Source organism: Lagopus muta, chromosome Z (genome assembly GCF_023343835.1).
Source record: "Lagopus muta isolate bLagMut1 chromosome Z, bLagMut1 primary, whole genome shotgun sequence".
NCBI lineage: Eukaryota > Metazoa > Chordata > Aves > Galliformes > Phasianidae > Lagopus > Lagopus muta.
Genome location: NC_064472.1, coordinates 38,426,497 through 38,498,585, shown reverse-complemented (window position 1 = coordinate 38,498,585; position 72,089 = coordinate 38,426,497). Strand labels below are relative to the sequence as shown.

General features: G+C 38.3%; 1 pseudogene; it reads left to right on the top strand.

Moving 5' to 3' along the window:
• Positions 1–41,778: 41,778 nt before the first annotated feature.
• On the top strand, positions 41,779–44,125 carry LOC125687388 (palmitoyltransferase ZDHHC1-like; annotated as a pseudogene).
• Positions 44,126–72,089: the final 27,964 nt, after the last annotated feature.

Here is a 72,089-nt window from a genome sequence, read left to right as displayed (position 1 = left end):
AAAAATACACTGTGGATTTGAATTAGTATCATTAGTAAACTGAGGCTTTTGCATTTCAGTAGGTGTACGTTATTAAAAAAAAAAAAATCAGGTTTTGTGGCTAGGGGATATAAAATATCAAAACTTCCAAACTTAGTTAAGTTTGAAAAGAACACCATGTAACAACAACGCACAAGTGGGAAAGCACATTGATTCTGCCAGCTAGACTAATGTCCTGTCTTACTTAGATGCGCACTGTCAGCTTTGTCAGGTTAGGTAATTATTTGCTCCTTAAGTTCTAAGCAGTTACCCACGTGTGTAGATTGTTAATAAGCAACAGAAACACTTCCACTCAGACAGTATATGCTGGAGAAAATTTGCTGGAGGATACGTGTATCAGCAGTAATAATCAAAAATATTTCTACATCCCATTTTTCTGAGTGTTGCTTTTGGAAGAACAAAACTTTTTAGCAAACTTACCTTTTTTTTTCCTTTTTTTTTTTTTTTTTTCCTTTCTTTCTTAAGCATGTGCTTCAGAAATGCCAGACAGAGAGCTGTTAACTGAAGCAAGGCAGTTTCTTCCTCAAGAGACTGAACTCCCTTTCTCAGTTAGATCTTCCAGCCTTACAGGCGCAGGAGGTGAGAGAGAGCACACGGCTGCATATTTGTTTAGTCTTTTCCACAGAGTATGAAAGGACTGCACTACTCCTCTCGCATGTGTAACTTAAAAGCATCTTGGCAGCCATGGCTTAAGCAGCACTGCATTTGTTGTTCCTGTGCTCCTACGCTGAGTGCTGGAAGTCCACTTTAGTTAGCTCCCTGAGCAGAACAGCCTGAAAACAGCTCCTTAGTAGTACACAAAGGAGAAGCCCAAACATCTATCTTGACATTCAGGGATCAAAGGGATCTTTGCATTCACGTTCAGATCATTCCACATGCATTCAGGTTTTGAATTCCTCCCTGAAACTGCCAATTGATTTTTGCAACAGTAATAGTGACACTGGTAGGAAGGTTGTGGGCACCTAAACATTTGGTACTGTCATAAATCAGACATTTTAAGTACATTACTTTTCAGTCACCATTCTATTGTTCCATCCAGTTCTTCAAACTCAAACTATTAAAACTTGCTTCGGGCTGAAATTCAGCCTTACACAAAATTTCTGCTAACAAAATCTCTCCCCTGCTCTTCTTCCTCCTCAAATAGGGTGAACATTCAGAAGCAGTGTGGGAAAACTACAAGGAACACACAGTTCTGAAACAGAATTGGAAGGACTGGACTAACATGGGCTGTAGACTAGAGGAAAAAAACAAGTGTAGTTTGTTATACAGTGGAAGAGAGAGGGAGGGGACTACAACTGTCCTTAGGTGTACTTTGTATTGTAGAATACTTGGGCAATGTTAACAGACAGGTTCAGATGTTGTTCCCATTATCTTTTAGCTGTTACCAAATGTACAATGTGCTTTTGTGTACTGTCATAAGTCAGCTAAAACATGTGTAAACATATGCTGTGTCAGTCATTAAGGAGTAGGGTATAATTACACTTTTAAATGTGGCAAAGCATTTTCAAAGTAGCGTATAATTTTCCAGAGCAGGAACCTTTATGAAACATATCTTCCTCTGAGTGTTTATACAGCCTGACATCTTCAGGTTTGTTCAGATCAAGAGCCCCACTGTGAACAAGCAGGCTTCAGACAAAGGAGGCAATTTGTTCTTTAGGTGCCATTTCATCGAGGGAGAGATGCATAGAGAGAAGGAGGTGGGGAGGAGCGAGAAGAAAGAGGAAGAGAACACCATGTCACTGCATAGTTTAGAAGTATTCAGGATCTGGCATAATTACCTTGGGAATGAACACTGAGTGGCTTAGTGTCAGGGTGCTATTTTCACTGCTGGCGAATGATGATGCTGTCTTTTTCCTTGATAGTCGATGAAAGATATGAATATTAAACATTTAGATTTGTTGAAAGGTATGGAGTTTGTACTTTAATTAAATTAAATAGGCTCACTGCTCTCTTGGGGGTAGTGGGAATATGTAGTCTTACCCAGAAACCAAAGAACACAAAGGTGAAGGAGGAATCTTACAAACTGTTCATTTCATCCTTTTATATCATGAGAGGGTACTCCTATACAAGAGGGATTTGTGAAGCTGGTCTAGAAGTTTGAATACCTTCTCTTCATTAACTTTGTAATTTTTCAAGGTAATTTTGGAAAATTTGAGCTTAAAAGGTTTTAGGTTTCCAAGAATAAACAGAGACTGAACGCTATTCTGCCTCCTAAATTCGGTTAAGCTACCAGGGTGTTTTGGCATAACAATTTACTTGTCAGCTGAGCCACGATACTCATCACTTCACTTCTATAACAGTTTTGAAGGAAAAATAAGGTGAAGTGTCCTTGCAAAATAAATTTGGGAGGAACAAAAGAAGGATAGGTAGTCCTTTCAAAGCAAGATAGAGAAAAAATTGAGAAGAAGACTTTCAGTCTCAAAGATCTAGTTAAACAAACTTATCTTGCAAGGAGATGCTGTCTTAACACCTGTGTATAAATCTTTTTGTTTGGAAAAACAGAAAGTGATAGATTTTACAGGATACAAAAATATCAAAGAATCACAGAATCACCAGAATGGCCAGGGTTGGAAGGGACTTCAAAGATCATGAATCTCCAACCCCCCTGCCACATGCAGGGCCACCAACCTCCCCATTTAATGCTAGACCAGGCTGCCCAGGGCCCCATCCAACCTGGCCTTGAACATCTCCGGGGATGGGGCATCCACAACCTCTCTGGACAGCCTATTCCAGCACCTCATCACTCTCTCTGTAAAGAACTTCCCCCTGACATCCAACCTAAATCTTCCCTCCCTCAACTTAAAACCATTTCCCCTTGTCCTGCAGTTATCTACCCTTTCAAAGAATTGACTTCCCTCCTGTTTGTAGGCTCCCTTTAGGTACTGAAAGGCTGCAATGAGGTCACCCTTCAGCCTTGTTTTCTCCAGGCTGAACAAGCCTAGTTCCCTCAGCCTGTCTTCACAGGGGAGGTGCTCTAGCCCCTTGATCATCCTAGTGGCCCTCCTCTGGACCCTCTCCAACAGCTCCCTGTCTTTTTTGTACTGGGGGCTCCACACTTGGACGCAGTATTCCAGATGGGGCCTCACAAGAGCAGAGTAGAGAGGGACAATCACCTCCCTGTCCCTCCTGGGGATCTTCCCTGCAGGGCTAAGTAGTTCTAGTTCAGCAAAATAACAAACTCTGAACCTAGATTACAAAGTAAGTCCAAACAAAGGAATTGGTTACCTACTGGGCAGAAGGCAGATAGGTGAATCAAGTATTTCAGCCAATGGGGACGGGGGAAGGGTTTACATTCCCTAGCACTGGGGTACAGGAATAAACAGGCTGTGTCTTCCAGTACTTTGAGAGATCCCACAGGGGTATACCCGTGTGGACTCTCCCTTTATTCATATAGAGAAAGCTAAAGATACTCCTCTGTCTCTTTTGGGGATAAAGGTGACTGAACAAGCTTATTGGAGCAGAAGTTCTTCTAACAGCTTCAACAACTGTAACAGAGTGAAATCTCAACCAACAATAATAATTCTTTTTTTTTCTTTTTCTTTTTTCTTTTTTTTTTTTTTTTTTTTTTTGGCATGTGTATCAGGTTTATCTGGTCCTGATACTTCTTCTTTTTTCTTTCCCTTTCTTTATTTTCTTTTTCAGAGATAAAATATATATTTTCCTGTGAAACAATTCAGTGTGTCTGGATGAATAAAAATCTGATGCTTGTTTAATGTAAAATTTGCATTTTATGTCATTTACATCTTTACAGCATTTACAGAAATGTCCTGTAAGTCCTTGTTCAACTATGAGGAAAATGAAATAAAAAATATTCAAAAACTAAACATCGGAAAGAAATGAGGAGATTATAAAATTAACATCAGTAAACACTGATGCAAGCAACGTTAAGGTGATTCCCAACTTTCTTTTAATAATTAACAATATTTACCCCAGCAGACTGTTTCCAGTTTATAGAAGGAAGAAAATAATCGTCACGCTTTGAAAATATAATAATCTCTTTCTCTCTGTACAGGTTGGTAAAAAATGCTTCTTCAAGTTAATTTACACCTGCCTGCATAAGCAATAAAAGTCATATTGAATATATCAAGAAATAAATAATGAATAAACATATAGAAATCAGCGTTGGAGTTAAAGGTGAAAAAGAATCTATAGAGGATAAAATTGTAAATATTGTTTACAGCCCAGGCATAATTAAAAAGAGAAGTTTCTGAAAGTATTGGATATATATGCTTCATTGCAAACTGAGAAAAGTGTTCCCTGAACATAAGTTCATGTACACAAGGAAATTTGAAGATTTCTAGACATTGAACCAATCATTCTCCAACCTGAAACTGGAAATGAAAATTGCTGCACTCATCTGACAGTCTCCAGATCACACAGTTCTGTATCTGTCAGTTTCAGCTGTACCAAGGATTGAGGTTGGTCATTCTGACAGTCCAAAACATAGCAGTATAACTATATTCTCATTATTTATTTTCCCAAATTCTTGCAAATATTTTTTATTTCATGTTAGCATTTTTCCTGTTCTGCTAGAAGAAATTACTGCAAATTTCAAAGACTAGTTCCTTCATCAAAGTCTGGACAGTCAAGCCCACAATTCAATTGTTTTGAATGTCATATAATCGTAATTGTCAGAAGAGATTTGATCTCTGACATTCACGTTTGAACTGTAGTATAAATTTAATTTATGCCTCCATCGTATTTCCTTGAATTTACATCAGACTATCTTTCTAATCATTTTTGTTCTGATATTACCATGTGCTGAAGTCTCATTTGGCATATCTGAATACAAGGGTTACATGCGCATTGAAGCTTGTGTTGAAATAAATAGGCCAGCAGAAAATGTGATTTGGATGACAGAGCCCAACTATGCTTCTTGGAAAGAGTCACACAAATTTTTATTTTGTCAAGGCAGAAATGATTTTTTTTCCCCAATTTTAAACACATTTATAGCTTTCTAGTCAACAGTGTGCTTTAATACTCAATATCATATTGGTTTGTACTCAGAGCTAATTTTATTCATAGAAGCCAGTAGGGTGCTGTGTTTTGGATTTGTGGTGAAAATAGTACTGATAACACAACAATGTTGCAGTTGCTGTTGAGCACTGCTTGCATGTCTGCCAACAAGATCTCTGTTCCACATGCTCTGCCACCAGTGAGCAGCTGGAGTTCACAAGAAGTTGGGAGGGATCACAGCCAGGACCAGTGACCCCAGCCGACCAAACGGATGTCACACACAATACGATGTCATCTTCAGCAACGAAAGATGAGAGGAAGAAGAAGAAGAAAGATATTTGAACTGACAACATTTGTCTTGCCAAATAATCATTACACGTGATGAGCACTGCTGTCCTGGAAGTAGCTGAACATCTGCCTGCCCATAGGTAGTGAATTAATTTGTTGTTTTTCTTTGCTTGCACGAGCAGCTTTTCCTGTACCTATTAACCTGTCTCTGTCTTGACCTATGTGGTTTTTCTCCATTATGCTTCCAACTCTCTCCTATCCTACTGGGAGAGAGTAAGTGAGCAAATGTTTGGAGCTCAGCGTTCTACTGGGATTAAGCCATGAGATATATGCAGGCCCCAGTCCAGCAAAGGCCACTGAGTGTGTCCTTTAATTCAGACTTTCTGTGTTATCCCACACAATTGGAATACAATATTCCTACAGCACTGTGAGACTGGGATTTTCTGTCAGACTCAGCCATAAAGTCTCTGCTAAGGCAGCATAGGAAAAATGCTCTTACTTGCATGATTTTTACTTAGCATTTAACTGGAAAAATACATTGTAGACTGCAAAGAACATCCTACAGATTTTCCAGTAGGCAATGAGAGTGAAAAAAATATCTGATGATTTCTTATGACCAGGTGTGGACAATAGCTTTGTAGTGCACGTTGGAGTGGTCTTTCATACCACTGTGCAGTAACAGATTCTGCTTAAATTGGTGGCTTAACTGTCCTTATAAAACTTTGTCTGTCATTATTTAGCAGTAATTTGTCCTGTCATATACAAAGACAACATATTTAACTCTGTGATGAAAAAAACAAACACACCTGCAACACCTGAACAGATTTTTGTCTTCCGTTATCACTCACAAGTTCAGCACTTTATTTCCACTGTCATGAAAAAAAAAAAATTTCAAGTTCATTTTCATAGCAGAAAATCATCTTAAATTTAGAATCCTAATTTTCTGATGGAATTCATCTCAAGTGGTAGCAATTAATTTACTTTAAAAATTCAAAAGATTTGCAACCATTTTTATTTTTGTAAGTATTCCCATTTGTAATAAAGAATGATGGTCACATTTTTGAGTTGCACAATTATGGCCCCTGAATGACTGTTATCACTCGGTGTCATTAGCGGCTAACTCTCTGAAAATGTCAGTTCAGTACTAGTTGCTAGGCAGCAATCAAAGAAGCAAATAAAATGTTGGGAACATTAGGACATGAATAGAAGTGAAAAACAGTTTAAATATCTATGCCATTGTTACATGCTGATGATGGAATCATTCTGTTTCTTTACTCCTGCTTTAAAACAGATAGTGAAACAGAAAATGCCACAGAGAAGAGCAGTGAAAACAACCAGAGATTTGAAGTATCACTTCATGAGATGGCAAATGTAAATTGGAACATAAGGAAAAATGCTACAGACTGGTCATGCTTGTAGAGGCTGATAAAATTCAAGCAGGATGAACATTACAAAAAAATGATTCTTATATGTCATCTACTTGAACTCATGCAAGGACTTTGACATGGGTTCCCCACCATATCCTTATCTCTAAATTGGAGAGATACAGATTTGAGTAGTGGACTATACAGTGGATAAGAAATTGGTTGGAAGGCTGTAGACAGAGGGTTGTAGTGAATGGCTCTATGTCCAAGTGGAAGCTGGTGACAAATAGTGTCCCCCAGGGATCTGTCTTGGGACCGGTGCCCTTCAACATCTTCATCAGTGACATCAACAACTGTCTCGAGTGCACTCTCAGCAACTTTGCTGATGATATCAAGCTGAGTGGTGTAGTTAACACAATGGAAGGAAGGGATGCCATTCAGAGACACCTCAACAAACTCCGAAGGTGGCCCCATGAGAACCTGATGAGGTTCAGCGTAGCAAAGTGCAAGGTTTTGTACTTGGGCCAAAGAAATCAGAGATTTATGTGTACAGACTGGGAGAAAAACTCCTTGAGAATAGCCCTGATGGATGGGGGTCCTGATGGATGAAAAACTGAACATGAGCCAGCAGTGTTCTCTTGGAAAGCAAATGGTATCCTGGGCTCCATTAGAAGAGGGGTGGCCAGCAGGAACAGGGAGGTGATTGTCCCTTTCTATTCTGCTCATGTGAGGCCCCATCTGCAGTACTGCATCCAAGTCTGGAGCCCCCAGTACAGGCAAGATGTGGAGCTGTTGGAGAGGATCCAGAGGAGAGCCACAAAGGTGATCAGAGAACTGGAGCACTACCCCTATGAAGACAAGCTGAGGGAGCTGGGCTTGTTCAGCCTGGAGAAGGCTGCAAGGAGACCACATTCCAGCCTTCCAGTATTTAAAAAGGTATTATCAAAGGGAGGGGAATCCACTTTTTAGAAAGGTAGATAGTGACAGGAGAAGAGGGAATGGTTTTAAGCTCAAGGATGGAAGATTTAGGTTGGTTGACAGGGGGAAGTTCTTTACAGTGATGAGGTGCTGGAACAGGCTGCTCAGAGAGACTGTGTGTGCTCCGTCCCTGGAGGTGTTGGCCAGATTGTATGGGACCCTGGGCAGCCTGATCTAGCATGAGATCCAGAGTCTGATGGCCCTGCCTGTGGCAGGAAATTGATGATCCTTGGGGTCTCTTCCAACCCAAGCCTTTCTATAGTTCTGTGTCTACAGAAGGATCAGCAATACCCTGAGAAATTTTGAAATAGTGTGATTAAAATAAGGAAAAAGAAGAAATTGTACTGACCACAGCAAGCTCTAGACATTTCTATGATATAATATTGCTAACAACATTTGCCATCACTTCACAGCAGCTCTACACCTAAACCTACAGCTAAAATACCGTTCCGTTCTGTCATTCCAAAAGGCTGAAATAGCAGCCTCTCTTATTTTTCATTACATATATTGGTATGTCTCATCGGTCTAGCAGATCTCTCCCTCAGTTGCAGTGTCTGTATGTGAATCTTTGTTCTGAGAGGACTTTTGTTTAAATGAAATGTCAAATGCCTTCAGTGCATAGAACTCTTGATCACTTGCAAATCTTAAAGGTAGCTGTGGTAATCCAATAACGAGGCACTGTAGCACTGCCTGATTTTTTAAAATAAACTGTTACTTCTGGTGCAGTTTGCCGTGCTCTACTCTAGACTCTTCTAGGCTCAGTGTCCATATGCCTTTGTAGTAATTTGCTTACAATGCTCAGTGAGATTCTGCTAGAAGAAGCCAAACAAAGAACTTAATCTCTGGATCTGCTATGTATTCAAGTGAATTTATGTGTTTATTATGCTGCTTGACAACAGACAATCCTGTAAAAAATAGACCCAGTGTTATTCTTTAAGCGTTGGCATAGCCACTACATCTTACGCAATTAAGCACTCTTCATCAATTTAGTTATAATTTGTGGGAAGAATTTACTTACCTTTATCAGACAGTTATAGACCTTTTATTCAGGGTATTAAAAAGGCTGCTAGGTCACACAATGTTTTTTCCAAATGTTTTAAGCCATTTTCTAAAAAGGGGAGCCACTGCTTAACAGGGCAAAGTAGTATTGCTAGCTGCTTTAAGTAGATGAAGCAAATACATCTATTTGAAAGATAACTAGATAGAAAAGCTATTCCAAAGAACAGAGTTGCAGCCAAACTGTGAATTGCCCAATTTTCCTCACTTTAGTTCCAGAGTTTCCATGAGTTTTTGTAGAATTATATTCTTTAAATACTTATATTTTGGAGGAGCAAGACCATAGTTACGAACACTATTGATGATCAGTGCATTGCATTTTTGTATCTTCCACACACCTACAACTTTCCCAGGAAAACATACAGTTTTCATTAACCCATGACTGTGTAGACGGACTTTGAGCATAACTGAGAGTCTATTTCTGCATCTGCTCTGAATGTATACAGTCATTGCAATGATCTGCATTACCTAAGGGGTGAATGAGAGTGGGAAGTATGGAAGCAAATTTCAAATCTATCAAACTTTTGAGTCTTATTTGCAGCTACAGTAGATGCATCATTTTTCAACTTGCAGCACAACATTTTCCCTTACACTGGGGAGTATTAGTGGGCTATACATTACAGAAGAAAGAAGCAGTGTATCTTGCAAAGCTTGCATTAAACAGCATAGATTGCTCCAATTATGTCAGAAGGATTCTGGCAAACCTTCGTTTTCTTCCATCTGAATTCTACTTGCGGAAGTGTATATTGTTTCAGTGAAGAGAGATAAAGTAAGGAAAGTAGAAAAGTATGCAAGTATGATAGTTGTCAAACAGCACTGCTGGTAAACGTATTGGGGTTGATAAGGTGTAACAGAAATAAGTTGAGGGAAAGGGACATATTTCTGCACAGAGACGTATATCATCCAGTAAAAAGATTTGATCTTGCACAAGTAGAAAACTTGATATAGTTTTCTGTAACTTTTTATTATTTCATATATAAAAGGAGTAATATTACCTACTTATCTCAGACTGTTTCACATGCTTATTCCCACTGTGTTTTCATAGAATCATAGAATCACAAGGTTGGAAACGACCTACAAGATCATCCAGTCCAACCGTCTCCTCATCACCATTGCCACCACAAGCACTAAACCACATCACGCAGCACATCGTCCAGACGCCTCTTGAACACTGCCAGGGATGGCAACTCCACCACCTCCCTGGGCAGCCATTCCAGTGCCTGACCACTCCCTGAGAGAAAAAATTCTTCCTTATGTCTAATCTAAACCTCCTCTGATACAACTTTGTGGCCATTACTCCATGTCCTGCTCGTTGCCTGGAAGAAGAGGCCAAATCCCTCTTCACCACAACCTCCCTTCAGGAAGTTGTAGAGTGCACTGCGGTCTCCCCTGAGCCTCCTCTTCTCCAAACTAAACAATCCCAGCTCCCTCAGCCGCTCCTCATAAGACTTGTGCTCCAGACCCCTCACCAGTTTCCCTTCTCTGGACATGCTCCAGGACCTCAACATCTTTCCTGTAGTGAGGCCCAAAACTGAACACAGTACTCGAGGTGCGGCCTCACCAGTGCTGAGTAGAGGTGGATGATCACCTCCCTGCTCCTACTGGCCACACTATTTCTAATGCAGGCCAGGATGCTGTTGGCCTTCTTGGCCACCTGGGCACACTGTCAGCTCATGTTCATCCGAGCATCAACCAGCACCCCCAGGTCCTTCTCTTCTTCACACTCATCCAGCCACTCATCACCAAGCCTGTAGCGCTGCATGGGGTTGTTGTGCCCAAAGTGCAGGACCCAGCACTTGGCCTTGTTGAACCTCATCCCATTCACCTCAGCTCAGCAATACAGCTTATCTAAATCCCTCTGAAGGACTTTCCTACCCTCAGGCAGATCGACACCACCTCCCAGCTTGGTGTCATCTGCAGATTTACTGAGGGCGCACTCAATGCCCTCATCTAGGTCATCAATAAAGATATTAAACAAGATGAGCCTCAGTACCGACCCTTGGGGTACACCACTTGAAATGAGTCACCAGCTGGACTTCACTCCATTCACCACGACCCGCTGGGCACGGCCCTCCAGCCAGTTCCTCACCCAAAGAAGGGTAGACCTGTTCAGACCACAAGCAGCCAGTTTCCCCAGAAGAAGCCTGTGAGGGACCGTGTCAAAGGCTTTGCTGAAGTCTAGGTAGACTACATCAACAGCCTTTCCCTCATCAACCAGAAAGATTTGGTCTCTAAGTTCAACAGATCTTAGTAATGGATTTGTCCTGCAGACAGCTACATTAAAAATGGAAGACAGCTTAAAGTTTGGGATTCTGGTATGTAGCCTCATGAATAGATTGGAGAATAAAGTATAATTTCAGTGTACTGCGTCTTTTGAGCGTAGCTACAGAGGTTCTTCTGGCATCTTCAGCTCTACAGTGTCATAGTAATTTAATGCAGTGTGCATCAAATGGCATGAGTAACATCTAATGTATGTAGATCATTATCTTTTTCATCTCCTTCTCTGAAAGAAAATGGTATGTGTATTATCTTGGTAAGTTGTCTTGGACAACTTACAAGGTTTGGCTTTATTAAAATCCTGTGCTAATAAAGGTTATATTCTTAACTCTTTTCCTACCAGCAATTTGGAGGATGACTCCTCTTTGTTTCCTCAGACACAGCTGCACAGTATATGGAGGCCTGTATCCATACAGCAGTGGAAGTACAGCTGTGGGTTCAGGGATTTACAGTACAATTAATATTCTCAAGTGTATGATCGTCACCTTGTTACATCTTACATTTTATTTACTGAAGAATCATAACTTGCTGTTCTGGGAAGGAAGAGTACAGGGAGAGGTGACAACGGCCCCCAGATGCAGTCAGGTTTGTGCTGCTCCAGCAATGGTTTGGTGGCAAGCTATCTTCTGCATGTGATGCCTGCTCTCTACACCCTTTGAGGCTATCAACAGCCTGAATCCAGAAGCTGGAAGGAAATGGCTTCACATTCTGATCTCTAATCTTCCTCTTGCTACACTAGCAGAACCAAAAGCAGAGCATACTCTTTTTTGCTTCCGCTGTCTGTTAATGTCAGATCTGCCCCTTCTGCTGGCTGGAAAATTGTTCATCCAAGCCACTTGCACACATACAATTGAAAAAGAAGTAATGTCAGTGTTACCTAATCATAATAGCAAGGGAAATATGTTTCGTTAAAGTATTAATTTTAAAACAGCATACATTATAGGGGAAGTGCTAGCAAAGTTTCAGAAATGTTGCCTGAATTGCCATGTTTTTTTCTTCATTATCTCTCTTCTCCACATAATATAGCCTATATTATTGAAAAAAGAGCCAAAATAAAAACAATTCCAGAGATCTAACAGTTTTTATAAGCAATATTTTAAAAATGAATATTATTTTTTTCTAGTCAGGAATTACAACATGTGAAGAAATCCCCAGTGAGGAGTTTTCTCTCTCTTGCATGTGAAAGATCCCACACGTGATCTTTAAGATGCTGCAGGTGGTTTCTGTCTGTCCAGAAGAGAGCAGGACAAGATGGAGCACACTGTTCTGTCCTACGTTGGGGTCAAATATCATGTGGTCTCTCAGAGTTAGTTGACAATAACTCTTAAGGTCCCACAATCTATTTTGGTGCCCTGGATAGGGAGCCAAAAAGCTCTCTTTGATTACTACATCCAGCACTGAAAACAGATGTGAATGTGGGAAACTTCCCAGAACATCCATCCCAAAATCTTTCATGGGCAACTGCACTAGATAACTTAACTCAGAAAGGATAAAGGTCTTCTTGAAAGCTTCTAAGGGTTCTTGCCCCCACTGCTGCAACTGGAACACTGTTACAAACTAAATTCAATAGGTAAATAGAGAGTTAAAACAGATGGAAAATCACTATTGTATGAATTACTAAATAAAACAGAAAAAAAATCTGGAAAAAGATAATTTTTCATTTTCTTTTATGAAAACATTATTGTTTTACCTTTTCCTGAACCATAATTTGTACCCTCCTGACTGTTTCTCTAGCCCTCCTCTGCGCCCAGTCCAGCTTAGTTTTTTTTTTATTGATATTAGCAATGATATTAGGAAGGAATATGCAAACGTGCTATTGACTTGCATGAAAACAATAACATCCTTCTGCTTTTATAGGAAGTATCACATCTTACATATTTGAATTGTATCACAGATTATTATTATGGTGTGCCAAAATCATTTTGAAAGTAGTCTCATATTCTCCACTGACAGTCTGTCCATTTTTACAATTGTCGTTGTAAAACCTTGACAAACCTTCCTGATTGTGGTGCACTGCTAAAAATACCCATTAATTCCAAATAATGCAAGCTAGACTTTTGAATATGCCAGCTTCAAATACAAACTAGTGTCTATAATTGAAAGCTTATTGAAGGAACCAACATTATTATTTATTTGGTAGCTCTGCTGTTGGGTTATATGTACGTATAGAGAGTGGGATTTAAAACCCATGCTATTTACTATACATGAATGTTGTTAGCCTGCATTTCATTTAACTCCAAGGAGTCATTTAAACCTCTTGGGTGAATTAACATTTATGAATGTTTTCTATGAAATGTTTATTATTTATCCACTGTATCACGAGAGCTCTGAAGGAGCCACAGAGTGTAAATGTGTGTGTGTGTGGAGGGTATGGAAAAAAAGAGCTTCGTAAAAAGCCTAATTCTGTTATATCAATGCTAGCAGTACAGCATCCAACTCTGGGAATGAGGGCAACCAAATCAGATCAACAGTACATTAAAAAGTAAACAAATAAATAAATAAGTTGAAGTGAGCAAGCATGCAGTGATTAAAGAGGAATATGTCAGAAAGAGAACAGGTAAAGCTGTGTCACTTAAATGTATCAACTACATTGTCTAAATCAGAAACTGACTATGATATTTTAACTCAGAAACCCAAGAGAGATGATTTCCTGGTGGTTCTAACACTGTAATTGGACTGTGACTGTCTAGATCCTGCGTATCATCCACTTCCTGCATCTTGCCTGGTTTCCACAATTTTTCTATGTTTCTACATATCTGCTGAGGTGGCTGCTGACTCTGGAAGATTTTGGCCCTTCTTCATCTGTGGTGGTTTAACCCAGTCTTTTTCCTCTCCCATCTTCTTGTGCAATCCTGGCCTCCTTGCTGATGGAGGAGGTTGAGAAGCAGAAACATCCTCATCTGACTGCAAGAACTGCTCAGCAATAACTGAAACACTCCTGTGTTATCAAAACTATTTTCATCATAAATCCAAAGTGTAACACTATTTAAGCTAATGTGGGGAAAATTAGCTCTATCCCAGATGCAATAGCATCCCAAATCACTGCTTCGCAAAATTTGCCATTTACACTGCCTGCCCCTGACCCAGTGATCAGCTTGATAGCCCAAAACAAAGCCTACAAATACTCATTCTTCACACCTCATAGCTTACGAAAACTTTCAAATTCCCCTCCAGTATCTGATCACAAGCAACATAGGAATAATGAGGCACAATTATAAATTAGCTGAAGCTGTGTAGGAATGACAAACAGAAAATAAGTGAAATAAGAATGTGTTTAAATTACTTAAATATTATTCAGGAGTAAAATATTTTGGATAAAAATAATTAGGAAACTCGAAATATACTTAATCTATGCTGGTTACCTTTTCATTTCAGCCTGAAGTTTTATTGTTTTGTGATCTTTAGGATTATTAAAATCTAAATATCCATTATTACTTTCCTGTAACTCTGGAAGACTCCAGCTGGGAGATGAATATTCTGCCCAGAGTAAGAGGAATAAAAGTCTTCAAAATAGTCATTCCAATACAATACCTGGAGTAAGGGGCAACCGAGAGCCAACAGCACAGAAAAAAAAACAACTCTGCTCATTGTGTTTTTTTGCCACTAGGTAAAAATAGTATGTCTCCTATACCTCACCAGATACTTGGAAACAGCATTCCTCTCCTGCCAAAGTACAAGTGTGTGACTGAGGCTTTCTTTCCTCTGCGGCTGCTAACATATAGAGAATACTGTGGAAATACCTCACCAAATATGAAAATCTGTTGAACCCCAAAACACCATGGCCTTAAAATACAGCTTCTGTCATGACAGGCTCCACTCCTGTAATACTGTTCATGGAGTCCACCACTGAGGAAGACTCAGCATGAGTGGAGTGTGCAGGAGGACATAGTTGAGGATGGGCCTGAGACACCATGAAGTGTGAAAACTTTCTCAGGTCCCCTTTGAATCAGTCATTCCTATCCTGCTCTGTTTCAGTGGTGCGGGATTCTCTTTAAAATGTGTATTCTCTGCTGAGAAAATGTGCTTCTAATTGTTAACAAATATGTCAGCAGCTGTGATCTTCCCTGTTCAGAGTTTAGTCCAGAGCATTTTGTTATGTCCACTTTATGATCCATGAGAACATAAGTTTATAGTGGATTCTGAAAGATCTCTTAAAACTCTGTAGCAGTGACACTATCATTTCAGCTGTTATTTATTAATTTGTATTATAACATAATAAATATTACGGATGTAACAGGGATTTTTAAAGTAAAATACTGTTTTGAAAGCTGTATTAAATGTCAAACAGAATGCATTTTGCATTAGTTCTGTACAATTTTTTATTGAATTCAAACTTTTAAATAAATCTTCCTACATCTAATGTCTCTTATCAAAGCACAAAAACCCATTATCTGATTATAAGAAGAATCTCAGAACTCACCATCTTCAAATTTAATGGACTCCTGATGCTTTCTTCCATGCCTAGACTGTTTTTAAGAGATTTTGCAGTATTTTATACATTATAAATGGATTCCATTCTTGGCTTGGTAATTCACCTAATGGACAATGGATACAAAAAAGCTCTAACTCCAGGGACATTAAATTGGTTCTAAACTCTGAAAATTACAGCTTTTACAAAGAAGAAGAAAATACTAAAAACATGTCTAATGCAACACTGCGTCTCATTTTCCACTACCTTCAAAATCTGTCTAAAAGCTCCTAAATTTCTTAATGACACAATATGTTAAAATTGCATTCCTTTATATTTAGATCTCTAAAACATCTTTTTTTACAATCCTAAGAAGATCCACTAGAAAAGGGGGAAAAAAAAGAGGAAGAAAAAAAAAAAACAACACATACACTTGGCATTCCAACAGCAGGAAGCCCAGAAAGCACTACACTGTGCTGAATAAATCCTGTGTTTTGTATTTGACTGTGGTCAAAGCTGAGTACCTGAGGAAGGTAGATACTATTTGCAACAAGTGTACCTCTCATTCTGGGTAAGCAGTGACATGTAACTGCATAGGAAAGCTCTCTGGAAAGACCCTGGAATTCTTTAAACAGACTCACAGTTCTTTCCCTGGGGTTCTCAATTTAGGAGTGTTCAGTAGCCAGCAATATAGCAAATGCTGCACCATCTCTCTGTCTGCTGCTCTATTTCTCACCCCTCAGTAATGCTGTGGGATTTGCTCTTTGACCTTACGCAGCTTGACAGCAACAACAAGCTGTAGAGAGAGAAAAAAAACCTGCTTTTACTTGCCCCATTAATTTGTGTTGCTGTAGGAAGGGATGTGGAGGCTAGAGGAAGGATGCCTTCCTCTCTCATGCTGCTAATCTATCACTTCCCAAAGCAACAATGTTTATGATATTACCTTAGTTCAAAAGGATCCACAGGAAAGGAGAGTCCTTTCCTGACATGAAAAAGCAATTCTTCTAGTACCTACTACCAGGAAGCTTTACAGTATTTTATATTTTCAGTGCTTTCTTTACTTATTCTTTTGATAAATAGATAAATACACTTTATTTTATAGATATTATCAGATACACTTCTACTTATATTAACACTTTTGTTGTAATTTTTTTAAAAAGGAAATGAATGGTAGACATGAATGTGAAATCGATTCCATATTAATCGTTGTTATATTTTTTGCACATTTGTCCTTCCTCATACAATAATCACTTCATTTCAATTAGAGATTCACTTTGTTTGGATAGGTCTTGGGCCATTTTCAGTTCAGCTGCCTTCTCAGAACAGTGTCAGCACTGAATTTAAATAAGATTGGCAGTGTCCAGTCAGGTCTCCTGGACCTCCAGGAATTTGAGAAGCTCCTTCTGCAACTTGTGCCAGCATTTAATTAATTATTTGTATCCACTTAGGACTGCACTTACTTAATCTTTTCTCAAGGTCAACGTTGGCGTGGATCCAATGACTTTGCTTGCCTCTCCTCTTTTTCATTTTTTCCAATGCGTTTTTCTGAGATCAGAAGAAGACTGCCAAACACTGTGTTTCAATAATAATTCCATAATTTCCATAATCGATATGGAAAAAAAGAGTTGATTAGAGTAGCTATTCTCAAAGCTTACTGTCAGAAAATGAAGCAAACTTTCCCACATTTGTACTTGTCTATTTGTAAACCTGAATGCAGGCTTGTCCAACCTGCAGCCCAGCACAGCTTGTAACGCAGCCACCTCTCTCCCTGTGCTTTATAGCAGCATCTCTTTCCTGAGGAGTGGCACCACACATGCACCCATCGCTCAGCAACAGCCACGCCATCAGCAGGCTATTACTGCTGTGCCATCCGGAACTAGGGCATGGCAAGGGTGGTGCCAGGCAGTGTTGATGAAGTGATGGCAAATAATTGTGTGTGTTCTGATACTCTGGCTTAATACAGTGCTTTCTGTTTTGGTAGAAGAATTTGAGAATAGGTTTCAAGACTGGAAAAAAAAAAAATATATATATATATATATATATATATATATATATATATATATATATAAATTTTTGCTTGTGGCAGCATTTTCAACGATACAAATACATTACCTGCAAATTTTCAAAGGGTCTGTCAAGAGTTGCAAACAGATCAAAAAGCTGATCCCGTCTCTTTGCCAGACCTCTCTTAACAGAGAAAAGTATCCCTCATTTCACAATCAAGCTTATTCAATTGTAACAATTGTTTTCAAGGATAAAGTAAAGAAACAGCAAAACTTATAAAAAAATCTCCCATTTTTGAGAACTCAGTAAGAACTGCAGCTCCTTCCATTGTGTCAGACTTATTCATTAGTTTCAAAAAAAACAACATCAAATATCGGACTTGTTTTATATTCTGGCATCCCTACTAAAAAAAAAAAAAAAATACAATAGATGAATGTACATTTTATTACTTATATACATTAACTACTTTATATATTTTACAAGGGCTGCTCTGAAAGTAATGCTTCCTATTTTATTATGAAGTGGATGTTGGTGGTATGGCAGTAGAGGATGAACCTTCCCACTAATGTTCCATTATGTGTGGTTGCCATCTGACAGAAGACAGCAGAGGGGCACTCTGACAGAATGGTGTCTGGCATGGAATTGTGCATGAAGCAAAAGCGCATCATTGAATTCCTACATGTGGAAAAAATTGCACCCACTGACTTTCACCAATGCTTGTTGAATGTTTACGGAGACCAAACAGAGGATGTAAGTTTGGTGAAGTGGTGGGTGATGCGTTTCATCAGAGGCGACAAGGGGTCACCTTAATTGGTGCAGATTTTTACAAGCACAGCACACAGGCTCTTTTTCATTACTGGTAAAAGTGCATAGCTGATGGTGGTGACCATGTTGAAAGATAGAGTTCTGTAGCTGAGAACTTGCTCTATCAACTAGTGTCATTGTACCTCCTTGTGTCTCTTGTAGTTTCCAGGAAACAAATAAGAGGCATTACTTTCAAACCAACTTAAGTGTATACAGTTCAAGACAATTCCTCTTCACTCAATATAGCCCAAGCAAGCCAAAAGGTTGGACACCCATGCCTTAATGTGGATAAGGTTTTCTCTGCTATGCACACTTCCATGACACAGGCATTAATGTTTGTTTTCCACAATATCCATGTTAATTTTCAGCTTTGTTATTTATAAACAGAAATTACAGTTGTCAGACACTTTTTTTTTTTTTTTTGTGCACAGTAGAAAAGTTTTTAAAGAATGATCATACTCCAGATATTCATAGTAGAAAATCAGTGTTGTAAATCACCTAAGATACTCAAAATAAGATTGGGCAAGACTGGAAAACAACAAGCTGAGGTACTCCCACAAAAATCCAGTCCAGCCTAAACATCACATTGCCTCTTCCCTCTTTCCCAAAAAACCTATCAGTAGAAAATGAGAAAACATTATATAGAATTGCATGTAGGCATAACTGTTCCACTTGCATTTTTAACATTTCAGCTTTGAAAACTACACTTTGTTGGGAATTCATGGGGAAATAGGGAAAGAGGGAGGAAGAAAGAAGGAGAAAGAAAGATGACAGGAAAAGAAGGTCAGAGTGAAGAGCAGGAAAATAGGAAGGGAGGAGAGAGGAAGGGATAAAGGAAGGAACAAAAGAAGGAAAGAAGGAAAATGACTCTTGTATCTTAGCTCCTTCACTGCCTAAACCAAAATTTCTATCCACACCTTTATCTCTCTGCTTTCATATAAGCTATGCCAAATGCAAAAGTCTTTGAACTTTCACTCATAAGTATTTGTAGTTTTTAATTTCATGGGGTCATTTTCACTGACCTCTTTACTACTGACCTGTTATATTACTGGATTTGGAAGGATCATTTACACTGACCTCTGCTGCTTTACTGGATTTCTCTCCTCTTTGCTCCCATATCACCCAAGCAATTGAATTTCAGTCTCAATTCTAGTTATTGGATACATAAAGTAATTTCATTTGTATTGATATTATTCCTAGCTGAATTGTCTTTTTGCTGTATGCCTTCCCCAGCTCGTAGTTTAAGCCTTTTTAATATTCATTACAGCAGTCTGTTTCCTTCTGGTTATGGTAGCGACCATTCCTTATATTATAGATACTTCCTTCCTCCAAAGACTCCCTTGTTCCTAATAAACTCAAATTTCTCTTCTCCGAGCAATCTTCTTAAGCATGCACAGACACTTTCTAATTCACCTGATGTCCCCAAGCTGGAGGTCAGCATCTGTGCTATCAGCACTGAGTCTATCAAGTCAGGTGAACTTTGAGGTAGCAGTTTTGCAGAGAAAGACCACAAATTCTGCTAGTTTGTCTATTTTATCAGCCTCCAGAGAGTTTCAGACTATCAGTGTTGAAAGACAGTGGAGCATCCAAGAAACCAGAGAAACTCTTCATTCAGTTTTTCACTACTAGTAGGTATGCAGTCACAGAATATTACAACATTGTTATACATTGATTGATAACAGTACCATGTCTTGCACAAATGGCAATCTGCTGCTTTCATAGATTCTGCTCCAAAGTTTCTTTACAGAAATAACAATTTGATTTTAATTTCCACAATTTCTCAAGTATCAATATAAAAGATACCACTGGCGACAACAAATTATGACATTTCAAACAATGTCCAATTAATGAAACAGATAATTTTTAACTATTTTTTCATAAACAATTCCAACTTATTTGTAGAATTACATAAATTATCAGATTATTAAAGGAAATAAAACTGTGCATGAAGTATGGATATAGTAATAACACGAAGAATGTAGCTGTACTACTGGAGTAAGCAAAGTCCAGCAACAAGGCACATACAGAGAATTTCTCTGTGTATATTGACAATTTTCAACTTGTTTCCAATCTTCTCCTACTTTGAAAGGTTCTTTCACTTGCAATTCCAAGAGAAGTTCTAGAAATGTTACCTATTCTAAGTATTATAAGTATCTTATATTCAACCATCAGAATATAGGAAACGTCAAGCCTGAAACTTGTAGTTTTATGTTATGCATATGGTATGTGGTTACTGAACAGGAAACTGATTCTCTTGCCCCTTATCCATCTGTCTTTCTGTGTCTCTATGACAAAACTGTCGTGTTTTGGAAGATTTGATGTTTAGCAGATGAAGAATAACTTACAAAGATTATCTGAGACATGAAAAGATACTAACACTTGCCAAGATTAAAATATCTTGTAGTAGAAAAACCCATGTGCTTTTCAGCAAAAATGCTCATTTCAGGACATACTTGGATTGCTTCTCTGGACTTAGATCAAATTTGTACTTTGCTAATTTGTTTCTTAGATTGCTTATCCTTAGATCCTTTTTAATTTGAAAAGATAACATGATGGCAAACCAATCCAGACTGTAAGAAAGAATACTTATTCAGAAGAGAAAGTAAGGAGAGAATATTGATTCAGGTGAGTCAAAATAATCCATAGGTGATAGTGCAATAAAGGACTGCAATGAAGTTACATTCTGGGCTCTTCAGCTAATCTCAGGTTAACTGTGACCTATGACTATGAATGATCAAGTTTCAAACATAGGCACATAATTTACGTGCACATGTATTTACATGCTGTGCACATGTAATTTACATGCTATGACACTCTATGTTTCAAAGTTTTAAATAAAGGTTGGCTATTGTAGAGAAAGATGATTAGATAACATGTCAGTTTATAGTTAAAAATAAATAAACACTAGAGAAAAGTGGAATCAAAAGTAGAGAATTTAAAACACTTTCTTGAGATAAAAACACTGTGGGAAGGCATAGTGTAGTATTCAACAAGTAACCTGGAGTCTTAAAGCCAGAAGACACTATTGCAAAAGGCAAAAAAAAAATTTGAAAGAAAAACAGAATGAAGAAATGTGTTTTACTAATATTGTCTTCAATGTTTGAAACTATACATGACTTCACTGTGTATTTGCACTTGCTTTGCTTCATAAAACACACTGATGATATTGAAAAGGCAAGTACACTTTCAAATGTATTTTATTTTTAGTGAGGAGGAAAGTTAAAGCTTCTGAGACAGAAAGAAGCTGGTAGTGCTCAGTTTTACTGTGTGGAAACTTGCTAAGATTCGTTATCTTTATCTTGACATTTGAATACCCAGCACGTGGTCCCTATTCCCATCTATAGAGAGTGTGCAATGTACTAGCATCAGAAAATGTGAAGACATACGTTGTTAGGAAAATGGTGGCAGGGAAGAGAAATATCAAGGGCTAAACCAGCTTCATGAACAAACACAGAAATATGAAATAATGCACGTCTCATTTTAGTTTTAAATATAGGACATTTCCATGATCAGGAGTATAGAAAGGAACTGTGGCTTAATTATAAATTGGCTTTACTTTTAAATGCTTCTCTTTCCCCTTCCTTGCAAAAGGTGATGCTTTGGCAAATACAATATCAAAATACAGTGCAATACAAAGAAAGAAAAGCCTGCTCTGAACATAATGTGAGGAAAGTTTCCTTTAAAGGAACCTTCTGGATAGCATCCTGGCCAAGCCTAAAATATGTCATGGAATCCATTTAATTTCACAGATCCAGAGGGGGAAAAAACCAGGAAGTGGTACAAAAATGTTACCTGTTTACTCAAACTTCCACCCCAGAAATTTGAGTTGCATTAGAATTTTGAAGAAGGCTAGTGGAAACCATTTATGTAAACCCTAACCCAGTGTTGTTTACATTAAACCAAGTAATAGTTAGTAGTAAAGGGGCTGAGAAAAATCATACCTTTGAAAATCTTGTTGCCTATACTCTGCACTTCCATCCTTCTTTTGTTTTCTATTCTCTGCATTTATCTTTGTGCTGCACTTCTAACATCGTAGGAAGTTCGCCAGCTCTGGCAGCTGTGAAATAGAACTGACGGCTGACACCTTGCTGTTACCTCTCCTATGGTGAATGGTCACTTTTAAGCAGGGAAGAGAGCACTTGTATGCACACTGGAACTCAAACAACAGAGGCAAGAATTGATAGACTCAATTCATTGCTTAATCCCCCAGAAGCAGAATCTCTTTGGAATTTTATTTTGGTGAATGAGAGCAAGAATGACAGCAGAAACCTACATGATTTCTTAATAGCAACTGAAATGATAGTCAGTTTTGTTGGAATTAGTATTAGAAGGTCTGTCTATGTGAAGAATGAGAATTAAGAAGAATAATTAAATCATTACTCAGTTCAACTGGTTTTGAGTGAATTTGGTTGCTGCACAAAATCAAATCCTACTATCTCACAGATATTATGTACTTACATAGTACATACTTATAAAATTCCTCTCATTATTTCAACAGTAAATTTCCATATAAATTTATTAAAAGATTGTATGCAAGTATCTAATACAAACCAGGTCTGGATATGAGTGAAAATATGCACTTGGAATAGAGAAAGGATAGCTATTAATTTGTAATCATGGATATAAGTTAACATTCTTTTAATAAGCTTCATTATTAATCAATTGAAAAGTTGTTCACATGGACACAAACTGTTTTGATTGAAGGATAAGTAGGAACAAATATCTTTTACTGGTTAATTCCAGTAACAGAGATTGGGAACAGAAAAATGATGAAAAGAACCCGATACACTGACAGCAAGCATATCACACAATGGAAGCAGCACAGATACTGCCAAGTTAGCCAATTACCAAAATAAACACAGTCAATGCAATGTTTATGTTATTTTTTTATTGTCTCAAACACACCTGCTAGCGAATACTGCTGGAGACAGGATACGGGCTAGATGGAAATGTTATTAGATATATATTATTGCTAAATAAATGGAAATTTACAGTAGAGTATATTAAAAAAAAAAAAAAAAAAAAAAAAAAAAAAAAAAAAAACCTACCAAGAACACAGTTTGTAATCATTTACTTCCTTTTTTTTTCCACATTGCGAAGCTGTACAACCAGGTTGGATGTTTGTTTTGTCTTTCATGTTTATTAGCAAATTATTTAAAATGCATTAACAACTACATTGCTATGATATTTTAGAAGTTTCACTTCAGCTGAGGAGAATGGCATATTGCGAAGATAAGCTTCCAAGTGGGAAGTAAAAATCTAAGCACAGAAATAACATGATCTAGAGAAAGAAGTAAAGAATATGATTTGTCAAAACATGGCTTCTTGCTTATAAAAGCAGATCAAGAATGAAAATACAAACTTTGACTTAAATATTAAAAATAAAAAATTCAGCTATATCCTGGGAATAAAAATCCACTTAAAAATCCACAGTCAGCATAGGGGGACATGTTCATTTAAAGAGTTATGCTTTTACTAATATCTCTTCCATTACAGGAAAGACTGAATGAAAACTGACAGTGTATTAAGGATCACTGGGTACACCCAAATGAATGGCATAATGACATTATCTCAATTAGTTTGGAGGCAAAGAAACATGGTGAACAGTGCATTACAAACAGTGGAATCAAAATGTGTTGCAGACTCTGAGTATGCCTGCTGAATGAAAGATTCTCAAACAAAATCCTGAAGGGACTTAATGATCCTTTCATTCATAAAATAAACAAACAAACAAACATACAGATAAATAAATAGATAAATAGATAGATAGATAGATAGATAGATAGATAGATAGATAGATAGATAGATAGATAGATAGATAGATAAATAACATTTCCTTCAGTGTAGATGATATTCCATTTCTCTACTGTTGAACTGGTTTCATAAAAAGTGCAATCTTTGCACCAGAACTTGGAATCACCAAGTTATGCTAAACCATTTGGACAGCACATGCAGAAAAGGTTATGACTGCAGCAGGTTAAAAAGCCCAGCTACTATTTGGATGAGACATGCTACAGATGAACTTAGTAAAGTGACAGGTTACCCTACATTGGAAGGGATGTTAAAGCCCATGCAAGGTGAGGAGGTGATCCGAGACAGAAAGGCTTCACAAAGGGTAGATCATGCCTGACCAATTGGATGGTCTTCTGTAATGGAATGATCGTGCCAGTGGACAAAGGAAGGGCAACTGTTGTCTGCCTGGACTTGTGCAAGGCCTTTGACATGGTCCTGTACTATATCCTTATCTCTACATTGGAGAAGTATGGATTTGAAGACTAGACTATTTGGTGCATAAGTAACTGGTTAGATGGTAGAGGGTTGTAGACAGGTTGTTGTCAATGGCTTTCAGTTCAAGTGAAAGCCAATCATGAGTGATGTCCTGCAGGGGTCCATCTAGGGATTGGAGTTCTTCAACATTTGTATCAATGACATAGCCAGTGGGATCATGTAAATTTGCTGATGACATCAGAATGAGTAGTGCAGTTGACACAATAGAAGAAAGGGATGCCAACCAGAGTAACATGGAAATGCTTGAAAAGATTGTTTACACTTGTATAATAAGGTTTAACAAGGCCAAGTGCAAGGTGTCACACTTAGATTGTGGAATTCCCAGATATATATGCAGACTGGGAGATGAGCTTATTGAGAACAGCCTTGCAGAGAAGAAATTGAACGTTCCGATGGATGAAAATCTGAACATGAGCCAGCAGTGTGTGCTTGCAGCCCAGAAGACCAACAACATCCTGGCTACCAAAAGAGAGGTGGCCAGCAGAGAGATGGAGGACCACTTAGCATAATAAGGGCATTCAGCTGTTAGAGCAGGTCCAGAGGAGGTCCACAAAGATGATCAGAGGGCAGGAGCATCACCCCTATGAGGACAGGCTGAGAGAGTTGCATCACTTCCACTCAGAGCGATCTTACAGCTGCCTTCCAGTATTTGAAGGGGGCATACAGGAAAGCTGGGGAAGGGCTTCTAATAAGGACAGAAGGGAAATGATCTTAAACTGAAGAGGATAAATTTAGGCTAGATATTAGGCAGAAATTCTTTCTTTACTCTGTGGGTGTTGAGACACTGGAAAAAGGTGCCCAGCAAAGTTGTGGATGTCCCCACCCTGGAGGCATCCAAGGCCCACTTGATTGTTTCTGCTTGGAACTACATAAATCTCTAAGATCCTCTCTAACCTAAGCCATTCTATGATTCTGTATTTGGTATTTGGCTCATCAGCTTTGAAAGCTTTCATTCCTCAGATCCTTGCACCCATCTCGCCTTAGTTTTCATCATTCATCATTCATCATCATTCATTTTTCTCAAGTACAATCAATGGGAATTGTTACTTCATAAAAGGTAAACTAATCCTTCTCCCCATTTTATTAAGCTCATAGCTCAGATTTTTCCATGTGATCTATTCAGTCAGATCATGTAACTTTTCTTCGTTCCTCTTTGCTTATCCGTTTTAATATTTCCATGTTACATTTTACATTAAGTATCCTAGGCTGCTCAAGGTCTCCAGATAGCCCATCTTTCTAGCTTTCTGTTGCATACATATTTTTAAAGCACAAAGACCTCAGTCAAGAAGATCTTTGGCATCTTTTCTAGACTTAGTTTGTATAAAGCATTCATTTCAAATTTTTCATGACAGTTCTCTCACAATGACAGCTCATAAGGAGGCACCTGAGTAGCAGTAATATGTACTTCTGTATAGGCTAGGATTCAGACAAATCACAAGTCTTCTGGATGGACCTACTGATGACATATTTGAAAGGTTCTGATGCAGAATAAAGGAAGCATAATAGAGGTTGTTATAGAAGGAGGATGGAGGAGGCTGGAGGTAGAAAAGGAAGTGTAGAAGAGAAATATCTAAAATTTAAAAACTATCAGATCTCAGAATGTTCTCCCAAAACAAACTCCAAGCATTATGATTTTATCAGTGTTTGTGCTTATGATTTCACAGGCAAAGATAGTAAAGTTAAGGACATATCTAACCATTGCATTTAGAAGTTAAAGTCGTGTTTCTTTCACAGCCTGACAGACATTGTGATTGTGATAGATGCCAATGCAAAACTGCTCATACTCTTCCTGATTTGGAGAGGAAATATTGATGAGATAAATGCCCTTATTAGCCAGATATTTTTCACAATTTTTTTTTAACACCTTTGAACCTCTAGCCATTTTAAGTCATTTTTAACCCAGCAGCCTGGGTTTGATGGGCTGCACAGAGCAGTGCTCTTACTGACTTTCTGGGAACCATGTGCCAGGAGTAGTACGTCTACACTGCTAACCACCACTGGAATGTACTTTGTATCATGCTAGTGGTTTCATATGGGAACTGAACAGACATGTTGTCATTTGAAGAGTAATAAACTCAGTAGCAAGCAATTTGAAAAGCTTCACGGATATGAGAGGTCATGGAACTGAATTCCTCTACCAAAGAATGAAGATGTTCTTGAAAAAATAACAGAAGGATTTGACAACATGGTTTGTGAATTGGCATTTGAGATTAATTTTGAAGAAAAAAAAAATATCAGGAAAAACTGTCATACATGAGAAACAGTGGTAAGAAAAAATATATATTTTTTGAAGAACATGAAGAATATAACTGGAAAAAAGATTGTCTAAATTTCTTCCTTGCATCAACTTCTGTCATCTCTAAGATTTGTTCTTGTGCTTGTGTTTAGTAGAGCTGAAGATGATTGTTATCCCTCTCTTCTCTAAAAACGAATAGTCCCATTTTTCAGTGTATGCTGTAGCCTACCAGTAAGCTCTGTGTAACAATGCTTCAAGAACAAACTATGTACAGACCTGATGTTTTTCATCAATTTCTTTTCAGCATTCCTTTCAGACATTCTTTCTTTTGAATCTTTACCTCCTGTTTATATTTAGTATTTATTGAATGTGTGTCTGAGGACTTTTTAAGTCACTATTAGAGACCAAAAAACTTTATCGCACTATAGTTTAACAGTTATAGTGAAACAATGTGCTATTCACAGTCCATGATTGGAATATCTTAGGTCATGAATGGAAAATTTATGGAGAGGGTCACTAAGACTGATTTCTCTAGGGATTATCCTGTTGCAGGTAGCAAATCGCTTAGTCACTGTCTCTGGAATCAGTGTATACTACTCTCATTTTTGTTTTAGCATTCAGTTCCCTGAGTTAGAAACTGTTGACTTGAAAAGTTTGATCCAGTCTTCACTTCCTATAAAGTTTCTCTCACCAGGATAGAGAGGCAATCTGTTAGAGGAAGAGAACAAAGAGGGCCAACACCATCCTGGCCTGCATTGGAAATACTGTGGCCAGCAGGAGCAAGGAGGTAATCATCCTACTGTACTGAGCACAGTGTAGGCCACTCGAGTATTGTGTAGTTTTGGGCCCCTCACTACAAGAAAGACATTGAGGCCCTGGAATGTGTCCAGAGAAGGGCAATGAAACTGGTGAAGGGTCTGAAGACAAGTCTTATGAGGAGCGGCTGAGGGAGCTGGGATTGTTCAGTCTGGAGAAGAGGAGGCTCAGGGGAGACCTCACTGCACTCTACAACTTCCCGAAAGGAGGCTGTGATGAGGAGGGGTTTGGCCTCTTCTCCCATGCAACAAACAGGACCCGAGGAAATGGCCACAAGTTGTATCAAAGGAAGTTCAGTTTAGACATAAGGAAGAACTTTTTCTCTCAGATTGTGGTCAGGCACTGGAATGGCTGCCCAGGGAGGTGGTGGAGTCACTGTCTCTGGCAGTGTTCAAGAGACTTCTGGATGAGGAGCTATGAGATATGGTTTTGTAGTTTGTGGTAGCAGTGGTAATGGGAAGACGGCTGGACTAGATGATCTTGTAGGTCGTTTCCAACCTTGTGATTCTATGAGTCTATGATTCTATGATTCAGAGACAGACACTTAAAATTTAAAACTTGAATTATTTTTATTAGATTATATTTATTCCACTGGACAAGTTTGCATGTACATTTATTCAAGAGAAATACTGAGATTTCTATCCTGATTTGTAACAAATTCATCTAAAAATTAGAATGAGAAGAGTTTCAAAGTTTTCTGTTGATGACCAGATTGCAATGTTTACTTTTCTTTAGATCATTTGAGCTCTTACCATCAGAAAACCATTGGAATCTGAAGGGTATAAATTAAGCTGCAATGAAGTAAGAACAAAGAATTTTCAGATATCTCTCTTCTACGCTTAGGTGAAGAAAATACAAACAAAAATTTTTTCTCCTTATTGCATACATTTTCTTCAGTTACCCTCTTACAAACTCTCTTCTGTGATTCAGACTATTAGAAACTAATTTTCTACTCTAGTTTGAGAATCCATATAATCCACCCATATCTGTAACTCTATTCTTCCATTGCAATTTTTCTATTTAAAAGAATGGAGAAGATTTATATGGAAACAAAAAGAAAGTATGCAACAGCACCACATGTCATCAGTAAAATATGTAAAGCCTAACAGTGATAGAGTAGTTGTGTGGGGTTTTTCTTTGTGGGCTAGTTCGGGAGCGATTTATAGCAATTAGGAAACACACTCAGTATTATTATAATTTGTGTCTTTAAAGAAGAGGTGATCTCTTGTTACAGAATCCACTTTACTACTTTCATTTGCATGGAAATATGTAACAAAGACATATAGCAGCTTTCAACAATAGTTGGCCCTTTAAGGAAAGACAAGTATTCACACACAATGGAAACAAGTTGTGCAGTAAAGCACAAGTAAATGAAATGTTTTTCTCCACAAGTTCCTCTCACAGGAATGAAAAATCAGAATTGCATGTTTGTGGAAGCCATCACAAACTTATCTGCTAAACATGAACAGCAAAAACTGTTCATATTCCAGTTCTTACAAAGTCACTGCTTTCTTCACTCATATCTCTCTTGAAAACTGGATCCTCCCATTAGAGCTCTACTAGACAATAAATGTTTGCTATTATTTTGCAAGACTTGCAGAATGCAAGATTTTCCTATGACTTCTGGCTATCTTCTAGAAGACATGATTCCATTCTTATCCTATTCTGCTCAACTACTTTGTCATGTCACTACTCATCATATGTTTTGTTCTTAAACCCTTTTTAGCAAGTCCTGTTTCTTAACTGTGTTTGCTAATACTTGGCTCAATGGAGCAATAAGGAACACCATGCTACAAATAGATAATAAAATATCCTTTACTTATGGAAGAAACAAAACAAACAGTTCTATCTGCAACCCCATTATAGCACAAATAAACAGAGAATCCTTTACCAAGCTTTAGATATAATGCTCAAACTTTTCAACAGAAACAACAAAACCCACAGAGACTACAGAAAAGATGAATTTCAAATTCTAATAGATACAAATGGACTTTAATTCGTCTCTCCAAAGACCTTCTGACTAACAAAAATCACAGGGGAGAAGATCAGTGTGATAATAGCAAGTCACAGTCATGCATGTATCTAATATGCTTTTAAACTGAACAACAAATCTGAAATAAACAAAGCAAATTCAGTATTGCAAGAATGACTTTTTTTCCATGTTTTTTTTGCCTGCTCAGAAATTCCTACCTATCCTGTTTTTCTTTTCCCCTTAAGGAAATTATATTTAATGTCATCCAGACAACTAGAATGAAGACATACGTTATGCAACAGACTGGGACTTGGCCTGCTGAAGTTAGGAGGAAAACATGTCTTCAGAGGTAAGATACACACCAATAAAACAGAACAATATGATTTTTAGTAATAAAAGATTAGTCAAAATTTTGTCTAAAAATGGCAGTTATTCCAACCTTTGCAGAAGGAAAATGTCCAGAAAAAAAGAAAATTTATATAAAATTTCTCTGAAATCTTAAATTCTCAATCTTCAGAGGATGTTCTGTTAATTTTGAATGATCAGCCCTACTAGCCACGAAGGGTATCACCTAACGTGTGTAGTCTAAATGATGTTGCAAATCCTAGTCATTTTGTAATTGACAGTGTCTTCACTAAAAACACTTACCACAGATTGCCGTCCAGAGATTTCAGTTGTTTATAAAATTAATTGACTCTCTGATGATGATGTGTTTTATTTTGACTGTGAATTACAAATAACTCACAAATAAAGATGATGTTTCTGCAATTTTCTGACTTGTTCTCATGCTCTGTTTCATGAAAAACCCTTCATTAAAACAAAAACAAAAACTTTTAATACATTTCTTTTGGATATTTTGCTGTGAATTCAGAATAATAAAGCTGAATTTACCGCATTCTTTATGCAACAGTCAACAACAAATGAAAGAAAATAAACAATGCCTGCTTCTATGTAGAAACCACATAGTGACATTAGAGCAAACAAATCTCTGCACCTTCATTGTGAAATAATTACAATTTCTGTAGCTAAGTTTTTCTAATCATCAGTATTTTACAGATACTGAGGTTGCTTCTCTGTTGCACTGTGACATTACCTGTATTCACTAGGTATATATTTTGAGGAAAAGCTTTTAATGAGCAGTACCTGTTCATTTAAGACAAATCTAATTCTCCAAATATTTACATCAATGTTTAGATTGTTCAAGTGGAAGGAAGAGCTGAACAGGAATGCAAACAGTTCTTATTTTAATCTGACTTCAACGGCTTGTATACTGGAAATATTTTACTTCTTTCTTGGAGGGACATTGATATGGTGTGTAATAATTTGTATCACAAACAACAATAGGACTGGTTTTAAAAATCATTTTCTACAAGGTTTAACAAGGTAAAGGTACAGATGGAAACATAAAACTTAAGACAATGGAAAGTCATGTCCTACTGTGCTTAGGTTCTTGCACTGGAAGTTATGGAATGCTAACAGACAGAAAGAGAACCACAGAACAAGCCAGCCTTTGGTCTGCACAGTGATTTCCCTGCATAGCGAATGGTGTGTTTTCATTTTAGCTGAGTTTCAGATCTTAGTGTAAATATTACCAAATATGTGGTCTGTTGCAAAGCACATGTAAATCAGCAGAAAGACTGAAAATAAATAAAGGGCAGCACATGTTAAGAGGAGGCAGAACTCCTTGCTCTTAACCGACCCAGTCAAAAATTTTCCAATGTCTCTTTGATATATTTGCATGTTGATATTACTAATTTTGAGGAATATCTGTGGTTTTTATGTGTCAATAAAAGGAGAAGAAAAATAATCCGACTTCTTTCTCCTTTTAATTGTGTTGTAAAAGCCTTATTTTCTCTCTGATTCTTAAAAAATTGAAAATTTTACTTACACAGTGGTGGATTTAAGTATGTTAAAATTATGTATAGGAAGAATTTTTCATTAGACTGTTTTTTTTTTGCAAATTATAAGGCATATAAACATGCTATGAGTGTTGCTACTACTTTTGCTGTATTATTAAGGGGGAAAAAAAGAAAAAGAAAAAAAAAAAAGAAAGATAAAGAAAAAGAAAGAAATACTAAGGAAAAGAGAGGGAAAAGAGAGAGAAAAAGAGGAAAAAAAAAAAAGAGAAAAGAAAAATAAAAGAAAAAGTCAGATTTATAGACCTAAAATTTTGTCCTTGGTGTAATATCGGTACAGAGCATGTAAGTGTATTTCAGTGCAGAAGCACACATACATAAGCATCTGTTTCTCCTTTATGCAAGGTACTGTGGATAGAGAACAAAAAGGAAAGCTTTTATCCACAGCTCAAGACATTACTCTATATAAATTTGGTGTATCTGGATGTGTGTTATAAAAATACATCCTATGGATATACTTGTACAAAAAAGGATACAGGGGATAGAACAGCATGAAAAAATATAATGTACTGCTCATGAGCACTGTTTTTGTTTCCCTATCATATACACAAAGAAAATGATGGCAGAGAACAGGAAATGCAATACAAGGGCAGCTCTTCAGTGAAGAGATACCATTCCTAGACAGCTAGAAGCATTCTCTCACCTAGCCCTTGTAATGTCAAGCCTAATGCATTCTGGTTTCTTCAATCTACTGGGAAGAACTTTATCCCAGTTTTGTACAATTCTGAGAGTTGCCCTTGCCAGTATTTATAGTAAAAGCAGAAACCTTGGGGCACTCTGAATCACTTCAAGGCTACTTTTTTTCTTTATTTCTAAAGAGATGTAAGCTACATCGTCCAGCACAGACCACATATGAAAGTAATTCAACAATTTTGCTAAGTGACTGCTGGACAATGTGCTGCATCACATGGTAAAAGATTAAAAATAGGATTAAAAATGTCAAACAATAAAGGATGGAACAAGACCTCAAATTAAAGTCTGGTTTTACAGAACTGAAGAGAGATGGAAAGGTTTTTAACCCTTTATATTCAAGTTCAGAAAAAGATAATCTTCCAGAGTTCATTTAGTCTGTCATTTGCATGACCTCTCCATTGCTTCTACCAGAAAAAAATCCTCAGAAATTAAAGCTGACTGTATTAGAATATACCTTAAAATCAGATTAGGTTAGATTAGGTTCAGATTAGATCTGTTTACCAACTCTGGGAGATCTCCTATAGAAACTCTGGTGAAACTATTAAAAAAATAAATAAAAATACAGAGGGATAAAAAAGCATCCAAGAAGTTGGAGCTGGCAGTGCTGCTGTTGCATCTCATGGAAGCTCTATCTGTGTACCCTGACTCACAGCAGACACACTGTGGCTCTGTCGTATACATTAACGTGGAAGTGCAGAACTGAGTAAACAACATACAGTGCAGTAATATAATGCAATATAATGTACTATACTATACAATATCAGAAAACGTTGCTGAAATGATTAACAGAAGGAAAAAAATCACTCAGAAACTTAAAAACTTTGCTGCGGGTAAAGAATTGCCTAAAATTCTCCTTTCTTCCAGGATCGAAATCATTTCTCTCCTCTAGAAACGTGACCTTCTAAGTTTTAGGTAGACACACTCCCGTTTTCTTCTGCATACAGAAGCTTTGGATAGAATCTGGCAAGAATTGCAGTAAAAGCTTCCTGCATTCATTCCTTCCTGTGGGCTGTAACCTCTGCAAAATACAAGTCTCACAAGACCATCCACCACTGTGTATTTTGTTACAGCAGCGCACAAGTTGTGGCACAAGTAGGAGTAAATAACAGTCGTCTGAAATGGCATTTCTCTGCTGCCCTATAAAAGAAAAAAATTGAGTTTGCTTGTTTTCAGCCACTAGGCAGAGGTAATGGAAGTGACGAATAAGGACAGAAATGCTGAGGTTCCCACACCTGTGTTCCTTCTGCCCTTCAGTTCTACAAGAGGAACATGTTCCTTATTAGTTTTCATCATCACATCTCATGGTTTCTGAAGATTTATCATCTTCCTTGAGATACACCTAATACTTTTAAAACTAGTTGACAAAGTCTGATTTGATTTTTGATTTTGATACAAGCTCTGACACACAAATAAGAGAGCAGATTTCACAAGCAGGCCATTTAAGACTGACACAAGAATTGCTAAAGGAAAAGACCTAGATCTCACATATCATTGAAAATCACTGTCCAAGCCTACCTAATACATTTTATATTTCATGGATTACATAGATTGCTCTCTTTTCTGAAGAAAAAGAGACTCTGAGCTGAGTAGTGAATACTGAAATGTTCTGCTCTGACAAAACTTTCCTAAGCACCTTTCTGCGTACACAAATTTCACGTCATTATGGCTTCTTGGTTTATTGCTATGAATACAGTTTTACTTCCATTAGTATGATAAAGTTCATTTTGTTCTGGGAGAGACAGCACAAATCCATTGCGTCTTCCCTGTCATCTGCAGAACTGCTCACTGGAGATCCACAATAGGTAAGTGTCCCCAGATACCTCTGTACAACTCTGCTAGCTGAATACAGAGGAAATCAACAAAGTCACCTGTAATAACCAAAAAGAGTATATGATCAGATACAGGAAAAAAATATATGAGCCAGAAGTGTAGCTTGCTTTTTCAGTGAAGAACAAGTAAATTTAAATTGGAATCCTTTTGGAAAAACAGATTCAGACATTATTATCTTTACAGTCATTCACTGGAGATGAATTATATTTGAGCATGGATGAGGAGAACAGCTTTGGGAAAACAGACGTATTTCTATATTCTTTACTCCAATGTACTAAGCTCTAGTAGCCAGCACACTCAGCTATCTGGAGTATTAGAAGATGAACACAACATTTGTCTATATCTTCTTTGCTCAGCTTTTTGATGGAGAATGTTGCACAGATAATAATCTGTCCCTCTTGTTTTCACTTCCCTAGTGATTTTTCTTCCACTCTTTACTTTGTGCAAGGCGGAGAAGATAAGGAGAAAAAAAAATGATAAAAAACTGCTTCTCACAGAAGTCTCAAAAATGATCTTTAAGGTGAACCCTCAATTCCCAGAGGATTGACTTTGACGTCTCTACTAGCTTCAATGTAAGACGTTCAGAAAACAGCAAAGTGATGAGAAAACTCACAAGCCTGCTGGAGCACCTCTAGAGGCAAGCTCTGCCCCACCTGAAGTCTCAGACGCCCCTCAGTTAGGTAGTAGACATGTGTTTAGACTACACTGAGTTCTCTAGATATCAAGAATCTTTCTGTTAAAATGCTTTTTCTACTTCCATGACTCCATGTTAAAAAGTATTTTACTCCCATGACAATAATATTCCATTCCCCGAATCCTAAATTTGCTGGGCCCATTAAATTTAACACAAATAATTGTACTTCAAGGCTCTGTGTTTCTGTAGTGTCAAAGGCACCTAATGATTTCACAGCTTAAAGGATTTCGTAGTAGTTAATGTCAGTACAATCATTCACAGGAATTCTAGAGTATGTTTTAACTTCCAGAGAAGTGTAGGTTTCAATAGTCAGTACCTTGAGAGAGATGGAGGTGGATACAACACACGTGTTGCCCGTATAGTGGAGAATACCAGAGAGAGGAGGAGATGCACTGAGAAAACACAAGAACAATACTGAACATCCCCACAATCCAACAAAATCAAAGAGAAACACATATTTCTTCATAATGCAACCTTCCCACTGACAGCCCTCCTTCTAGGTCTGCCTAACGATGATTGGGACCTACTATATTGATTCACCTGTGCTTACTGTATCCATATCTAGATAACCTATTTTTTATTTTCTCCTCTTCAGCTCTTCCCACACAAACTTAAAGTTTCTCAGGAAGAACTGATATGTGCAAGGTCACTTCTCCCCTTTATATTTTCCCTGCGTGAGCTGGAATAACACAATCTATGAACTACTCTCCTGTCCAGTATTTTCAACAGACTGAAGCTTATATCTTCAGCTGGTTCATCTAATTCATTGTCACTGCATTTCTGCTGTTGTATTATTTTTATTCATGGACCATGTCCTCACATATGTTCCATTATTTATATATACTATATAAGTGTGTGTATTCATGTAATATATGTGAACATATACGTTGTATATATATAAATAAAAACATGTGCACATGTATGGGCATGTACACACACAGCGTGCATAAAATCTTAGAGCCGCACTATAGGCAGTGTTTTATCCAGAGAACGTTGTAACAGAGTGGAGGGAGGGAAGAAGTCTTCCTTTTTGCTCCTGTCATAGGACAAACAAGACTGTGACTGACTGCAATACAGGACACAGTCTTTGCTTCCCTCTGTATTTTGCCAAACTTTATTTCACTAGAGGGGCAATCACAGGAAGAAGTGCTGGAGTCTGTTGCAGGATAAAATAATAAAATATGTTTTTATGGCACTGCACATTGCCCATCTCCTCAGCGTGTTTCAAAGGTAGCATTATTCAAGGTGATATAATTCTTATTTCACTGGCATCTGCCAGTGATCCCTGGGAGTTCCACTTTCCTGTTGGGATGTTCTCTTACACTGTGCACATGAACCAGAACAGCCCACTGTTGATGGAAGCTCAGTGTGGCCACACACAGATGATCCAAGCAACAGCCTTCTTCAGGCTGCACAGCTCTACAGTTGTGCTAACTTCCTGCTCAGGAGCAGGCTGATTCCCTGAGGTCTATGAATGCATACCCTTCTTCCTAAAATGAAACATTTGGGGATTGGACTAGGTGACATTTTGAGGTCCATTCTAATCCCTACTGTTTTCTGATTTTGTGATTTTCACATTCCCTTGCTTCAAAAATATATTTGGAAAATGAATTGATTTCTATCAAGTTAGATACATAAATAATTTGTGCCTCAGGAAAGTTTCAAAAAGTGGATTTTTCTATTAAAAAGCATATAAATCATATTAAGAAGAATTTTATTTTTTTTTTAAATCCTAAAGAAATTGAAAATTTCAGCACTTTGAAACTTCTTAAGAAAATGTAGTATTATTTATGTAGTACTTTATAGATTTGTCAGTGGGCACTGCTGGCAAAAAAAGATGGATGGTTTTGGCCTGACACATCTGTAACCTTGATTTAGAACTTTGTTTAAATATTATCAAATTATAAGCCACATTAGGATTCATTAGGATTCAAGCTGAAAATGTATTATCCATAAACTGTATCTGAAAAACCCCAGTTTTTCATTCACAAGAAATCTACCTAAATACTATGCCTTTACATCACATAAATAGATATTTTTATTGACTAACAAGCTTTTATGTTGGGGAAAACAAACTACTTTATTGATTTCCAACAGCATTTCCTCATAACTAAAATCACAGCATGGTTGTGTTTCATTCAATACAATGAGATTTAAAAATTCATTTATTTGGTAGAATTGAATAACAAACTACTTGAATAATTTTTCTTATTGCATTAGGTGATGTTAGTAGTATTTATTAGACAGGTTTCATCTTCACGTGTAAACAATATTTTTTAAAAAATGAGATACAAATAAAATCTGAATTTGCTTCTACCTATCAATATAACAACTGAATCTCCATCATAGCTCTTCCATCATAACCTCAGAAATTCATTTCACAGACACTCAGTAGTTCCACTTCCAGGTTCCAGGCAGTGCTGAAGAACTTAGTGGTACAAAGCCACTCATTAATCACAGTCATGGTATTTACTTCAGTAAAGAAACAACTTGAATGAAATGTAATAGCTTCTGATGCAGAGATCAAGCTGTATTTGATGTAACTTTGTATTTTGTTTCCGCATTTGTATTTAAGTGCTGTCGCCTCTGATGCACAGCATCTGGGCAGATTTTTTTCAAAATCAGCAAATGCCCTGCACAAAGCTCATAAGAATTTTTTCCTAATTGCATAATACTTTAAAATTATTTTTCTCAGACAGCCATAAATTTTTGGATGTGTTGTTTGTCTTTAAAAGTTAATCTAACCTCAAGATACAACCATGACTTTGTATTAGTGCTATTGTACAAACATCAAATGGAGGAGGGTAATTTTGAAACTACCATCATCCTCTAATCATCCATTTCTTTGCCTCATCTTTCCTAAGTTTCCATTTTTTTCTTGCAAGACATTATTATAACATTGTTTTAACATTATTTTTCTTTAAATTAGTGACATGTTAGCTTATTTCAATTTAAATTACTTTTAATAAAGGCTTATATATTGAAAAGAGTAAGTCTGGTAAGGAAATTTCAGAAAATTCCAAGAGACACTGCATACTTGGCTAATGTTTGAATGAATTTTTAATGGAAATAAATGATAAGCAGAGAAAATCTTTCCTTAAATATTTGCCTTTTTATCCTGAAGATGACAAGCCAGACATTTCTGGTTCTGTACAGCAGGTCCCTAGAAGTCCCTGCTGTTTTTCCAAAAGGTAAAGAGAATTTGTAGGGTTCAAATGCAGCCTACATTTCAATTTCAAATGTGATCTTTTGTATGTGACCGATGTTTACTGATATGAGCAAAGATGACGTTCTCTAACCCAGTGCTGACTAGAGTACAAAGAGACATGTTAGAACACTCTGCAAGTTGCAAGTGCTATGAAATATTCATTGGACACTTCAAAGGTTGTTTTCTTTTTTTCCACATGAAAGTGCTTTGCTTGTTGTAGCTGATCTTTTCCAGAGCTCACAGAAAGGTATTTGCCAACACCACCTTTCCCTTCTCTAGTGCTACTCATTGAAATGAAACAAAATCATTTGCACTGTGTTAATTGTTAACTCATGATATTTAATTGCGTCACAATTTTTTGCACACAGGTACACCTTTGCCTGATTAAGGAACCATAGATTAGACACCAGATGTCTGACAGAATCATATCTTATTATTAATTAATAATAGACAAGATAAGTCATTAAATAGACCACAAAGCCCATCTTTTTCATGCATACCTAACTGTAAGATGTATGTGTCAGATCTTTATGAACCAGCTACTTTGTTGGCAGTTGAATCTGATTAGACTTTCCTTCTCAGACATTTTTTTTATCCCAAAACACTGAGAAATCAAATTGCTATTATTCGACTGAAAAACTGGCAAACCAGTGTAGCTATATGAACAATGAGATATAAATACTGCTTTTTTAAAAACCCTGTTTTTGTACTTTCCAAAGATTTCTCTAAATAATTTCAATTCACAAAAATCACATGGAATTAAAACTACGTAAACTTCATTTTTTATTCTGAACTTAGGAATTAAAGAATGCATGTAAATAAATAGTCATGATAACTCATACAGAACTCACAGACTCATTGATCTACTTTATTTGCATATAGTGCATTTAAGACTGGGGCATAGTCAGCAGTGGGATTTTTCTGAGAGTTATATCTACAAATCAAACCAGTGACTTTATTTGTAAAAACGATTTTACCATCTGAATTAAATGTCAGTTGAAAAGTAGCATTTGCAAAAGTGAAGCTGGAAGAGAAAACTCTGATTCCACCAATAAAATTTAAGTGAAATCCATCCAGAAGTCTGAATACCAAAAAAAAAAAAAAATCATAATCTCATCCAAGCGTCTTTAGTACATGTAATAGCCTGTCTTTTGTTTCAAGACTTATCAACTCCTTTCAAAACTAATAATCTGTCTCCGAAGTCCTCATGCTTTTTATAAATTCAGCTAATATTATTCTAAATAAAATACTCTTTTTCACATTATTTCAAATACAATAGCTTCCACACACAAAAGAAGCATTAATGTCACTAGTAAAAACACTTCACTGTCTTTTGGATTTACTTCCTCTTCTATTTAAGGTTGTTGGGAGATCCAGTTAGACTGTTATTAGGTGAAAACCCATAATACTCTGACAGTGCAATTAGTGAAAGTACTGCTTAAAAAATCACGATGGAAAGTTTCAGGATTTCATTTTTTTTTTTTTTTAAAGGGCTCACTTTCATGAGAATTCCCTGTGCAGGGAGAAGAGTCCAAATCTGGGAAGTAAATTATTAGAATGGAGCATTCCAAACAGATTTAGTTGCATAAATTCTTTTCCCCTAATGACTAAGTGAAAATTGCAAGTGTATCTGTTTGACTGTTTCCACAAAATGATACGTCTAGAATGGGCAGTATCTTGCAAGAATTATCTTGTTTGTGCCTGCATTTCCTTTCTACATTTCTCATACTTTCTTATTCAGGCATGGAAAGATTGTAGAAATTCTTGTTTGTTCACACTGAATTTCACAATAGTCTTATTTACTGTTGCATGCCTTTCAGAGTCCTTTTATTTCCCATGACTACGAGTGGATTTTAGTGTGAGAGGCAACTGAGTATAAATAACAATGTATTTCAAGTTTGTAAGATGACTTTTTCTTCACTGAGACGTCTATAAAGTGAGATGAAGCATTTCTGTATTAACTCAATTTTAGGAACAGAAAATAAAGGTGAAAAGGTGACATTTTTGGTCAGAATCTGGCTAAAGAGATAATACTGACCATTCACAAATAAGATATTAGGAGTCATTTGTACTTTAAGAACAGACTTGCTATTATATTCTCAAATCTTTGAATTGTAGGTCCTTTATCTATTGATATTTTCAACAGCTGGAATATACAGTACAGGTGTCCTGGGAGGCATTTTCCCATTTTTTTTTCTCTCATATTCAGTGGCATAAAGCAACATTAATTGGGTGAAACTCCTTTTTTCAGTAACTCAGCTTTTCAGGACACTTAAGACTGACCAGATGAAACTCTCTTTGCAAAGCTTTGCTAAGAATAATACTATTTTACTAGATCAATAAAGCACAGCGTCAGCAGTACTAAAGGAAATGTCCATTACTTTCAATTAACTGACATTTGGGTCTCCCTTCAAATCCCTCTCATGTTCAGAATAAAGATTTTCCTTTATTCTGCACAACTCTGCTTGCAGACAACCCTCCTTCAATGTGAGTCATTGTGCCTCAACTCCAACTTTTCTACAACTTTTTCTATCAGTCTCAGTAAATGATGAAGAGACTGCAACACTAAGGCAGTTTCCTTGTGTCTGCCCTGTCCTCGTGATCAGTTTCTGACTGAAACTCACGTATTAGCTTGGTCAATCAAGCTCTCACATGCAGATTTTTTTCCTAAAACTCTTATGAACACTTCAGTACATTTTTGCACTCCATTGTCCAGGTTCTCCTAACTTTTAAACTTTATTTTTTCTGTGTTGTTTTATATATCCTAGACAAATCAGTCAGACCTACTCAATTTTTTTTCTGCAAAGGTCATACTCTGACATTATCTCTTTGACCATATACCTCTTTTTGAATCCCATTCTACTGCCGTTTTTGTCAACTATAAACTTCTTGTCTTTAATTTTAAGATATTTCCCTTAGTCCCAACCTATCCCCCTTCTATCATCTTCCCTATAGAGACATTTGGTCTAATCCACACATCCCAATTTCTTGTAATGAACAATAACAAATCATGAGGACCAGATTGTGTTCACACAAGAGCTTTAAAATAAGTCATGGATGAAATAGACAAACAACTAACCACAACATGTAGTCTTTGATTTAGAATTCTGACAGTCACAGGAATAGAGGGTGGACACTATGGTACTATTTTTTTACAGAAGTCAAACGAAAAATGGGAGGAATAACACACCAGTAAGTCTTATGTGCTTATCAGGCACACCATTAGCAATTATTCTAAAAAGAAGAATTTTAGACTGATTAAACAAGACGTATGGATAAATTTTCTGCATTGGTAATAACATTTCAAAAATCTTTTGTGATTTCTTAAGTGGTTTTGAATCCGGGGAAAAGATAGATCAACTGGTAACCAGAAGACATTTCATAAAATCCCTCACTAATGCCTGATAAAGAAACTAAGGTATTCCTAAGATAAAAGTAAATATTCTCCTGTATATAAGTAGCTAAACAAAAGATTGAAAAGGTGAGAAGTATCTCACAAGTGGAATCCCTCAGGAGTCTTTGCTGTTCAGTACATTTGCAAATGGTCTTGGAAAGACAATAATGATACTAAGCATTCCAGGCAGGTAAGGACAAGGGCTTCCTACTCACTGCTGGAGAGAATCTTGAGTAACATAGAAGATTAAATTAAATGCAATAAATGTGAAGTGAGCAATACAGGATATAAAGTATGTATGTATGAAATAAGTTTGGAATTAGGTTATTAGTAATTTTCAAAAAAGACGGTTTTTTGAAAATGCTGACTCAATCATTAAAAGACTACTAGGTACCTTGGAGTCATTAAGAAAATGCAGAGAGTATAAGTGTAAAATATTATTAGCGTCTCCATAAATCTGTGTTGTAGTAGCAACTCTGTGTGATGCCAGCAGTTCTGTTTCCCTGTACTGAAGATGTATAGTAGAAAGGGAAAAGTAGTGCAGAAAATTAACAAAGATGGTCAAAGTTATCACAGAAGATATGCATGAAGTGGTTTATTCGTATGGACAGTGCAATCAGCACTGGGAGAGGAATGACAGGACTGGAAGCACACAGTCGAGACATAACAAATATTATCTGTACATAATCAGAGAACCACAGATTTGTAAGACTTGGAAAGGACCTCCAGAGATCATCGAGTCCAATCCCTCTACAAAAGCAGGCTCGCTACAACAGGTTGCACATGTAGGCATCCAAACATGTCTTGAATACCTCCAGAGGAGACTCCACAACCTCTCTAGGCAGCCTGTTCCAGTGCTAAATCACCCTTACTGTGAAGACGTTCTTTCACATATTGGTGTGGAACTTCCTGTGCTCCAGTTTATGGCCATCTCTGCTTGTCCTGTCCCCACAGACCACTGAAAAGAGGTTGGCCATGTCCCTTTGTCTCCCAGACTGAAGATATTTGTAAACACTAATAAAATCCCCTCTCGGTCTTCTTTTCTCACGGCTGAACAGACCCATTTCACTCAGACTTTCCTCATAGGAGAGATGCTCCAGGCCCTTTAAAGTCTTTGTGGCCCTCTGCTGGACTCTTTCCAAGAGATCCTTGTCTTTTTTTATACTGGGGAGCCCAGAACTGGATACAGTACTCCAAGAGAGGCTTGACCTGCTGGCCATGCTCCTTTTAATGCACCCGAGGATACCATTGGCCTTCTTGGCCACCAGGGCACATTGATGCCTCATGGACAACCTGTCATTCACCAGAACCCCTGGGTCCTTTTCTGCAGAGCTTCTCTTCAGAAGGTCATTCCCCAAACTGTACTGATAAAGGCAGTTAGTTATTCCTTCCCAGGTGCAAGACTCTACACTTGGCTTTTCTTAAACCTCATCTGGTTTCTTACAGCCTAGCTCTCCAGCCTGTCTTGGTCCTGCTGAATGGCAAGACAGCTTTCTGGCGTGTCAACCACTCCTCCCAGTTTTGTATCATTGACATATTTGTTGAGGGTGGACACTATCCCCTCATCAAGATAATAAATGAAGATATTGAACAAGATTAGAGTTAGCACAACCCCTGGGAAATACTGCTAACCACAGGTCTCCAACTGGGCTCTGCATCACTGATGACAACCCTCTGAGCTTGACCACTCGGTCAATTCTCAACCCACCTCACCATCCACTCATCTATCCTACACTTTCTCAGCTTTGTTATCAGGATGTCATGGAAGAGAATATATCAAAAGCCTTGCTGAAGTCGAGGTAGATATTATCCACTGCTCTGCCCCATCTACCCAGCCAGTGATGCCACTACAGAAGGCTACAAGGTTGGTATGTTCAAATCTAACTCAAATAGGTATATCCAGTAGGTGAGATGCAGAAGTGTTGTGAACATTTTAAATGTCCTGGGCTTCAGATAGTCATCAAGCAAGATCTCAGTAGAAAAATCCTTCAAAAAACATCAGGATAAGATCTGTCTTGTCTGGTGACTGTAAGCCTGCCAGGCCACCTCTTGACATTTCACATCTATCTTATGTGAAACAAACTGACTACATATGAGTACATCCTGCAGCAGCATGCCCATGAAGAAGCCAAAGAAGCAGACAAGCAGCTGGATCCTTGTCTCTCTCAGGTCAGGAAGAGGACTTACTTTCAGCTAACCCTGGCCATACATACCCTGGTGTTCAGGTAGAGGACTTCTCAGCAGTCAATTCAGAAAAATGCTTTTCAAAGCTCTACATCCACACCAATGAAGCTGTTCCTGAACGCAGCTCCTCCCCTGACCTCCCATATCTTCACTTTGTGGCCTCTTTGCAGATACATAAAAAAAGGACAAAGAAGATGCTAAGGACTTCTTTCTCAGTGATGGAGAACAGATCTAAACCACACACTGGAAACTGGGCTTCTTTTCCAGGTCCCCAGTCAGCTCACACAACTGATGTCACCTCCTCCTCCCACAGCCCTCTCAGCCCTCTCCTCCTGGTGCTCACCATTCTCCCAGCTGACTATCACTGCTGAGTCCATGGATGAGATTCCTGTGGCTCAGACTCACCTCGGCAACACAGCCCTTCACAGCCCTTATAAGAACAGCTCAAGTTGTCCTCGGCGCTGTCCTGTGTCCACACCTAATCCCAAATATTGCAAAGAGAAAAGTTTGCATTCTGGACACAAGGTGAAAAGGAAAAGCTGCAAGCAAGACAGACATGTGGAGCAAAATCTGGAACTCAGAGAAGCTTATGTCTGTCAGCCCCAGCCTGATGGGAGCACATCTGAGCCACAGCACAGAAAATGCACCAGCAAACAGCATCTGGGCAGGCATGACCCATGCTTAAAGGATATAAGGAAAAACACCACAATGCCTGAGTGACCATCCTTCCAAAGCCACAGACTTGCTTCACAGACTTGTGAAGCAAGATGTTATTTTTCTGTTTGTGTGTTTCTATTCAAAGCTTTTCACTCAACAGCAACTCATTTTCTGGTGACAGCAGCATCCCTGTGTGTGATATTGTCCAACTTCCAGCACACTTATCTGGGAGGCAGCAAAAGCCCTGCTGCATCATATCCTTCTGCATTTCACTCATCTCTCAGGACAAGGGGAAATGGCTTTAAGTAGCATCAGGGTAAGTTTAGGTTGGATATTAGCAAAGTTATTTACAAAAAGGGTTGTTAAACACTGGAATAGGCTCCCTGGGGAGATGGTTGAGTCACCATCCCTGGATGTGTTTAAAAACTGTTTGGATGTGGTGCTCAGGGACATGATTTAGCAGAAAGTTGTTAGGGTAGTATGGTTAGGTTGTGGTTGGACTTAATGATCCTTAAGGTCTTCTCCAATCTGAGTGATTCCATGATTCTATGAAATTCCTTCCTAGCATCCAGGCAGCTGTGGGGGCTTAAAAGCAATTGGTAGCTAAGCTCTCACTCTCTCCTCAGCAAAACAGGAGGAGAAAACACAGTGGAAAAAAATCATGGACTGAGATAAGGAGATAAGGGAGATCACTCCTCAATTACTGTCATGGAGAAAACAGCCTCAGCACATGGGAGATGTAACTTATTTACTATTGATAATAGCTTAGAGCAGTGAAAACTAAAGGCAAAGTAAATCATATTTCCCCCTCAACTCTCTTCTGTCTCATCTTCACTCTACTCTCCATTGTGGCCATCCCTACCATAGGACGCTGTCCTTCCCCATCTGGTCCTATATGGGCTTTCCACAGGCTGCCTCCTTCAGGCACCGTGGGCTCCTCCATGTCTCCATGCAGAGATTTGCTCCACAGCAGCCTCCCCTGCGCTACAGGGAGATGCTGCTCTGTGCTTGGAGCTCCTCTATCTCCTCTGCTGACCTTGGGAATGGTTCTCTCACTGTTCCTCACTCCCAGCTGCTATTGCACAGCATTTTTCCCTCTCAGAGGCACAACCTAGAGGCACACCCAGCATCACTCATGGCTCAGCTCTGGCAGCAGAAGATTCATTTTGGACCAGCTGGAGCTGGCTCTGATCTGACATGTAGAAGCTGCTGGACCCTTCACACAGAAGTCACCTTGAAGCCCCAGTGCCAAAAACCTCACCACATAAACCTAGTTAAGAGTACACATAGAAAGTTTATACTGCAGATATGTTCTGTTAATATATACACTTTCTAGCAACAAAGGCAGACCAGAGGCTCAGTATGGTTATACCTGAGGTGTTAAGCATTCATGACAAAAGAAGAATCAAAGAAGAAACAAAGATAAAGAAGAACCAGAGAAGAAACAAAGATAAAGAAGAACCAAAGACAAGAAGAACCAAAGATAATTCTCATCCTATACTTGTTGCAGCAGGGAATGGCCACTGAGGACAAGGAGAGGGCTGAGGTCCTCAATGCCTTCTTTACATCTGCCTTTAATAGCCAGATCAGTTATCATCTGGGCTTTTTATGCCCTGATCTGGAATTAGGGGACGCTGCTCAGAATATGCCCACAGCAATTCCGGTGGAGATGGTCGGAGAGCTCCTCCTCTGTCTGGACTGTGACAAGTCCATGGGATTGGATGGGCTGCACCCTCAGGTCCTGAGGGAGCTGGCGGGGGTAATTGCCAAGCTCCTCTCAGCCATCTATCAGCGTTCCTGGTTAACTGGTGAGGTCCCAGAGGATTGGAGGCTTGCTGATGTGACTCCCATCTTCAAGAAGAGCCATAAGGAGGATTTGGGGAACTACAGGCCTGTTAGCCTGACCTCGGTACCAGCGAAAGTAATGGAGCAAATCATCTTGGATGAGATTGCACAGCATGTGTGTGGTGTCCAGGGGATCAGGCCCAGCCAGCACGGGTTCATGAAAGGCAGATCGTGCTTGACCAACCTCATCTCCTTCTATGACTGGGTGACCAGTCTGTCAGATGAGAGAAGGGCTGTTGATGTAGTCTTCCTAGACTTCAGCAAAGCCTTTGACACGGTCCCTCACAGGCTTCTTCTGGGGAAACTGGCTGCCCATGGCCTGGACAGGTCTACCCTTCTATGGGTGAGGAACTGGCTAAAGGGCCTTGCCCAGTGGGTCGTGGTGAATGGAGTGAAGTCCAGCTGGCGACCCATTTCAATTGGTGACCCCCAGGGGTTGGTACTGAGGCTCATCTTGTTTAATATCTTTATTGATGACCTAGATGAGGGCACTGAGTGCACCCTCAGTAAGTTTGCAGATGACACCAAGCTGGGAGGTGGTGTCGATCTGCCTGAGGGTAGGAAAGTCCTTCAGAGGGATTTAGATAAGCTGTATTGCTGAGCTGAGGTGAATGGGATGAGGTTCAACAAGGCCAAGTGCTGGGTCCTGCACTCTGGGCAAAACAACCCCATGCAGCGCTACAGGCTGGGGGATGGGTGGCTGGATGAGTGTGAAGAAGAGAAGGACCTGGAGGTGCTGGTTGATGCTCGGATGAACATGAGCTGACAGTGTGCCCAGGTGGCCAAGAAGGCCAACGGCATCCTGGCCTGCAGTGTGGCCAGTAGGAGCAGGGAGGTGATCATCCCCCTCTACTCAGCACTGGTGAGGCCGCACCTCGAGTACTGTGTTCAGTTTTGGGCTCCTCACTACAGGAAAGATGTTGAGGTCCTGGAACATGTCCAGAGAATGGCAACGAAACTGGTGAGGGGTCTGGAGCACAAGTCTTATGAGGAGCGGCTGAGGGAGCTGGGATTGTTCAGTCTGGAGAAGAGGATGCTCAGGGGAGACCTCACTGCACTCTACAACTTCCTGAAGGGAGGTTGTGGTGAAGAGGGATTTGTCCTCTTCTCCCAGGCAATGAGCAGGACATGGGGTAATGGCCGCAAAGTTGTATCAGAGGAGGTTTAGATTAGACATAAGGAAGAACTTTTTCTCTCAGGGAGTGGTCAGGCACTGGAATGGCTGCCCAGGGAGGTGGTGGAGTCGCCGTCCCTGGCAGTGTTCAAGAAGTGTCTGGATGACGTGCTGCATGATGTAGTTTAGTGCTTGTGGTGGCAATGGTGATGAGGAGACGGTTGGACTAGATGATCTTGCAGGTCGTTTCCAACCTTGTGATTCTATGATTCTATGATTCTATGGAAATAATTTTCCCACAGTTCTATTCCTTTCTCAGGAGAGACCTGGACCACGAACACTGAGAAGGTTATTTCAGGATCTCTTCCCAAAATTGCGATTTTCACAAGCACTGGGGGAGAACTTGATAGACAAGAAGATTTTTCATGTGTTGGACTTTGTTCACTATGGTTTCTTTGTCTTCTACTAACTCGTCTGTCTTGCTTTCCACTTAAACTATGAGCCCTTTAGAGTAGCAGCTTTTTCTAATCTGTGCTTGTGTAGCACCAGGCAGCAGGGGACACCAGTTTCTGACTAGGGATTCTAAGGGTATGAAAATTGTAGTAATTAACGTGACTAAGAGTATCAGAAATGGATTTTTAAATGTATAAAATGGCTTAGCTTGGGATTTGCAACTGTGTGGGATTTGCAATTTCAACACATATAAGATTCATTGAACTGAGGGTGAGAAGAATCTGATAGCCACTTTCACAATAAAACATGCATTGGAGTAATAGAATTTTTTAAGGAAAGACATCAAAGCTTCCTTCAGTCACTGTATCATAAGTCTACCAGCTTTAGATACACCAAGTATAAACAGGAAGAAGTTTCAATATGAAATACTAAAAAGACAATTTTAATTTAATATTATTTCTAAGCCAAAACTAATGAAGTTTCTTTTACATTGCCTCCTTGTCTCTCACATTTTAAGCTCGCTAAAAAAATAGTTTAAAATGTAAGTTAAGGCAAATTCCAATCCACTCACTTAGAATTGTACTGAATCAGAGAAGCTCTTCTTTATGTCTTCACTGCAAAGTCATCATTGTTAACAATGCAAAATTATCATTATTTTGATAGTGTTCATACATTCATTTGGTTGTTTTTATGTGGCACCCTAAAGTGTACTTAATGGAATAAAATATGCCAAAATCTGGGACCACTTTATTCAATAAAATGTAGGTTATCAAGGTGAAAGACTTCTTTAACAACAGCCAAACATTTATTCAGCTCCCAATTACTCATCTCAGAACTTGCTATATGTATAAGAATAGCAGGGAAAAACGCTGTTCTGGATGTTACTTCTTTTATATTCTATTAAAATTATAATAGCCTGCTTCCATTATACATTTCCCTGTATATTTCAATCAACATGTCACTTAGCTGCTGCTCCTGAAGTGCACTTAATATTTTCATTAAAATCAATAAAGCCAAGAAATGACAAGGGTGCAGGTGGATGCAAGCAATTAAACTTCTCCTATATGTATTGTTAACTAGCATGTGGAAAAAGAAGCTTCATTCAACACCTGTCCCTTTTCTTTTGAATGGCAGCTAACAGAAATCCACTTAGCCAGCTTTTGTCTGCTTATTTTGCTGACAGATGATGTGAAGAAGTAGACAGTTACAGGGCCAGTAATTCAGAATTAATTTTCCCTTCAAAAGAATGATGTGGACAACCGAGTGCAGTAATGGTACCTGTTCAGAATTCAGGGGGTAAACAAGATAATTTGAGATGATGGGACAGAAATAAAAGCTCTATAAAGGTTTTCTCCTCGCATGACTCTCAGTGGCACACTCACTAGCAATTTTTGTCCATCTCAAATGAAAGTCAGAAGAGTTAATCATTGAAGTATTAGCCTGATGTACTTCTTGTGTGCTAGGATTGAAAAGGAAGAAAACAAAATAAGAGAATGACTATTGTGCCCCACCCAATATTAAAAATATGTGATGGTGAAAGACAATGCTCAAGATTAAGATAGTTTATCAATCCTGTTTTCAGAACATGCTGCAAATTAAATGGAGCTGCTGATTGTACATTTGCAATAAAGGGATTTCAACATAACTGCAGTCACAGAATCACAGAATCACAGAATCACAGAATCACAGAATCACCCAGGTTGGAAGGGACCTCAAGGATCATGTAGTTCCAATCCTCCTGCCTAGCAGGGCCACAAACGTACACATTTAAATCAGGTTGCCCAGGACCCCGTCCAACCTGGCCTTAAACACGTCCAAGGACGGGGCATCCACAACCTCCCTGGGCAGCCCGTTCCAGGGCCTAACCACTCTCCTAGTAAAGAACTTCCCCCTAACATCCAACCTAAATCTTCCCTCCTTCAACTTAAAACCATTTCCCCTAGTCCTGCTGTTGTCAGCCCTTTTGAAGAGTTTACTCCCCTCCTGGGTGTAGGTTCCCTTCAGGTATTGATAGGCTGCAATGAGGTCACCCCGCAGCCTTCTCTTCTCCAGGCTGAACAAGCCCAACTCCCTCAGCCTGTCCTCACAGGGGAGGTGCTCCAGCCCCCTGATCATCTTAGTCGCCCTCCTCTGGACCCTTTCCAAAATCTCAATGTCTTTCTTGTACTGAGGGCTCCACACCTGGACACAGTACTCCAGGTGGGGCCTCACAAGAGCCGAGTAGAGAGGGACAATCACCTCCCTGTCCCTGCTGACCACCCCTCTCCTGATGGAGCCCAGGATCCCATTTGCCTTTTGAGCTGCCAGAGCGCACTGCTGGCTCATGTTCAGTCTCTCGTCCATCAGGACCCCCAGGTCCTTCCCTGCCGAGCTGCTCTCAAGGACCGCTCCTCCCAGCCTGTACAGGTGCCTGAGGTTCTTCCGGCCCAAATGCAAAACCTTGCACTTTGCCGTGTTGAACCTCATCAGTCATTGGATGACATTTATTTACCGGTCATCTGTGCAGAGCTAACCAGTGTCAACCTCTGTATTTGTAGAAGAGTGAAATTTAGAATGCTGTATTGTCATTAAAAAAGCCAAATGCAGTCGTTCTGTAAGTGCGCACCAGTTTAAGTGCAATGCAGAAGCCAGAGCTCTGCATTCACTGCTCCAGATGTGCCAGTAAAGTTATCTAAACAGGCATAAACACACAGATGAAGAACTGAGGTAGGTTCTAGAAACTTCTGAGCAAAGGATTGATTTGTCTGAGTGTTTCCTCTCTCTGTGCTGTAAGCAAATACAACGGCATAAATATCTCAAGGTAATCAAAAGTAAGAGGAACCTTCTCAGGGACTTCTCTCTCCCAGCCACAAAGGCAGCCAAATTTGAGGCCTTCCTGTTTGAAGACCTTCTGAGCAGCACAGAGAACTTGCTATTCCATAGAGAAACAGAGCCTTGGATTGGAGCCTATTGATCTCTGTCTGTATAACTCTTAAATGCAGTTCTAGAAGGAGTTAATGGAACTATTTATGGGACAGCTGCCAAAACAGTCTGTGTTTGGAGTTTGATGCCTTATAACCTCTCATCCATCTCTTCCTAGTATTCATTCCTGTTCTGTTACCCAATATCATTATTACTAGATGGCTGTTTCTATCCTCTGACAATTTACTCTGCACTCCGAAAATTACCACCTACAAAATACATGGAAGTACTTAATACCTAACTGATTTTTGCTGTGACTGTACTCCATAAAAAAACAAGAGAGGGAGTGGGCTAATCTTCAGCACACTCCATAATTCATTCTTGTTCACTATATAAGAGGGATTTCTAGGCTCAGACACTGGTGCAAAAATGTCAAAGCGCATCTCAGGCCTAAGCTCCTCACAGAACCCAGCTGCTTTTGCAGGAGTCACATATAATCAGGTCCTTCTAGGGAGAATTATCTGCTCTTCACTTCTGCCCCAAAAATTTAGTACTGGCAAGCTGTCAGATTAGGGAAGTATCTCTTGGCTGAATTTACCTCATTGCTAACCAAGCTGAGCTGACAGTATTACAGCTACACTTGGCAAACCCATATACACAGTCCTCTTATGAAGGAAACTGTGCACTGGCTGTGCTTGCAGACAGTGCAGTACTGTGTCTTAATAGGGCAGTCTTCCCCTATCTCTACCGCCATTTACAATGCCCCAAAGTGCAGTGCAGACTGTGCTGACTACTATCGTCTCTGCCTGTAAAACAAATCACATCAGAGAAGAAATAAGTGCTGAAGTGCTTCTCTTACATTAGAACTCAGGCCTCAAAAGGTTTGTAGGCACGTTTTCTGTAAAACTTGTAAGAAGTTGTCTGTGGAGGCATGCAAGCAAATCATTTTAAACATGCATAAAATGCGTGAAGACAGAATTTTGCTTGCAATTCTCTTGTTGTGCAAGCTGCATTTTATTTGTTCTTTTATTTTTTTGAGGAAACCTTCAGCACATTCTGAGATCTACCAAAATAATAATACTCTTATAAACAACTTTAACAACTTAAGTAGTGTCTTCTTTCATGCTTTTCTAGAAAAGAATGGGACTTTTATATCTTGGTTAGTTCAAATATATCATGTGAATTTGTTTGGAAGATCAGCATATTTAATGCATGTGGTTAGCCTAGTTTGTCTCCAATACATGCTTATTTCTAGCTATTGTGAGACTTGTTTCATAGAATTTCAGATTGATATGGAAGAGAATGAGACCAGAATGTGGCCCAATCTGCGTGAGAGTCAAGTGGTAGACAGTTCAGTGGTAATGACTTATCTTTTTGATCAGTGGGGTAACTTCTACAGATAAATCTCAGATCTTCTAACATTAAATTATGGGGAGCATCACTGAAAGTAATGCCTTCTGTTTTATTATGTTGGCCCACGACATCAGACGCAGAAGTTGTCAGTATGACAATAGAGATTGAACCTTCCGACCAATATTCCATTACGTTCTGTTGTTGTGAAACAGTTGGTAGCAGAGCGGCAGCCTGACAAAACAGCATCAAACATGGAAGTAGATATGAAGCAAAGGTGTGTCACTGAATTCCTTGATTGGTAAAAATGGCATCCATTGACTTTCACTGGCACTTGCTGAACTTTTATGGGGACCAAACTGCAGATGTGAGCACAATGAGGGGTGGGTTGCTTCAGCAGTAGCAACAGTGACATGAAATGCAAGCCATGCTTCAAATGGACATGAACAACTATCATACTGCAAGACAAAGAGCATATCAATCATCTCATCTGCACAAATTGGTGGGTTACAATCAGCATACAAAGCTGAATATTGGTTTCATTGAATTGGAAACAATGGTGGCAGTGTTGGAATATTAAAAAGTTTGTGCCAAGTGGGTGCCATGAATGCTCACAGTGGAGCAGAACGGATACCATATGTGTGTTTTTCAGGACATATTGAACCAATACAAGGCTGAACATGACAACTTCCTGGAGTGCACCATGAGATGTGGTGTTACCACTGCGAGCCAAAACAGCAGTCCATGAAATTGCTATGTGATTTCCTCACTGAAGAAAAAGTTAAAGACTCAACCCTAAAGAGGTATAGTAATATACACATTCCCTTTTGGGATAAGTGTGATTTGATCTCCTTGGAACTCCTGACAAACCATCAGCTCTGACTGCTACTTTGCAACACTGACTAAGATGGAGGCTTGTACTTCCAGAGTTAGGCCAGAGGAGATGACAATCCTTGTAACATGATAATGGCAGGGCCCATGTCAATTTGAGGACCTTGGAGTACTTTTCAGTCTTGGTTGAACCACATCTACTGTGCAGTCCAGATTTGGCATTCTGACTTCCTTTTGTTCAGGCTGATGAAAGATAGACTGCATGGGCAATATTTTTCTAGCAATGTTGCCATCATAACAGTCATAAAACAGTGGGTCACATCCATTGATGCAGATGCAGATTTTCTTGGGTGAGACATGCTGCCCCTGAGGTTTCTTAAAGTACAGATCATGTAGTCTAATGTGTTCCTAATTCAGGCTTTCAAGTTTGAGCTAAAGAATTGTTTTAGAGAGCAAGAAAGTCAAACACTGGTTTTACAGCAGAACTATAGGCGCAAATGTGTACTTCCTCCATCTCTGTGGTGTGTGTAGCGTGGCTGTTGTTAGTGCCTGTTTTCCCCAGCTAATTTATTCTCTTCATACATTCACCTGAAGCACTGACCAGTCTTTGGTAATTTCACCTTAGTCCACATAGTTTTGTAGCAGTGAGTTCCCAGCACAGAGAGGACCATCCATTCTGAACGTACTTTGAGAGCAGGCATATAACTAATTTTGACTGAAGATGAAAAAGAATGTAAGTTGTAACATACAACAGACATTTGGCTTTGTTTGAAGACTGTTACAACAAACCAATTTCAATATTTTTGTTTACTGCATTGTTATTTTAAATATGCCTGCATATTATGTGGGAAAAAAAACCCTTTTTTCACTTGTGATTCTTCTTGTTTTCAGTGTTCTCTGCTCAAAATTCAGAAGGCTGTTATCATTTATCTTCATAAGAATGATTCTCATAAGCACTTTTGCCAAAGAAAAAATATTTTTTTTAAAAATATATTTATTCAATGAAGATTAAAAAAAAATAAAATTATTATTCAGTATCTTTCTTTCCCCTCAAAAGCATCGCTTTCTTTAATTTAAGATTTTTGTAAAAACTGCCCACATAAAAGATTTGCTTCATTTCTGATCAGCGCTGGGAAAAAACTTGCTCCTAGTCTGAATGATGAGATGTTCTCTGAATAAGACACCATCCAGTGTGTACAGTGAATATAATTAGGTCTAATTCTCAGGAGTATTACAAATCATATCAAGGGAAATGAGTTTTATGTCTTGCTACTAATATCAGTTGCTAAATATAGTAACTGTGGAAATTTAATAATTATTTTAATTCAGAGATACGTGTGTATGTATGTATACATGTATGCATATGTGTGTGTTTGTGTATGTATGTGTGTGTGTGAGAGAGAGTATGTGTGTATATACTTATATGCCAAAATAGACAAGAAAATGCTAAATGATATACAGTCTACATTCATCAGTATCACTTAAAAGGAAATGCAAATCCAAAGCCATGAGGTGAGAATGCATCACATGGCTCCAGTCTTGTTATAAAAAATACGCCTTTCGTAAAACCTATTCCTGCTTTTTGTATTCACAAGGATTTGTATAATCTGATTTATTATTTCAAATGTAAAGGAAATGTTCAGTACATAAACTACTAATATTTTTTCTACTTTCAGTCTTTTCCTACTGAAGTTCATTCCATGTTCAGGTGGTAGAATAAAATTCTCATATTGTCCAACTAGCCAGCAATTCATGACAGTTAAAAGGTACAATGATTTTGATTGCCAGAAACCTCATTTATGAACGCACATAGAACCATAGAATGTCTCGTGTTGGAAAAGACATTAGAGGCCATCCAGTTCCAGCCCTGCTGCCATGAGGAGGGTTGCTACCCACCATATCAGGATGCCTAGGTTCCCATCCAACCTGATATTGAATGCCGCCAGGGATGGGGCATCCTTACAAAGCGTCTGAGAAATAAGAAATGTGTCTGCGAAAATCAGCACCAAGAACTTCATAATTTCCTAAGCCCTAAAGCAGAACTTAGACCATCAGCCATCTGCTTCTACAGTTTATTGTACTGGGCTGAATGTCAAGCACAGTTTGTAGGTTTCCTGAGAATAATTTATTGGTTGTCTGTGTTCACGTGGATGAGGATTGCTGTTTGTTTACTAGCTGATGTTATGCTCAGTATCCAAATTATTTTTAAAATATTTATTTGATTAAGAAACGGTAGTGTCAGACAACAATATAGAATCATAGAATCATAGAATCACAAGGTTGGAAACGACCTATAAGATCATCCAGTCCAATCATCTCCTCATCACCATTGCCACCACAAGCACTAAACCACATCACGCAGCACGTCATCCAGACACCTCTTGAACACTGCCAGGGACGGCGACTCCACCACCTCCCTGGGCAGCCATTCCAGTGCCTGACCATTCTCTGAGAGAAAAAGTTCTTCCTTATGTCTAATCTAAACCTCCTCTGACACAACTTTGCGGCCATTACCCCATGTCCTGCTCGTTGCTTGGGTGAAATGGCCACAAGTAATGACTTGAAGTTGGGTGTCAGAAAGAAAACACTTCTCTTGGAGGGTAGCAGAGCATATAGGGGAGCTACTCTCAAGGGCTTATTTCCATCTTCAAAGGTTTTCAGCATTTCACTATACATCATGACTGCCTCTATCTAGTGCTGGTGAAGTTCCTATCAAGTTCATCTGAGATGCAGAGGTTCTTTCCAACCATCATTACTTTGATTCTGGAAAATGATATTGTGAAGGAAACTAAGCAACAATTTTAGAATTATACTTTCAGTATCCTCTTTTTCATCTTCAAAATGTCTAATCTGAAGGAATGGATAAAATAAATATTAAAAAAAAAGAAGAAAAAAATAAAATAAATGACTACTATTACTTCTAATCTCCATTAACGTGTAAAGGATGAAAAAATATTTGCTATCCCATACAACTATGGACTGTGAACAAGCTAAAAATAACCTAAGTAGAAAGCAGTCGAAGCTACAGGAAAACACATTTTTAAAAGGTATAATAAAACATATATAGACTTGGGTTTCTAGTTTATAGGTAAAAGTATTGCTCTGTTTGGTTAATATAGTGATCTCCAGTGGGCAGTAACACTTCTTAATGGTTCCTTTCTCAACACAGAAGGCAATTACTTCTTTTCTACTCTAAACCTCAACAAGAGTTTATATGTTCCTATTTTTAGATCAGAATTAATTTGCAACAGTAAAATAAATTGTACAGCTATAAGAAATATTGACATAAGCAAATGAGTACATGTATATAATGAAGATATACAATGTTGCCATTGATATCTTTGCTAAAAACAGAACATCACACTGCAACATGCTCTCTCCTTGTTGTGGTATAACCCAGCAGGCAGCTCAGCACCACACAACCTTTCACTCACTCTCCACTCTCCCAGTAGGAAAGGTAAGAGAATTGGGTGGGAAAGGAAAAGAAAAAAAAAAGGTAGAATATGTAGATTGAGATAAAAATTATGTACTAAGTCTGAAAAGAAAGACAGAATTAATAGTAATGATAACATATGTGTACTTTTATATATATTTACCAAAAAAAAGCATCACACAACACAATAGATCAGCACCCACCAACAAATTCCCAACCAGTTTCCAAGTAATGTCTGCCTTCTCCAGCCGATCCCCATGGTGCTGTAATTTCCGCATATTGTCATATGGTATGGAATATCGCTTTGCCCACTTTAGGCCAGCTGTTCTGGTTCTGTCCCCTCCCAGTTCCTTCTGCCTCCCTAACCTGCTTGCTGGCAAGAAAGTACAAGAAGCTGAAAAAGTTAATCAGTGGCTCTCTACAGCACCTTCTGCAATGACTAAAATATCAGTATATTATCAACACTTTTTTACTCCTAAATCCAAAACATGGTATCATATCAGACACAGTGAAGAAAGTCAACTCTGTACCAGGTGAAATTAAAGCATATCTTCATACTCAAAAGATGAGGAAAATGCAAAAACCACTCACTTACCATTGTTCTTTCAGGCACCCTTCTCTTGCCCATATTTAAAAAAAAAAAATCTGTATACTAGCAACATTTCAAAAAGATCATCAGTTGGCTGGAGATCTTTTTGAAAGTCTTCTATAATGTTTTAAATAGTGCTTTAGCAGCTGTCTTCATCTTTGTGTTTTAGAACTCACATTCCCTCTCATCAGCCTGTTTTCTCATTTACTGAACAAATAAAAACAAATCACATGGGTACCATTTCAGGTATAGCTGGGGCATCTGACACTAAAAGCCCTGTCCAGTTGTCTATCATTCTCACCAGGATCAAAGCTCTCTACTTTAAGTTCTGGAGAATATTAATGAGTATTATATAGGATCAAGAAAGTCCTATTTTTTTTTTCTGTTCCTGTAAGTCTCTCAAACAGAGATCCATATATAAAGTTGAGAGAGAAGCTGAGAAAGTGAGATTAGGATTGATTTGTGTACAAAATTCCAGTGCATTGAGGAGATGAAAAAAAAATTAGCAGGCCTGCAACAGAAAATGCTTCATCTAAGTAAGATGACAATCTGTTTGTAACTAAACAGCAAGGTTATGAAGTGTTATTAGAATACAGGCCTGCCTATGTAGATGAGGAAGACATTAGGCCTCTAAAACAACCCACTCACTCTAAAATGTCTAGTCAGAGGTCTAGCTCTTCCAACCAGATCCCTTTCTAGTCATCCATAATACAACTGTATTTGTTGGAAATGGAATTTCTTCTTAATGCTCTTACACTTAACATTCTTTATACATTTATACTTTCAACATTTGACAATAATGGCTAAGCCATTGGAAATCATTGGGGCACATACCTTTGAGGCTGTTGGTCCTAATGCACTTCTCCAGTGAGTTGAGAAGATTACCTCCTCCATAGCTGAGCAAACCCTCCCTATGGAATTCTTCAGAAGTCCCAGGACAACTCTTTCCCTTTCGCACAGGAATGTAGTTATTGTATGTAGTTAATGACACCCATTCTGTATTCTCCTCTGTGTAAATCCATAGAATCATAGAATCATAGAATCACTAGGGTTGGAAAAGACCTCTAAGTCCAGTCCATCTGTCCCCTTATGGCCAATATTTCCCATGAAGCCACATCTCTCAGTACATCTACATATTTCTTGAACACCTCCAGGGACGGTGACTCCGACGCCTCCATGGGCAGCCCATTCCAGCACCTGACCGCTCACTTGGAGAAGAAGCATTTCCTAACATCCAATCTGAGTCTACCTGAATCTGGCTAAGCTTGAAGCCTCGGATCTCCCGAGGCTTACCACTTCTCCTAACAGTTCTTGACACTGGAAAATGAGCTCAACCAGCTTTAGTTATCTGCATTAAAGTTATTCTGAACATCCTCAGTATATAGTCTTTACTTGATAACACCAATGCCTGTCCATAAACAAAATGAGTTATCAAATAAAAAATTTCTTGTGGTTTTCTGCTAAATTAGCAGGGGTTTTCTCTTTGTTATGCTGAACTACAAATAAACATATTGAATTTTCTAGCAAAATACTTTCCAAAATCCACTTAATTCCATCAGACAGAGTGAAACAATGCATTGTAGCTGTATAGAATGCTAAAGAGAATAGGAAGTGTTTCTGAGCCTGCTGCAGATGGGACAGGAAAATCAATAGTTTGTGAGACAAAGCTTCCAGCAATATAAATTGTTTGAACTACTTAACATTATGTCAAATTCACTTTAGGATCAGCAAATAGACACACCATAAGATGAATATTGAGAGAAGCACTATTTGTACTGTTTGCATTTAAAGGCCTAAAGTTGTATAGATTTTTAGAATCAAGTAAGTCTATATAATTCAATTACAAGGCTTTTATTTAACCCTTAAACAGTTAATAGACCTAACATTCTTTTCTTCAATTTGGCTCAGGCAAAATACAAATAACATTTTTATGCATCATATTTTTCTTTCCTGTACTGTCTTCCTTTCATATTATTTTTAATTTTTAGAACATTTCCCTCTGGTAATCTAAAGTACTTTTGTCAAGAGTCTTGAAAGGAGTTTATCACCTTAAAGCAAATAAACATTCCCACCTTGGAAAAGAACAAAAGGAAGGAAGGGATAGAGTGAGGATGGAAAGAAGGAAGAAAGGAAGGAATGCAGGGAGAGAGGAAGGGAGGGAGAAAGGGAGGAAGGATGCTAGGAAGGGAGGAAGAAAGGGGGAAAGGGAGGAAGGAAGGGAGAGAAGAAGGGAGGAAAGGAAGGGAGCGAGGAATGGAGGAATGGAAAGGAGGAAAAGAAGGAGGAAGGACAGGAGGGAGGGAATTAAATTTAAATTTAATTAAATTTTAAATTTTAAAATTATACATTGCATGAACTGTTGAATGGACAGATGGAATTAGGCATCCTTGTTACTCTGTTGTGACATGGACTTGAAATATGTTTGTAGTAGCTTTCATTTTGAATGATATGAATCATGGTTTCCAAATCAAATGATCTACCCAAAACTGTGACAAATTGTTTACATAGGGTTTACAACTGGGTGGAGTCCATTGCATACCATGAATCACACAGGCTTTAAAAAAGAAAAAAGAGAAAAAAAAAAGACCAAAACAAAAGTATTCATTATAGTTACTCCTTCTGAGGACTAAGGTGCTAGTTTAATTTCTGATAGTCGCTCAGGACATTGGTTATTACCTTCTTTGGATATGAAGATAGAAAGTATCAGAGTATGGAATCACAGAATTGTAGGGGTTGGAAGGGACCTTTAGAGATCATCTAGTCCAGCCCTCTGCTAAAGCATATTCCTTATAGTGGTATTCACAGGTAAGTGTCTGAATGGATCTTGAGTATCTCCAGAGGAGAGTCCGCAACTTCTCTGGGCAGACAGTAGCAGTGCTATATTACCCTCATAGTGGAGAAATTCTTCCTTGTTTTTGTAGATACAGAAGGGTAAACAAAAATGAGGTTGTTGAATCCCAAAGAAATACCACTAGGACAGACCTATGTTTACAAAATTATGTCACATACTAGGGCATCGTACAAACTTTTCTTTGGCTTCCTTTTTAAGTTTCCTAGTAAGAACATTGAGGGGAAAAATCATTACTACCTAGAGGAGTCTTGGTTCTGCACCACTAATCTAATATTTCAGCCAAAATATCTCAACTGCCTGAGAGGCAGGGCCACACAGATCACTCTGCTCTTAGTACTTAGGATTTTAGATGTCTAACTTCGGTGCTTTTTATGTTCTTGAAATAATATAACTACCTGTTTGATTTGGATTGATAGCAATTTTATTGAGCCTACCTGGGAAATTTTTAACACTGTCAGATACAAATCTTTCCTTACTGGCCATCTGCTGTGGTGCTCAAAGTTTCATCAAGGCAGCCAACTTTTGTAATATGTATGACAATATTGTTAAAGATCTATTTTCATTAACTCTTATTCACTAGTGTGGAACTCAAGGCTTTCAGGTCAGTTTCAAAAAACAGAGGAACAAAGAAAAAAATTTTCAAGTGTTTTGAGATGGCGATGTTAACTGTCTTATCAGATTGTTTACAGGGCAGGGCTAAGGACATGAATGAAAACCACAGAATAAGAGCATTGTGATAGCTAAAAAATTATAAATCATAAATACACTTAAGTGTATTTAAGTGACTTCAATGATGAAATAAATGGTGTCTTATCCTAACAGCAAATTAACCCTGAGTTCAGATAACACTTTCTCATCTTACAAAGCAGGTGTATGCTGCACTCAAATATGCAAGCTCAACATAATTCTCTTATAAACTGGTATCTTCAGGCCACCTACAAAACCAGGGTGGAATTGTCAATGACTTATTCTAAAAAGCCTCTGCTAGATTGGGTATTATTTTAAGCACAGTTTTAATGCCTGCTTTTAGGAAAGGCAAGTTCTGAATTCCAATATTAATATAAAATTGATCAGGTTCTTTAAACTTCTGAATTTCTTTACTTAAAAACAAAACTTCTGCTTCCTCCCACATATCTTCATTCACTCAGCTAGCTGGATGCACAACACTGGTCAGGAAGCATGTGATGTACTACAAGCTGCTGAGGATTTTCCCACACATCCTTACGTGGGAAATCACAGCCATTTTCTCCATAGCAAACACTCTACAAGGATTGATACAAAAGAAATGCCTCCTACTTATTTCCATGAAAACTACAGCAGATCCAGAGAGCACAATAACAGTATTTATAGAGCAAATTCTCAGATACAAAACACTATTTTTTGACATAGTCACTACCGTGAGCTAAGAACAGAGATGAGCAAGACTGTCCACTGGGGTCCTAGGAGATCTTTTTTGAACTGGGGAACATAGAATGAACACAGTATTCTAAAAGTGACCTCACTAGAACGAAATAGATGGGGAGAATGACCTCCCTTGATTTGCTGGCCATGCTCTTTTTAATGTGTCCCAGGATATTGCTGACCACAAGGGCACACTGCTGGCTCACGTCCAACCTGCTGTCCACTAGGACCCCCAGGTCCTTCTACTTAGAGCTCAGAACAAGGATGTTGTGGGAGATTGTGTCAAGTGCCTTGGTGAAGTCAAGGTAGACAACATCCACTGCTCTCCTCCCATCTATCCAGCCAGAAGTGACATCACAGAAGGCAACTGGGTTGGTCAAGTATGATTTCCCCTTGGTGAATCAACACTGATTATTTCTAATAGCCCTCTTTTCTTCCAATTGCTTAGAGAGGGTATCCACAAAAAATTGTTCCATCACCTTTTGAGGGATGGAGGTGAGGCTGACTGGCCTGTAGTTTACTGAATCCTCCTTCTTGTCCCTTTCTGAAGACTCAAGTGACCTTGGCTATTCTCCAGTCTTCAGGCACCATTCCCATTTGCCTAAGCCTTTCAAAGATGATAGGCAGAAGTTCAGCAGTCACCTCTGCTAGTTCTCACAGCACAATGTGTGTCCATGGATTTGTGTGTGTTGATTTTGGCTAGATACTCTCTGCTTACATCCTCCTTGACCTCTGGGAGGACCTCCTTTACCCAGACTCCCTCTCTTACCTCCAGTGTCTGGAATTCCTGAGGGCAAGCCTTAACATTAAAGACTGAACAAAAGAGGGCATTCAGAATCTCTGCTTTCTCTTCATCCCCCGTTACCAAGGAACTGGCCTCATTTAGTAGGGAACCCACATTTTCCCTAGTCTTCCTTTTACTACTGTCATATTAAAAAAAAAAAAAACCTTTCTTGTTATCCTTTACCTCTTTTGCAAGGTTTAATTCCAAGACGGACTTAGCCTTCCTTATTGCAATCCTACAGGATTGCAATCCTGACAACATTCTTGCACTCCTTGCAGGTGGACAGGCCTTATTTCCATGTTTCATGGACATTCTTTTTCTCATTTATTTTATCCATGAGTTCCTCACTCATCCACGAAGACCTCCTGCCATTTCCCCAGTTTTTTACCCTAAGAGAGGCACTTACTTTGAGCTCAAAAGAAATGGTGTTTTTTGAGTTAGACTCATAGAGTCATAGAATCACAGAATGTTTTGGGTTCAAGAGGACCTCAAGGATCATCAGACTCCAGACCCTCCACCATAGGCAGGGCTGCCAATCTCCATATCTAATATTAGACCAGGCTGCCCAGGACCCCATCCAACCTGGCCTTGAACACCTCCAGGGATGAGGTATCCACAACCTCTCTGGGCAGCCTGTTCCGGCACCTTACCAGTTTCTTGGTAAAGAACTTCCCACTGATATCCAACCTAAATCTTCCCTCCTTCAACTTAAAACCATTTTCTCTTGTCCTGCCATTATGTACCCTTGTTGGGGTTGACTCCCTTTCTTTTTGTAGACTCTCTTTAGGTACTGGAAGGCTGCAATTTGGTCACCTCACAGCCTTCTCTTCTCTAAGTTGAACAAGGACAGCTTCTTCAGCTTGTCTTCACAGGGGAGGTGCTTCAGCCCCTGATCATTTCTGTAGTCCTCCCCTAAATCCTCTCCAACAGCACCCTGTCTTTCCTGTACTGGGGACCCCAGACCTGGACACTGTAGTCTAGATGGGGCCACAGGAGGGTGGAGTAGAGAGGGACAATCACTTCCCTGTCCCTTCTGGCCACACCTCTTCTGACTGAGCCCAGGATACCATTTTCTTTCTGAGCTGAAAGAACACACTTCTGGCTCATGTTCAGTTTTGCATCAACCCCATGTTCTTCCCTGCAGGGCTATTCTCAAGGATTACTCCTCCCAGTCTATATATACACCTGGGATTCTTCCAGCTCAAGTGCAAAACCTTGCACTTTGCTGTGTTGAACCTCATTAAGTTTACCCAGACCCACCTTTCAAGTCTCTTAAGGTCCCTCTGAATGGCATCCCTCACATAGCTATGCCATGTAAGGTATAGCTGATATCATGTTACTGAAATTACGCTGACACTCGAAAAGCACTGTGTTGTTTTCATCCTACAACACAAAAACTGCAAGAAACAAAATTTGTTTAAATTATCTTTCTGTATGTTCTGTGATCTTAAGATCCTCTGGTCAGTTGTACTCTGTACTGTTCTTCTTCCAAATGTATGAAGAACTCTATCTTATTCTTCATGATAATCTGCTTGAATACTGAATGTATAGCTTCACAGAAGCAGTCTAAGTATGGGATTTCACTCCTGAAGAAGCAGGATGACTAGTGCTTTCAAACCACAGAGCAAATAGTAGGAGCTTGAAGTGTGTTCTTCAGAAATGCTCTGGATACCAGAAGAGCACTGAGTGCTCATTAACATTCACATCATTCCTAGACTCATTATCTTGCCCAGATGTTTCTATGACTGTCCCTTTAAAGAATTCCTGTCTAAATTTTATTTACATTTGTTCAGCAATATTGATGCTTAATGAATAAATGCAGTATGCTGTCAGTACTGGAGACTAATTACATCTATGTATGAGCCTGAGAACTTGATTGAAAAATGTGCAATAAGTAAACTGGGTTTAAATAAACACTTTAGTGTAGTGCTTTAATTACACTTTAGTTTGTAACGTAATTTTTGGCTGTTTAAACTATGATTTAGGCTGAGCTAATTACAAATGATTTTCTACTCAGTAATTAATAATAACAGAATTGTAATTAGACAGCTGCACTGGATCAAGGCGGCAGTTTGTTAGCTGACTCAGGATCAGACTGGCAGATAGACAAGAAATGCATTTGGAGCCTGAGATACGCTACACCTTTTTCTGCTTTATTTTCAGTCAGAGGAGCTGTTATGGTTGGAAGGTTCCAAAACACTCCATGTTTTTGAGATCTACAGTTTGATATTTGCAGTGGGAAGTTCTGGTACTTCTGAAGATGAGTGATTCTATCTATGGCTGGTAGAGATCACGCAGTTGCCTTTCTTTTGCCCAACAGAAAATAAATCCATGTTTCTCCGCACATTGTACAACTGCATCACCATTAAGTACTCAAGCTCACAGTAAGAAACTGTTTAGACCAGTGGCTTTTGATCCATCATCAGCCAGAAAGTTACACACACTACAGCAAAGCAAAAGTAAGCTAGGGTTTGTATTTCCATATGTTAGCATCTTAGTAAATGTTCCATGCTCCAGAAGTGTTTGATGATAAAACATCCTCTCTGATAGAAGGCTACAGGGCAACCTAATTGCAGCCTTCCAGTTTCTAAAGGGAGCCTTTGAACAGGAGGTGTTAACTCTTTGAAAAGGAAGATAACAGCAGGACAAGGGGAAATGGTTTTAAGTTGAAGGAGGGAAGATTCAGGTTGGATATCAGGGAGAAGTTTTTTATAGTGGTAAGGTTCTGGAACAGGCTGCCCAGAGAAGCTGTGGACATCCGGTCCCTGGAGGTGTTCAAGGCCAGGTTGGATGGGGTCCTGGGCAGCCTTGTCTAGTATTAGATATGGAGGTTGGTGGCCCTGCCTGTGGTGGAGGTGGGTTGGAGATTCATGATTCTTGAGGTCCCTTTCAACCTGTGCCATTTTTTGATTCTGTGATTCTGTTAGTGCTATCATTGCTTATTTCAGATATTGCGTACCCCATGAATAGAGTCAACCATATAACACTCCAACCACCACCACTGAAATTCTGCTGGTCTGTAAACTTCTTCCTCTCTATTTATATTCAGCAGGCTGAGTAATATAAATAATGACATTTCAGACATATAGTCAGACACCCCTTTCATCACCAGAGACCCCTGGTGCATAAACAGATCTACTGAAAAGAACAAGCATACATTGCTACTTCCTATCTCTTTTTGTGAATCCACATTTTGTGAGTTCTAGATCTCACTCCTTTACTTACTGCACTTTTTTTTTTGTTGTCTGTTTGTTTGTTTTTCTGTAGCAGATATTTGCTTTTAAAAATGAATAAAACTTTTCCGGTCTGGGCAAAAATCTTAAACGATTTTAACAAGGTTATCTTAGGATGAATTTTATGCTCTCATTTATTGAATCCTGTTCATAATAGGGTGCAAACTGTGTGCTTGCCTGAACTTGATGAAAATAAAATCAAAAACAAAATGGGGCTTCTTTAGAAAGATATTTCTCCTAACTGCTTAGACAGACTTTCGTTTAAAACTGATTTGAGCACATCACCAGTCTTGTTGTCCTGTTTATTCCACCTATTGAAAAACACTGAAAAGCACCCTCCACATGCCTTGGGAATGGAACCTCTTATAAGCTATGGCTTTGCTGGCACCCAGGTAGTGTTTAGTAGAAGTGAGAGGCTTGGACAAAATTGTCTCTCTGTATGTTTAAGTACACACGGAGTTGTGTGAAGGATTTAAATATATACTGTTACCAGCCCATTAGTTAGAGTAACCTCACGTCCAAATACATGAATTTCTAGGAAAGTTGGTGCATTTCAAGTTGAAAAACCCACTTAAGGATTAAGGAATCACTAGAATCATTTGTACCAAAATATATACTTATAAATCAGTCATATACAAAGAAACTTTACAACCTCTTCCAGACTATAATAAGTAGTTTAAGCAACACACAGTGTGTGCTGTTTTACTTAAAATACTTATTCTAAAGCATGTTGTTTTCTAACAGAGTGTAATTATGTATTTTGTAACATCTCTTACAAATAGATACGAATAGATACATCATTATGTATAAGTCTAAAATCTAAACCCACCGTATGATCTAATTCAGGGCAGGATCATAAAACTATGAAATAGAATAAATTGGGAAGTCTTTGGGCAGAGGAAAAAATGTAGAAAATAGTTCCTGCTAGGACATTCTCTTTTTGTGTTCTGCAGTGAGCAAGATAAATGAATCTGAAAATAGATGAGTTTAATTAAAAATCATCTATGTATCCCTTTTTTCTCTATTTTTGAACTTTCCTGTGGTCTCAGTTGCTCTCAATCTTTTTCTGGTAAGATTCTGTAAAATACATTTCATGCCTTTAGGTTTCCTGACATATTTTCCTATTCATATTTAAACTATTTCTAGTCTTAAGTAAAAAGTAGCTCCTTCCCTATTGGCATTTCTCTCTCACATTTTAAATGTAACTCTATACATTAAAAAAAAAAAAAAAAAAAAAAAAAAAAAAAAAAAAAAAGGCACTCCGTTTTTTTGTTTCCTATAATGATGTTAACAGCCAAAGAGAGCAAGTTTTCAAAAAATAGTGATATAATAGTAATATGGTTGTATGCATTCGGTAAATGGATTTTAATATGAGTCATTTTTAGCAAAAAAACACTTTTTACAAGGCATAATCCGCAGCTGCTACAGTCAAGGTAGCTCACATCATCCAAGCTACTATAAAAAGATCTTTGACTGGTCCTATAGGCAAATTCACAAGAGATTTTCATAGATCCCTAGATTTCCCACCCTCTCACCTTTCTCACCTCACCAGTATTCCATCACTCATTTACTTGTACTGGGTCTAACTCCAACACCAAATTCTTAATTCTCATGTCCGTTGTGTTAGGATGGGGCAACATGGGAAACGAATAAGATATAAAAAAGTAATTTTCAAGCTTTCAAAAAGCCATTTTTAAGTTCTTTTTTTTTTTTTTTTTTTCCTGGAAACTTGATGTATAAGCAGGGTATAAACTTTCTTTTGAAAGAAGACCATCTAATACAGGTTTAGCTATACACTCTTCTGTACAAGACTCTATTCAGTTTTTGTGTACTAAGATAAAGTACAGACTGAACTCCTACACTTCCTCAGAAGAAAAAAAAAAAAGAAAAAAAAAAAAATGTTGATCATCATAATCAATAAATGATTAGTGAAACTACATAAAATCAAAAGTAAAGTTTTTGAGCCTGTTGATCCATTGACACCTGAAATAATTTCTGTCTGCAAATTCTATACCCGTTTGTTTGCTTGTTTGTAGAGAACCTTTTCTGTCCTGATACTTACTGATCTAAGAGTTGAATTCAGTAACTTTTGTCTCAGTACTTTGCTCTATTGGTTCTGGGTTTTTATTGAGTTGTGCAGAGCTAAATAAATAAAATTTTTATGATATTTCATATCTTTCTGATCTTTCTTACTTAATGCTCTGGGGAATAAAATCCTTGGTCTTGTTTTTATGTTTCTGTTTTTATAGTAAACCTCCATTCTCATACAGCACCACTAATTGTGAATCTTCATTCTTTTTAAATTAGACAAAGGAATATTAAATCCATTTAGAAGTGCATAACAAGATATGAATGCCTCACATACTTGAGCAATTCAGTAATTCCCTGGATCTTTTGGAAAAAAAAAATCAGAAACGTGAATTGCTAATATTTTCAGGGACAAACCTGTACACATCATGTATGTTTATTATAAAACGATAGATCTTTTTTTTCCCTTCCAACATGAACAGTTTAAAAATAAAATATTTTGGAACCATGTGGAGAGCATTGCTGAAAGCTGGCTTGCAGAAAAGGGTCATGTTGACACAACCCAGCTGATAAGACTGAAATAACTAGGCCTAAACACGAGCCTTCTGACCTATCATCATCAAGGACAGCGTGCCCTTGCAGGATTATGAGGAACCAACACGAAGCAATAACGGGATGCAGAACTGGGGGTGCTGGCCGCAGGAATGCTGCTGCTGTTGAATCGGCTACCCATGCGCCGACCAATCAGAAGCTTGCCTTTTGCAATATGTATTAGCCTCATTATACGCTGTAATAAATAACGGTGCCTTCTGATTAAAGGTGAGAAAGTTTGATCAAGCCCTTGGTCGTGTCTTTTCTCCCGCCGTTTCCAACAGAACCACTCGTATCACCACTTGGTTTGTTCCCACATAAATGTACCAACAATCCCTTGACTTTAATCAAAAGATATTGCCAGCCAAAAGGTCACAATAGTAAGACAATAAAAAGGGCCAAAAATAAAATGTTTTTCTTCACCTCACCAGAAAATACGAAAATGTTTTCCAATTAAATCTATGTTAAACTTTGAATTCTTATGTGGATCTGATTATTTATTAATCTTAGACTTCATTTAGAGTGGAGAGGGGAGTTAAGGACTGAACGTAAGTCTAGTTTCTTTCTCATTTCAGAAGTCATGTAATCAAAAGTAACAAGAAATAACTGTATAAATGCTTAATATTATTAAACATAGAGGAAAGCTCCTAAATTCCTTACACACATTTTAAATGTTCTGCTAACTATTTCTACAGTGATTGCCCTTAAAATGCCAACATATGCCAAAAGCTACTAGAAGCTGAGTGAGATACTGCAGTAGTTCTCTATACTCGGTAGACAAATTAATTACAATATAGCTAAGGCATTTTGTGGGATATTTTAGGAAATCTTGTTTGAAGGAAAGGCATTTACTACATCTGTTTTCAGGATGCTTGTTTTTTAAATGAAAATTTTAAAAATGGGGTATTTTTTTTTAAAGGATAAAAAGAAATAAGGTATTAGAGAACTTAAAACTCAAGAAATTTATTAGATGCTCCACACTAAATCTTGTCTTTTTTATGTGATTTGGATTTAATCAAAGAATATTTATACCGATTCTTTACACATTTACTGTTCTTTCTACTTGTCTGTTTTAACAAGTTTACAACAAAAAACTTAGCAAAGTAGAATTAAAGTCTAGAATCTAGCAACACATCAACCTGAGAAAGAATTTTTCCTTAAGTTTCCCATTGAAATCAACAACACCAACATTTAGTGATCCATTAAAAATTTATCACTTTTGCTAGTTTAAATCAGCAATAAATCAGTGGAGCTGAAGAGCAGTGAAACCTGAACAAATTATATAAAAAATAAATCGAAATTATGCAGTCATATTTAATCTAACTGCTATTAAAGATAATTATATTTCTTTGCTTGTGGTTTTAAGAAACTTAAAAAACTGCTGAAGCCAGTACTAAGTCTACACCATATAATGCTTCCCAAAGGTTTTTAACAGTTACCATGTTTTGTCCTAGTCACAAATGATATGGAACAAATTAAAGGAGAATAAAACTCTTCAAAGTCAGATGTTAAGGTAGAGAATTACCTGGATCATTTAAAAAGAAGATTGCACCTTAAATCATCCAGAGTAAGGTGGCTGACCTGAAGCATTTGTCTCTAGTCATGGAACAGATGTTATAAATGCTATGGAATAGCATCAAATAATTTCAGCAATCATTGTCACAAAATATTCTTGTTATAAAGATTAAAAATAGTGTGATTCATGAATCTTCATTTGGAATCAAGTACCAGGTGTTTCTTCAATACATGCATCCCACTGGTTAGTAGGTGAAGAATCATAAAGTACGAGTGATATTTTATTTTTGGTTAAAGAATGGCTTTCTGGCCAGCTTCTCACCATCAATCTCCCGTGTTGAATCTTGGTTGTAGTTTATGAGTTTACCAGAATTTGGGGAAACACAATTAACCTTCATAATGAAATGATCAATTTTCAGCTAACTCAGAAATTTAACAGATCTGCACCTGTTAAACAGGGAGAAGTCCCCAAAGGACCTTATAATGTCCTACCAGTATCTGAATAGGGCCTACAGGAAAGCTGGAGAGGGACTTTATAAGAGCATGATGGTGACAGGACAAGGGGAAATTACTTTAAACTGGAAGGGGGTAGATTTAGACTAGAAGTTAGAAAGAAATTCTTTACTTTCAGGGTGGTGAGACACTGGAATAAGTTGCCGAGAGAGGATATGCATGCCCCCCAACCTGAAGGCATTCAAAGTCCAGGCTGGAGGGGAATTGGGACTTTGAACAATCTGGTCTAGTGGGAGGTATCCCTGCCTGTAGCAGGGGGTTGGAACTAGGTGATCTTAAAGATCCCTTCCAACCCAAATCTTCCATGATTCTGTGATTCTACAATTCCATGTTTCCCACGAGGCTTCTCTTCTCCAGGTTAAATAAGCCCATCTCCTTCAGCCTTTCTTTGTAGGAGAGGTGCCCCAGTCCTCAAAACCCTTAAAACCTCCTTTGAACCCACTGCAACAGCTCCACATCTCTCCTGTGCTGGGAGCACACATTAATCCAGTTGCATCTCACAAGGGTAGAGCAGGGGAAGCCAATCACTACATTAACTATATTTGCTTTCTCGCTGGAGTGATACGTTTGATTTAGAAGGATCAAGTAGTGTGTATTGCTATAATTTCTCTGCCACTCTAGTCCATTTTCCATGCCTTCCCACTGTTCTTTGTATTTATTTTTTTTTTTCTCCCATGCTTATGGTAATGCATAGGTTTAGAACAGACTTGGAGATTACTTGCATCTTTGGATCTGCTTCAGAAATTAACAGATGAGATTTTGTAATTCAGGAGGACAAATAAAATGTCTGCAATGTCCCTGTTCAGAATCCCACCCATTTTGTGACTCATGCAAAAAACTTCTTAAAGGAACACAAGGGAAAGAGAAAAAAAATCTGAGTAAAAAATGAATAGGGCAGAATATGTTCTTGCAAACCTGTTCTACTACAAGATTCAGCTGAAGATATGCAGCTGCAGCCAATGGACAGCTGCTTTTTCCTTTCTTCTCACAAATTTAAAAGGATTGCTTTAAAAGGGTCCCTGTCTATGAGAGTGTCCTACTTCTCTCTTTCTCATGTGTAGATGGCATTTTCTTTTTCATATTTTGAATATGTCCTGGGTTTTTCAGGAGTATATATGAGAGAAGAATGATTATCACTCCATTTCTAAGTGTTCAGAAAATCATTTAAGTGATGCTAAAGTAACAAAAGTCTCCCTGTGATTTAGTGCTCAGGGGCTGAGGAAGAATGACAAGGAAACTACAAGTCCAACAAGAACACACAAATGCTATGATAAAATAGATTTCTATGAAATAGTTTAAAGTTTCTTCCTTCTCTTGTTGACAATAAATAATAATAATAAAAACATCCCAATAAATTCATAGCTAGAATTCAGCTATAACCGATGAATAATTTTCGAGTCAAATCTTATTGTTTCATCACATTCAAAGTTTAGTAAACACCTTGTCCTTTCAAGTACTTTACTTCAGATTATAAGGCTGATAGGAAGCATTCAGTGTTTACTCCACCCTAGAAAGAAAGACAGAACAGCACAAGCCCATCAGGGTGTAAGAGCCAGACTTTCAAATTTAGTTTGTTATACAAGGTTGTGACTACATTAGCTCTTTTATCAGATGAAAAGTATAGTTCTGAAATGAGCCCCTTTAAACACATAATTAGTGACTGCTCGTTGACTCATTTTCTTGATGTGCATTGAAAAACTTACTTTTAGTGGATACTATACACAGACTTCTTCAGTCAGTTCACCAAATGCAACCAGTCTCTCAAAGTCAAAAGCATCAAAGTTTGTAACCTAACCTTGCACAGCCTCAAGCCCTGTATCTGGTACCAATATTTCGTCCAGCAGGTTGGACTAAATCCAATCTGAAATAAGGCTGCTGAATAGCCAGGGTATCAGAACAGGCTGCTTCAATCTTCTGATGAGAGAATCTTTTCAGGTGCTAAGCTGTTTCTAAATTTCCTTCCCACTTGATTATCAGGAAACCCTTTTGTACTATGGGAGCGACTAAGTGCCAGAACAGTGATGATTGCCCAGAGATTTTGTAGAGATCCTGTAGATCCTATGCCCTCTGTGAGCAGTGGGACTGCACTGGATGACTTCTAGATGTGCCTTCCAATCTCAACCATTCTGTGATTCTGTGATGTCCAGCCACCCATCCAGATCAGAGTCAACAGTTTAGAGTTTTATCTAGTCGTGCTTTTTGCAAGTCAAAGGACATATGGATGTAACTGAGTTTATGTTACACATTCTTCAAAGTACAGCACTACATAGGATTGATATACTCCAGTTCTTTTTCCAGTTGTGACAGTTAATTTTCTCTGCACACCTTTGAATAATTCCATCAAGAATGCCATTACATAAATGAGCATCAGGAAAGGTTAAGATAAAGAAAACATTCTTCAAAAACACTGTATATTTAGTGTCCCTTAGATGATGTAGGGATTCTAATGTTTTAATGATCTGTGAAATATCATTTCAGCTCAGAATTTTCTCATTCAGAAGTAGGTATATTAAAACTACAGCATGAGGAACATAGGTGTATCTTGTGTTTTACAGCACAGACATATATTTGATTATTTTGATTAGATTTGAATGT